The sequence below is a fragment of the Spea bombifrons genome, chromosome 3 (assembly GCF_027358695.1).
Source record: "Spea bombifrons isolate aSpeBom1 chromosome 3, aSpeBom1.2.pri, whole genome shotgun sequence".
Taxonomy (NCBI): Eukaryota; Metazoa; Chordata; class Amphibia; order Anura; family Pelobatidae; genus Spea; species Spea bombifrons.
In genome coordinates, this window is record NC_071089.1 from 20,517,710 (window position 1) to 20,589,798 (window position 72,089).

General features: G+C 39.6%; 1 protein-coding gene across 1 annotated transcript; it reads left to right on the forward strand.

Annotated features, from left to right (window-relative positions):
* The first annotated feature begins 12,035 nt into the window (after window positions 1–12,035).
* Window positions 12,036–48,746, forward strand: SPRED2 (sprouty related EVH1 domain containing 2). The gene is made up of 6 exons (XM_053460962.1): window positions 12,036–12,668; window positions 31,804–31,978; window positions 34,421–34,589; window positions 36,125–36,189; window positions 45,864–46,010; window positions 47,235–48,746. Exons 1-6 carry the CDS (start codon window positions 12,643–12,645, stop codon window positions 47,880–47,882), a joined length of 1,230 nt encoding a protein of 409 aa, XP_053316937.1. The 5' UTR covers window positions 12,036–12,642; the 3' UTR covers window positions 47,883–48,746.
* The last annotated feature ends 23,343 nt before the right edge of the window (window positions 48,747–72,089 follow it).

The following is a 72,089-nucleotide window of genomic DNA, read 5'->3' on the forward strand; positions in this document are numbered from 1 at the left end:
TTGTCCAACATCAGTGTCTGACCTCACTGGATGAATAGGCAAATATTCCCAGAAATCCTTCCCAGAAGAGTGAAAGCTGTTATAGCTGCAAATTGGGGGGGGGGCAACTACAAATTAATATCTATGTGTTTAGAATGCAATGTCATCAAAGTCCCTGTTGGTATAATGGTCATGCGTTCCAATACTTTTGTCCATCTAGTGCAAATGTGTATTTTCTGCTTACACGTTTTTTCTTTAAAATTATTATGGTATTAAACCCCTTCTTATGTATGTCTATGCTTTATTATATTGCATACTTTAACCTATATGGGCTTTGTGTGCAATCTATGTGTATATACAACCACATTGATTGAATATATTTACTGGGATAGTAAAAAAAAAAAAATCCAGAGGATATCCTGTCCTCCGATGAACTTCCGGGTTATGTCAGCAGTGACGCAACCCGGAAGGGAATGCCCGATCGCGCGATCGGGCAGTTTGAAATGTAACAGCTTTCCGGCTTTCATGCCAGGAGCTGTTACATCAGATCGGACAGCAGAAAGCCGGCAATGCCGGCTTCTGCTGTCAGTGGGGAGTCCAGGCTGTCAAACGACAGCCTGATCTCCCATGCAGCAGCAGGGATGTGTCCCTGACGCTGCACGAAGGGCTGGACGTACCAGTACGTCCATAGGGGTTTCTTAATAGGCGTTTTTTGGACGTCCCGGTACGTCCATAGGAGATTGAAGGGGTTAAATGTCTGTGAGAGTGACTCTATTGGTCGCCTGCAGGGGCCTCCTCTGACATCAACCAACTGGTTGATGCTAGAGGAGGCCCCTGCCGGCTACCAATAGAGTCGTTCTTATAGACCTTAACTCCTGGCGGCAAACCTACAGATTTCTGCTCCCGTTAACCCCTGCGATGCTACGTAGATAAGGTAGGCTAGATGTGGAAGGGACCAGGGAGATTATTAAACGAAGACGAAAACGAAGATTCTTCGTGTTGTGTGTCTTTGTCTTCGTATACGTTTTGCCGCCGCCATGTTCGTTTCTGCTGTATTCAGGGTGAACAACGAAAAACGCACTCTTCGTGGTTTTTTTCATTTTCGCCCGAATACGAAAGTCTAGTACTTAGTATTTCTGTGAACATGCTAAAATAAGATTGACGTTTTTAAAGAACAAAAAATGCTCTTTTTTGTGTATATATATATATATATATATATATATATATATATATATATATATATATATATATACCACTGGACCGACATAGCATACTCAGCAACATAACTTTATAAAATTCAGACACAAATGATTGAACTTGAAGTTGTCATGGTGATAAAACAACAAGTTAACACAGTAAGGATATCATGATTAATGAGTAATTGTTGTATGCACATTGACCCTACATGAGTCCATGTGTATGACTGAATGCACTTATATATGTCAACGAAAGTCTGTGTAAGAATACCAAATAATAGATTTCACCAGGCCAATGAAAGAGAGAAGTGTTGCAGTTACGCATGTAAAGTTTATTACAGAATATAACTCCAGGACAAAATCTGCAAAGCATATAATAACCCATGATTGTTGGGTTAGCACTTTCTCAAAAATGTTTTAATTAAGAACTTTAATTTAAATGCTTTGGTCTAGTGTAGCAGTTCTCAAGATTTGTTTTTCCTGTGGCAGCAGATGCAGCAATAGCCATATTTTGCTGGTCACCAATAAGGCTGAAGCCCTGTTTGATGTCTGTACATACATACATGTGCAGCCCGTGATAGGAAGCTTGTGTTTCATGCCAACATTGTACGAATGTCCAGGCTGGTAGCTGCAAGTTGTGTGTTTACTTTTTGAATGTATGTGTATTGGAATTTTAGGTCATGTGTATGTTTGTATTACAGATTTAGAGTTTTTTGAAACTGAAATTAGAAAAATTCATCGTAAAATTTTTTAGAGTGGACATGCTAATAGTATTCATGACACCCTCAGGCTGAGGCATCCATAAAGTGCTTTTATGACCACACAAGGCTAATATCAAAATTTGTTTTAGTGAAACAAGGGTGGGTAAAGATTAGGAAAAGAAGGTAGGAGAGACTGGGTGAGACTGAAAAGGACTTACATCACATTGAAAATACTCTAGTCATATATTTTTTGTGTCTTATAGGCATACAAGATGACCTGGAGTCTTTGGGTCCTTTTCTTTTTTCTCATCGCAGAGAAGTGGCATGTTGTCATGCCCTCTCCCTGCCTGCATTCTGCCTACTCATCACACACTTTCCCCAGCTCCCTTATAATTGCCTCCCACTAAAGGCTCTCTGGGGCTAGACCCATCCATACATTTGAAAATTCCTGCCCTTTCAACTCGGACAAAATTCAGAAGGCTTTTTTGGCTTTAAATTTGTTCCATCTCTCTCTCTCTTTCTCTCTCCTAGCACGCATGCCAGTCCTTCTTCAGTGACTTCGGTGTCTCCTCTTTACTGTTTCATGTCTTTCACTGATACCAAATATCACCTGGCACACACACTATTTCCATGACAGGACGGAGGCCTCCACATACAACACCGACAACGTCTTCCCCAATTGGCCCAACCTTACAGCACGGAGGAATCGCCTCCTTTCTCTCATCTGCTATTGGTCCAACCTCTCTTTCTTCCAGTATTGGTCCAATCACACTGGAGGAATCATGTATTAAATGATAAATGTTCCAAGGCTGACCATAGTCCAAATATTCAAACATGTAATTCCCACATACACCTGCAATTTTCACATATGAAACATGGCAGGAAATTATTTGGTGACCACTTTGGAACAGTAAATTCCACTCATGAGCAATATTGCCAGAATAGGAAGCATGGGGTTTCCCTAAAGGATGTGATACCTATTTTTATAAAATAAGGCCCTCTACTTCCTGTACAATTCACCTTGTTTTACGCAAGTGTGTCATCAAAGCACGTTACAGCTGCTTCCTTAATTCATAACACTTTTATTTGCTATTACATAAATAGATATTTTCCTTTACTTAAGGAAGACCTTATTGATTTAATAGCCCAAACGACTTGGTCTCATAAAAAAGGGGTATTGCCCAGCTCCACACTATTCTTGTAATGAGAAAAACAATTGAAACAAATAGACTAATAGTTGATGCTTAATTTACATTTACACTCCAGAAAGCTCTTTAGAACTTCAATAGAAATAACTATAATATTTTACAGCGAGATACACATAGACTGGCAGCTATAACATAATGATTTAAATACCAGGTGTAGAATCATTTCCTTTTCATACTTCCTAACAGCAACCTACGTCAGACATTTTCAGACTGTCCATCCGTTATCACAGGAAGGCTAAGTCAGCATGTGGAAACAAGCAATGTTCTTCTTTTCCAATGTTTCATGATTAATTTACATTTATTGGCCCAAATCTATTATTCATGGTTGGTTGATGTTTTAGAGACATTTTAGTTACTGATTGGAAAGAGACTTATAACAGTTTATGTTTGATTTCTAAACCGCTGAAGAAATGTGACTTTTAAAAGTCGCCTTTAAAAATGCGCCTTTTAAAAAATCTCCACTGTTAGATGAGTAACACAATAAACTAGATGCACAGATAAACAAATTAAAGATTTTATAAGCTCCACTTTTAAATTAATCGTGTTTACTCAGTTGAAATTCAGTGGGGCAATTTTTAAAGTAAAAAGTAATAATGTCCCTAATACTTAATTTTACTATAATACAAACTATTCAGTTGCACTTGTATCTGACATCTTTGTCTCAAACAGCTTGTCTCTGACATCTTTGTCCCAAACAACTTAACAATACCATCTTTGTCCACAGCAGCTTAACAGTCCCATCTCTGTGACCAAACATCTTAAGAGTGCAATCTTTGTGCCCACACAGCTTAATAGTGCCATATGTGTGCCTAAAAAGTGTGTCCCTGCCATCTTGGTCCCAAACAGCTTAACAGTACTATCTTTGTGCCCAAACTGTTTAACGGTGCCATAGTTGTGCCTACACAGCTTGTCTCTGTCATCTTTGTGCCCCAAACATCTTAACAGTGCCATATTTGTCCCCAAGCAGCTTGTCACTGACATATTTTCCCCCAAACAACTTAACAGTGCAATATGTATCCCCAAACAGCTTTACAGTGCCATATTTGTCCCCAAACATCTTAACAGTACCACCTTTGTGCCCACACAGCTTAACAGTGCCATATGTGCACCCAGCTTGTGCCTACTCTTTCTGCCATCTTTGTACCCAAACAGCTTAACAGTGCAATATGTGTCCCCAAGCAGCTTAACGGTGCTATCTTATGCACAAACAGCTTAACAGTTCCAACCTTGTCCATGCTCACACACACATACCATACATGCACACATATTAAACACTTATACACTCTAACATAAATACAGTCATACATGCAGCCTCGGTTTTAACCACAGGGTTACATAACCTCACGTTATGTGACCCCACTATGTTCTGGGGGGGTCCGCCCCAGGTGCCACTCATCAGGGGGATGCCACATTAGCACACAAGACCAGTCCAAAATTGTTCACAAAGGGCTGGTGCGAGAAGAACTAGCCCTTTGCCAGAGAGGACAATTTGCCCCATGGTTTTGTACAAGGGGGAATACCACCCCCCGGACCTGACACCCCATGCCAGGATTTGTCACTGCACACAATGCCTTAATATCATACAAGATACAAAGAACCGATATTAAAACCAAATAAGTGGTTTAGAAATTACATTAAGTTTTTAATTGCAAGCAAAAGAGATGATATACCATACCTCCAGTGTAAAAATGTCCAAGAATGGTCACCTTTGTTTTAAGGTGTGTGGTTAGGGGGCAGGGCTTTACTTTTCTATGTGCCCTTATGACCGCCAGGTAGTTGTTTACATAACTAAGTGAGGCTTTTAGAAGAAGAATACTGTATTTTATTGACACAATTTAATTTATAAACACAATGTCTCCTGTCTCCAACTTTTAGGTCTGTAGAAAACCGTGAAACACCCAGCAAATGGGAGGGAAAAGTGACTGAAAGATTTAAGGCTAAAAGTGGGACTATCCCTCCTAAGGAGGTATGATATACACTTCTATAAATGACAAATTATGTTTCTATTGTGGCTAATGGTTATTAATAGAATTTCTACAATAATAACTGGATAGTAAAGCAAGCAATAAATGAGACCAATTGTTCATAAGTGAACTTGGCAATAAACAAAATGCCCTGGAAAAAAAGTGTATACCATGCAGGTGTAATCCATAATTCAATCTCAGTCTTGCAAGAAAATGTATATCCTTACTTTTCTTTCCTAAAGTAGTAATTGTAAACATTGTAGTTTTTCAGCAATGGCATAGAAATTAAGATTTTTATTGCAGCGTTATATATATGCACACGTAAGCATTGCAGAATTACATTTATTTAAAACGCTACATTTTTGGCATAGCTGATCTTAACTAAAATTATTTTTTTATAAAATAAGCATGCCACTTCTATTTTACCCTGAAGTACAAAAGAACTGGTTTTCATCCCAAGTCGATAAGTATGGAATCTAGTTCATTACTCTCCAATTCATTTTTTGACCTATTATTACGCAGGATGTGCTGGTCACTCAAGAAAATGAGGAAAACTGAAAACCTGGCGCTGAACAGGTTAACTCTCTGAATAATAAAGAACCTTAAGCATGCCATTATACAGGAAGCATTTGATTTCCTCCTGACTGATCTTGCAGATGTTCATACAAAGGCCCTTGATAGCTGCACTGACTTCATACAAACAATTAAATGAACGCTGTTTCAATGACATAGTTGGTTTCCTGAATTTCACACAGAGTGTATGAATGGTGTGTGGAAGAGGAAAACCTGCATATTTATAAAGCGTGTATATTTTGTCTACATATTAGCACATAGGTTAAGATTGCCTGTCATACAACACTTGGGGAAAAAAATAGGCATCGTTAAGGAATGACCACCTTATACCGTATTATGGTAAATCAGTGTTAACGAACATGTCCTGACTTGTAGCTGTGAAAGGTAATAAGGACTTTGGAGTTATGTCACAAAGTGATTTTGGTACAAAGTTTGATATTTGGTCCTATCACCATAGCAACCAATGGAAATCAAACTTTACATCTAAATTCTGTTTTTGAACATAACTCCCGGGATTGTGTTTCTTTTATACTTAGAAAGGGATAGAAATGATAATAAACAGGCTGAGAAGTAATTGAAAAATAAATCAATAGGGGTTACTGTACGTAGAAAATGTGGTTGTGGTTCAAAGTTTGAGAAGTGGTCCTATCTCCATAGCAAACAATGGAACAGTCCAATGACCATGACCATTCCCTTGGTAACTATGGTGATTAGACCATTTTTCAAACCTATTTTACACTATCCCTAACGTCTTTTCATTACTGTCACAAGAACACACTTCTGCCAAGAATGCTGCGAGAGAGGCTTTACATTTTAAACCTGAAAATACGGCAAAACACAGTTAGACATGTAGGATGATTGATAATTTTTTTTAAAAAAGTGAAATGTTTTACATTAACAATAACAGGGATATTATTGATTATGTATTTTTCAGATATCCTCGTAAAAACTGTGTTTCCATTTTACTTTCTTGAAATATCTAAACACAATTCCAATTATTCATAGCCAGGCTCAATCTCTCTATGAGTACATGTAGATTTATGTTATGTTATTAATGAAGCCTGTGTGTGTATGTGATGCAGAACACAAAAAAGTTATTGTTTAGTGGGGTTTGCTAACCTCCTGCCATCTTGCTTACCTAATGAGAAGTCCAGAGGAAAGCTTCTTTAAATGTGGATACTTCCTCGACAGATTAGAAAAATGTTAAAAATAAAAACCCAGGGATCAGTCCATGCAGCAGGTCGCCTAATATGCCTGTATGCTACTATAGCAACCTGTGTTACAAAAAAAGTGGCAGCATGCTGCAAACTAATGTCATTGTGAAATCAGCTGTCCAGCATGCAGGAAAAAAAAAACTCAACACTCTACAACTCACATCATCCTAAATGAGAATAATGACAATGGGGTTGTCAAAAGCAGGTGTATAAGAGGTGAAAAAAGGTTAACCTAGTTTATTAAAAAATAAAAAATGTACTTGGAGTGATCACATGGTCATACTGAAGGGACATTTCAGTCATCATATTCGCATTAACTTGCGTGCTTGCTTTATTTTCATGATGTTCCTTTTGAAAATGGATTGGGGGGATTCAGCAGAATCCCCCCATTATACACGTGTCCCTTCCCATGTGCCACAGCTATTTTGCACACCAAAGATGTGTTCAGTGGAACACATATCCTTTCACGTGACATGCTTACTTCCGGTGACCCAATGCACATGTGTGGCAAGTTCTCCCATTGGTTTCAATAGGAGTGGTTTCCTGCCAATGATTGGCTGCCTCAAGCAACCTATCATTGACAAGACATGCTGGCCCACAGACAAAGAGGTCACCTGCAGCTTCTAGGTCAAGTAAATCTTTTAAAAAAAACCTGAACTAGATTACGGTTTCTAAAATGGCGTGGCCCACAACAAACGTGTTGCACTGATTATCAGTTTGTACATATATTGTACCACACTGTGGAATATGTTGGCACCCTGGAAGTAATAGTTACTAGTGCATATCCTATATAAACACATGGTCCTCTTATCTGCTTTTTCAGAGATTCTATAAACGTTTTCCATAATTACATTTATTTTTTAAACAAAGCCTTAAGCAATGTAGCTTTCATATGGTTTGCATTTGCATCCAAATTATGCTTTTAGTCTTATTCAGGTTTTCTGAATTACTATGTTTGCACTGGGTCAGTCTAGTCAGACTTAATTTTTACAGGGCAATGGTAATTATCTAAGATCATTAGTTAGCAACTTTGTTGGATACATGTAATCACCTAAAACACCTCTTATTGGTGCTGACAGTGTTAGACCCTTCTATGTTATCCTGTAAATAAGATACTGAAAACATGTGTTATTAGGTGTCAACTGAGGAAGGGGTTGCAAACAGGACCGGAATTCCATGTATACTTGCCTGACCTTAAGTAGTTTTGATACATTCTTGAGATGCTCTGTGCTCAAGATGGGCTATCAAAAAAATACAACCTGTCTGCGGTCACTGGAGCTCTGCAGCCCTGAACCCTTTAAGTAGGAGGAGGCAGAAACACGGTTCTTAAAAAGAAGCCCCATCAGATGGCCTCTCAGATTAAAAGGTGGGATTTAAAGAGTAAGAAAGAACTCCATGGCTAGTGAGTTATATTAGAGGGCCACTGCCCTAGGCCTTACACAGGGGGCCCTTTGCATCATCTAACATTCTTCTTCCCCAGACCTGTCGGCCTACGTGAGAATACACCACTCTTCATAACAACGCACCACTAAATAAAAAGATTGAAAAGATGCAAAAATAAAAAAAGAAACAAGAATAATAATGAAAAATTTTTTATGAAAAGCTGAAATTCAATTCTATGTGGATGTATACATGTAAGGTAACTTCTCTACAATGCAATATATATATATATTTATACCGTATTGGCTCGGATATAGGCCGCCCCCGTATATAGGCCGCACCCTAAAAGTTTGGTGCTTTTTTAAAGAAAAAGTTTTTTTCTTTAAAAAAGCACCAAAAAAACATGCTGCCACTCTGCCCCCCCCGAGATATGCTGCCACTGTCCTCCCTCCCCGAGATATGCTACCACTGTCCTCCTCCCCCCCGAGATATGCTACCACTGTCCTCCTCCCCCCCGAGATACGCTACCACTGTCCTCCCTCCCCGAGATAGGCTGCCGCTGTCCTCCCTCCCCAAGATATGCTGCCACTGTCCTCCTCTGACCCCCCCCCCGACTTACCGGAGCAGACTCCCGGGTGTCTTGCGTGCCCGGCGGGGGACATCTACGCAATACAACTTCCGGTGCCGGCACTGGATGTGCCGGTACCGGAAGTTGTATACGCATATTGCGTAGATGTCCCCCGCCGGCCCCGCAAGACACCCGGGGGGTGGAACGATGCGCTTAGACAACCTCCCGTGCCGGCACCCCCCCCTGGGAAGTGCTGGCAGGGGAGGCTGTCTGAGCGTATCGGGGAGTAGGATACAGGTCCCCTGCACCGCTGCGGGGGATCTGTATCCTAACACCGCTGCCTGCCCGGCGCCCGGGACTGCGCTAGACCCCGAATATAGGCCGCACCCCCACTTTAAAAACTTAAAGTGGGGGAAAAAAGTGCGGCCTATATTCGAGCCAATACGGTATATATATATATACATATATAGAATTAAATTCTGTATAGGTGTATACATGTAAGGCAACTTCTCTATAATGCATATATATATATATTGTAGACAGGATGTATAAATGTGATGCTTTCATAACTAAACACAGACCTAGTAATGTTAACACTTAAGTGCTGTTTCTTTGAAAACAATCACTTAACTTTATACAAGTGTTTTCAGATGACATCAAAGCTCTTTAGATTCCTCCTAATCACACCAGTAATTGCAGGCTATTTTTCAAATGGCTCTTTTGCAACATGGATTACAGTCTAGGTTCACTACCGCCATAATTAGTAGCCCTTACACTAGTCTAGCAGTCCTGTTTTCTTGTCTGTTTCCTCTTTTGAGAATGTATTTCAAAATCAAAAAGACTTCGACAATAGATTTCCCTCAATTAACTTCATTCTCATTGTAATGGGGCCACAACAGGCCAATTAATTATGTTGTTTGGCTAAATTAACAATGTTATAAATAGTTAAAAATATTGTTGCATTATCAGTCACATGTTTATAGTAAAATACATTTACAACATGTAAAGTGGATTTATACAGGGCATATAATAAATTATTAAGTTACTGGTAGGCATTAATAAAACTTTTTATAGGCCTAGTAAAATGTATACAATATCAAACTATTCCTTAAGAGAGAATACCTGTAACATGTATGCTACAATTGAATATATATTTTTAAATGCAAATGTATTTAAAAAATAAATAAATCAAAAAGTGAATAATGTAGAAAAAAGAGGAAAAAAATGTTTATAACCATACTTTAAAAATAAATATAAAATATTAATATATTCAATAGTAGGCTTGCTATTATACATAAAGTTGATTTGAACTATATATTTTTCTGCTTCAGTTATCCAAATCAGGAGGTCAGTTTTGTGCTTGTTCATATATCAGGCTGACCAAGAGATCACAACTAGGGCAACTGTGATTTGTTACTGCGTGAGTGTCTACTTCCCGTTGGGCACACATATGTACCCCACTACAGCTGAATTGGAGCCAATCTAAAATTAACGCCTAAGAATAAAAGTCAGTATATGGTATAAATCAACCATGGCCACGTGGGAAAAACAATGTTGTGTAAACATGGCTGTAAAGATCCATACTTTCACTTTATATAAAAAATAAGTGATATTAAATATTTAAATCTCATCTATTCAAAAGGACACAGACACAGGAATCAAAAACGGCACACAATGTGCTTAATAGTGATTACAATATTACAAAATTTGCATATTTCAACAATCTGTACAAATCTCTGAAAACAAGGGAAGCCCCCCCCACGAAACAAACAAAAAGCAAAAAATGTTAATCCACTTTTGTGGGCTGATTCACCTGCACTCTTTCGCACTCTCATTTATTTACAACCCGCATGTTGTGGCCCATCTAATAAAAACCCACCATATGTAAACCAGTGGTAGAAATGGTAGCTAACTGATCCGATGATTTGCATGATTATTTCTCCCCATTCCTCACTAGAAGCAGAAAGTCTTTTTAGGGTGGGGTAAGAAGAAGGTAAGGAAAGAATTCAGGATAGGAAATTGTTATGCGAGTTCTGCCACATATTGTAAATTCATTAAAGTCATAAAAAAATATTTGTTTCTAAGCCAAATATCCCATAAACAATTACACTAATTAAAAAGCACAAACATAAGATGTAAGTAGTTTTAATACATTAACTTAATGGATGCTAAGCATATGACAGTTCATCCGCTTTAAAAATGACATTAACAAAATAAACTAAAATTCTAATTTATTTTGAGTAATCATTCAGCTTCACCTGATTAGCCGTGAGCTGTAGCTTCCCATCTACAGGAAGGTGGCCTGAGACAACTGAGAAATTAGACTTTACAATTGACTGTAGGTAGCAGCCCCTTGTTTTTCTTCTGTAACAGTATGTTTTAATATATGTTCATCTGTGGAATCTGATGGTACTTTATAAATAAATGTAATGTAACCTATCTTAACATGGCTCAATCATGCTTTTAGCCCTTTTGAGTGCCAACCATGTATGGGATATGTGGTTGACCCTGCAGGCCAAACACATACTTCACGTGCGGTACTGAGACCACCTTGCCTGCAATCTATAGTTCAGTGAAGCTGTCAATTGCTGACACCATGAGCAGCACTTCAACCTCAGAGGAAATCTCATACAATCTGATCCTATCAAATGAAAAGGCCAGCTTTCCATAAAAAACTCTCATGTTACGATCTCCTACACCATGTTAGGCATATTTTATGTACTAGTCTAGACTATTATGTAATTCTAAGACTCCATATCATACTGTGCATCCTTCCTACATCCTTCTATAGGCAAAGGGAGTTTAGACAATGTTAATATACTGCATAATAGCCATGGGTGTCTATGCTCTATTTCTGGTGTCCATGGTCTCTTCCCTATGGTCTCCAGCTATGCCTCCAGCTATCCCTGCTTTCTCCCTATCTTGCTCCTGATATCCATGCTCTTTCCCCATTCTGCTGATGTTCCCGCTCTTGGTTTCCATTCTCGCTCCATTCCCCCCTTCTGGTGTTCCTGTTCTCTTTCACTAATCTATTCCCCCTGTGCTCTCTTCACTCTCTCTCTCCCTCTGCTTTTGCATCTGCACTCTTCCCACCTTCTCATGTCCCTGCTTTCTCCCCATGTCCCTGCTTTCTTCGCTCTCCGCTCCTTTTCACGTCCCTGCTCTCTTCCCTCTCCCCTCCTTTTCACGTCCCTGCTCTCTTCCCTCTCCCCTCCTTTTCACGTCCCTGCTCTCTTCGCTCTCCCCTCCTTCTCCCCATGTCCCTGCTTTCTTCGCTCTCCCCTCCTTTTCACGTCCCTGCTCTCTTCGCTCTCCCCTCCTTTTCACGTCCCTGCTCTCTTCCCTCCCTCCTGCTCTTTTTCTCCCAAGCCCCGTGTCCTCGCAGCTGCTTGTTGCTGGGGAGGGTTACGTCATCGCTTCCGCCCCACTTCCTCTGTGTGTGTGTGTGAGAGAGTGTGTGTGTCTCCTCCTTGTCCCTGCGGAGGGTGAGCCGCGCGCACACATACACACACACTGACATACAGTGCGAGAGCCAGAGAGAGGCTCCAACATGGAGTACATGGAGTAGCAAGAGATGGGGCTCGGACGGGGCCACCACCAGGAGCCACTCGGGCGGGGCACCGCCGCCTTGTTATAAGCCAGTCCCCGGGAGGTGCTCGGCTAATTACACGGGAAGGCACAAGACTGGCTGCTTGGCGGGGGTCCTATTCGATGCTGCCGGCGGCCTGGGAGAAACCCGAGTCGGGGATACTGATCCAGGGGGAGAACCACCCTTCCTCCTCAGCCAGCGGGGTATGTGAGGGAAAAATGAGCACTTCGGAGCCCCCCGAGGCGGGAGACAGACGGTGATCAGTGCAAGATGAGCGAGGAAGCCTCTCCGGAGGAGTAAGTGTCTCTGCTCCACATCTGGGAGTCTGGGGTGCGCTTGTTGTGTGGGGGGACACCGGGCTGAGACGCTGCATGCCCACCCCCCGGTCTGCGGTGCATTAGTGCTGCTAACAAAGTTGGGGGTGGGCATCACACGAGCCGTGCGTGCGCTTCGTTATTCGCGCTGCACATGCATCGAGCTGGGAAGTTGCGGGGGTCACCCCGATCCTGTTGCGCCCATGCGTGTAATGCATTCCCGGGCTGCAGCTGCCTGCGTGGGGTGTTACGTGGAGATGCATGGCAGAGCTCCTCATGGCAAGCTGCAAGTTAAATCCCGGGTCACGCTGTGTGCATGGGGCCTGCGGCGCTGTTGCCATGTTACTGACTGTTTTTATGAATAAGGGCTTGGAGCATGCGGTGTGCCCTAGTGGATGTAGCTTTTAACTCTTTGAGGTCCTCTTCCTCCCCGACATTGTTATGTAGAAACATAGACCTTGAAGGCAGATAAGAAGCATTCAGTCCAATCTGCCCGTATTTCCTTCTGTAGCACTTTAAACAGCTCTTGGTCTTCTCTTAGATTCAGTATACCTTTACTCCTATCACATGCATGTTTAAATTCCCTTACTATATTAACCTCTGCCCCTTCCGCTGGGAGTCTGTTCCCTTATCTACCACCCTCTCAGGAAAGTAAAACCTTGACTTAAATCTAGATCACGACCTCTCGTTCTCACATGTCTCCTTCTTTGGCGTAAACGTATTTAAAGTTTCTATTGTGGCCCATCTCTCTTCTCTCCTCCAACCTATTGTTGCACTCCTTACTTCCACGTCTTGTGTTTATGTATACTTAACCCCTTAACTCTCAGAATGCCGGAGCTGGCAGTCCAATGCACATGGCGTCTGACAAATCTCACTTTTTTTAATCATTTACTGGTGATCTAGTGTAGAATTGACAGTGTTGCATAAAAAGAGGTAGCTTCAGGCCTTCAGATCATAAATGAAAGGACATTAGAATTGTTTGCATGGGGTACGTTGAAGTAATGCATAACAGATCGGAAGTGTTCAGTAACTTTGCAGAGGCACGGGGTATTGCCCCTCGGTGTTATGTGCATGTTCGGTTGTGATGTCTCACAGCGCCTATAAGCTGTCTTCCTATGTAGCATTGCTGTCTCTGTTTGCAACATTCCAGTGCACCGCACGAGACATGTTTGGGAAGAAAGGAGTAGCGTGTAGCACGCTGTGAATGTGGTAGATCAATATGGCTTATTGCACTCTGCACCTTATTTCTCGGTTCTTGTAGGTTCGAATGCTTTATAATCATGGTATAAGTGACGTGACTGTATAGTCTCTGTTTATCGCACAATGGATAAGCACATATGTAGTTTTCATTGTCGTGTCCAACTGCGGCCCTGAAATGTATGACTGCATATCACGTATTGGTCATTGTAATATCTGTATTTCTGTAAATATCTAACTAGGTATAGTTCTTACGCCGATTGTCATAGAAATCTTACCCGGTATATATGGGCAAAGCATTTGGACGTGGGAACAGAATGATACCGAACTGATTGACAAATACCTAACGTCTAATTATTATGTATATAATATCATTTAATGTCTATGTAATCTAATATATATTTAGTTGCTAGTTAATTGTGCGTATATTTCTATACCAGTGATCTAATAATCATGTAAATTGTCAGAATGGTGTATTTAGTTTTGAAAGATTTGAAAAAGTGGGGATAGTTGGAAAAATCGAGAACGGCAATGTCCAGGAATTTGTAGTTTAAGTTGCAAAATATTGGGTCATTTCAGTTGCCATTTTTCTCTATCACTAGCTGTTAAGTGCAATGTATTTTTGCTTCTGTGTACAAATATCGTTAATGTTGCTCGGTATAGTAGCGTGGGGCATCTGGTGCGGTCTGGGTTTTTTGGCTTTCTCTAATGGCTTCACAACTCTGCTTTCTGATTAAACTCTAAATCGTTCTGACCCTCATTGCCGCCTAAACACCAGGATATCTGATTAACCGTTTACTTAACCAGCAATCATAGGTGTCCGCAGGGACGTTTTGGGCCTCTAGCAAAGCCTACATAAAAGGGACAGGGTTCGCTGCTGGATTTAAGTCTCGTGCACCCTTAGGCAAGGATATTGCTTATAAAAAATATCCTTGCCTAAGGGTAATGCCTAATATCCAGGGCAAATTCAGACATTTTAGGATTCTGTGAGTATTTAGTAGGCTTGGTTCTGGTGTGGCTTATTTATATGAATGCGGTTTCCAGGTGTCTAATGCACTTTGTACACATTCATAGATCTTGTGTGGATTGGCCCCAGTAATTTCCGATATCTGTGATAAGGTTCTTTTTATGTGTCGTTGATCTCTTTAACTTACTAGAAGGTGCAATTAATGTTTTGTCCGACTTGATCAGCACCTTTAAGGTCTGCGGTGGCATCTGGGTTCATCCTACAGAATGAACTGCTGTCCTGCAATCGTCCCTTCAGCACTAGCTTTCTTATCCATAGACTGTATTTTTTCCGCTTACATAGAAACTACAAAATTCTTTTTTACCTTGACAATTTTACAGCCCCGTTCTGGCTTCCTTTCAGACGTTTGTTATACAGGCGACTTCCCCGGGCTAGTAAATCTTACAGCTCTGCCTTAAGCCCATAAAGCCTTTTTAGCATATTTAATATGGTTGTGTAAACCCAATGAAATTACACGTGTAATTCACAGAAAAGAATAAAGGGAGTTCATTTACTTCCATTTATTTTGTAGAATGTTGTCTAGAATTAGAAATGAAGTGGGTTTGTGTTGGCTGGTGCTTTATAAAATTAGACAGAAGTGTTGTAACTTACAGCTGTCCCAGGTGTACTCGTCGTATCTTTATATAATTTTTGGTGCAACAAAACGTTAATATTTAGGTGTTTTAGGAGACGATTTCCCGAGAGGTGGTAGATAAATGGGATAGAGTGGGGGAAATAAAACATGGATAAAGTTATCCTAAATATAAGACAAGACCAAGGATTGATTAAGGAAAACGGTGCAGACTGGATGAGACGAATGGTTCTTATCTGCAGTATTATAAAGACCCTGTCCCCCAGCAGGCTGTGTGTTGGTGGGGTGAGACAGTTGCTTGGTTTGGGGTGCCTGCAGGATGGTGGGTTAAGTTGCCTGAGGATCTGCTGTTTAAGAAGTTGTTTTCTTTAATTCTCCATATGGAAGTCTAGGGGCCCAGCCCATCTTCCGATCTCTGACCCCAGGGATCCAGGTGGCTTTCCTGTTGGATTAGTTCTGCCATTAAATCTGAGACGTCTGCTGGATTCCAAAACTTCTCCTGGCTGCACAGGAATTCCACGGATTAACCCCTTCAGTACGAAACGAGTGCAGTGTTCCGCCCCCCGTCCTGAGGCTCACACAAAACATTTTTTTTCTCTGTTGGTTGGCGATTCGTTTCCGGTTGTCTGCTGCTTTAACACTTCAGTCCCCATTGGCCGCCATGTCTTCTCTGCTGACCTTTTATTTGTGCGCTGTGCTCATTCATAAAAAGAAATCCCACTGGTGGGTGTGAGACGACCTGCTGAGGCTTGGTCTGCCGCCTCCCGCTCAGCTTACACAGTACGGGAGGGCGTGCTGTCTGCCCATCATCGCAGATCTGCGGGCTGGGTGGGGTCGGATGTAGTGTCCTGGATAAAAGGGAGGCCGGCTTAACTCCGTGCGGGGGGAGGGGGCAGTGCAGATCAGGTTGCTTGTCTGGAGAGCGCGCAGCGCCAACTGATTTGTGAATAGAACGAGCCTGGGCGCCGTCACGTGACCGCGGCCATTCATAAAAACATTGCAGCCTTCCCAGGCTCTCGTTCACGCGGCCGGCCTGCTGTGTTATTCACGCAGGGGAGTCGGTGAGCTGGTCCCAGACCCAGTAGCGTGGAACGGGTTACAAGTCCTGCTGTATGGCCGCCTGCCTGCGGCTTAGCCTTGACTTTCCGTCCGCTCTAATCATGGCCACTTGTAGGTAATAACAAAAAGGACGGCAGCCGCTTGTATCCAAAATACCAATGTTATCAATTCTCATGTATTTAACATCTTCTGAGTTTCCAATATGGATTGGTTTTTATTGCACTGTATTTAAATATGCGATTAGTCATTACGTAAAGGCTGTAGTGGCTGAAAACATGGAGTCGGTCCTCTGGCATTATGAACAGGCAGAGGGCTTAGCAGTTTCACAAGGGTTTGGGGACTGGATAATGGAGTGTACTGAGGAACTATCGATTGGTTTTTATTAACTGATATACTGTTGTAGAAAAAAAATCTTACCATATTAACAATTCATACATCATTTTAGCTTACAGTATGAACACGGTCCCTTCAGATCCTAACATACAATTTGCACAAATGAGATGCCATCTATGGCAATCTTCAATGTAACGCTGCTAGCCATGGTTTATTGCTTCTATAAAACAGAACTTGCCATCTTCTTATGAAGCTGCAGTTTTCAATTTTAAATCACTGCAGTTGTTGCCATCCATCTTCAGTTTTTAGCACACTGATGTTTAATGTTTAGACTACAAGTAACAAAGAAACCCTCCGTCTGGGGGTTATTCACTAAAAGGAGTGTTTGCAGAATAGATGTATTTCTTGCTCCCTTTGCACTATGCGTTATGAAGAGTTGGCACCAGTGGGCTTCTGTAGAAAGAGCTTGGCCGGATCTGTCTAATATAAAGTTAAATCAGAGAGATTTATTATTTACATTTATTATGTATGGTGACTCGCAACCATAGAATTGTATATAACAACCACACAACAGTTCTTAAAAACTGGCTTGCACCCAGAAATGCATATACCATGTACCATTTGCACACCACATGTGAAAATTTATTTTTATGGGGGGGATCCTTGAAAAGCACCAAAACTCTGAGTGCGGGCATATTTTGGCCATAATTGCTTCATTTAGTTCAATCCCATCTAGCGTCACTTAACCTTTGACATCACATGTTGTTCTGACCAAACAAGTACAAACATATGTTTCGAATTTATGTGGATTGCTCTGGCTTCATCTGCTTAAAGCTTTCTTACTTCCTGCCTGGAAGGTCTGTTTTTTTTCTAGGAAAAGAAAAGAAAAAAACCTTTAAATTTTTCCATCCACTAGAAATAATTATGCTAATTAAGGTACATTTAAAGCATAACATTAATTAGGACTATAATCAGTTTCCTCTTTTTTTATTTTGGGACGCTACTATTTATTATTAAATTATAATTATGCATGTAGTGTGTGTATGTATATGTATGTGTGTGTGTGTGTGTATATATATATATATATATATATATATATATATATATATATTATATATATTTATATTATATAAAAAAAGTTGTGGCAAGTCCCTAGTATTTAGAGTTCTGATAATGTTGCAGAATTGAGATTTTACTACTGCTCATAGAGAAGGAAAAAGCCCAGCAGAATATCCAATGCATGCAATCTACCGGTTTACCCTACTGTACCCATACCCTTAAAGAGCCATCATTATTTTATGTCAAGTTCCCATGTACGTATGTAGTAATATTGCACCTGTGGTTCTTTTAACTTTTTTTTACAGAGGTTTCATCTTGCCCCCAGCTTGCTAAAACATGTAGGGATGGTAATTACTTCATAATACATTGGTGCAGTCATTTTGACCCCACGCCATCATCTCTGAAATGTAGAAAACACGCCTAATTTCCCAAGCAATACTTTGTGACGCCGCGGGGCTTTATTCACAAATCTCTATGGAAGATGGCTTCTTTGGGATATTTTTTTCACTGGCATCTTCTCATATAGGGCTATAACTCAAAATTCAAAGAGCAGCCATCATAGAAAAAATGAAATGTTTCTCTGTCTTTCTCCGAACTTCTCCTCCGTATCGCCCTAGGTAAGATTGCCTGTTGTTTGGGTAAATAGGCTGGTAGGGGAGATCAGAGATCTCTTTATAAGCCACCCATTAAGCTTATTGGGCAATCGGGGCCCATGGTTTGGCATCAGGTCGGACGTTGCCACTGCATCAAACTCTGAGTTGGTGCTGTATACGTTTGTAATAATATTGTGACTATAAAATAGGTCCTGATTTGTACAGTATCTCAGTCTTCATGTTCAACACTGAAGAGAATAATGTTCCCAGTGTAGCCAAAGCATCCAACAGTCATTAACCTGCACAGATTCATTGAGCTAGAAGGCAATTCAGTTGAACCCTTGGAATTGTGTACATTTAAATTGATCAGCTGATGAAATAGTGTAGACATTTTTAAGAAAACCTTGCTTTCTGATGAATCTAGTGAGTATTTTCCTGGTTTCAGGTCCTGGCTCCATGCTTGTACTGCGTAAACACGGGTTTAGAACAGGGGTCCAGTAATGAGAACGTCATACTGTGAATCCTATTTCCATCGCTTATTTTGTCCCTTTAGTTTTCTGCTTAAAACCAGGCGAGCCACCAAATCATGTATTTCATGGTTCTGTTCTCTATATACTTCATTGTAATACAGATTAAAATAAGCAATGCCAATGTATCATGTGTATTACTTTATTGTTTTGGTGATCTGTGTGATTCTCGCTGCCCTATTTAGTTGCAAGTTGTTGTTGGGTTCAGGCAGCCCAAAGGTTAGAGGGAAGATGGCTTCTGGACAGGAGACTTATTAGCTACGCTTGCTTTGCCACCGTTTAGTGTAATTAAATGATCTCCAAAACACTAAACTGGATAAAATGTGCTTCTTATGAAAACCCTGCTATCATATAGGGTTAGAGTAGCCGTCAGAATAAAAAAAAAAATCCAATCTATTTTATTTTTGAGAAAAACTCTTTTATATTAAAAAAATATCAAAAAATATATTAAAAAATCAGCTTTTCCTTATTCTGTACTACTGTGTTTCCATGCGACTTCCAGATGAGACAACCATGAGTACCTTAGTAAAATAATCTTATTTATATTTATTTGCACCCCAATGACAAGTGCTTGATAGGTTTAAACATTCATGAATTTCATTATGTTTAACAGTGGTATTGTTTGCTTTAAAAACCCACCATGAACTAAACCGGTTATTGCTTGTCTTATGGGATTTTTCGGATGTTGGAGGTGTATTTACAGTCCACTCCTGAGGTTCAGACATACTGCCTCACCGTGCCCATCAGACCTGAACGTTTTGCTAGTGCTACGTATATAGTTCTTGGTGTTTCTGTCCTAAAGCTTACTGGTCCCTTTCATTTTTTTTCTTTTACGGGACACTCCGGCCATCATATGGACTTTGTGTATTTTTTTGCTGGTTTTTCCTAGTCCAGCCCATGGAAGGATTAATCCAAATCTCCGCCATTTATTTTCACCTGGCTTGCTTACCAGTGCTCGCCTGCACAGTACTCACAGCCAGCCAGTTTCAGAGCACTTTCCTGCCAGCGATTGGCTTTTTTTATGCAGCCAAAACTGGTGTAGATAATGGAGCTGGATAATAAAGATAAGTTGCCTTTATTTACAGGTGAAGAATACATATTAAGGCACTTACGTAGCACCTAAACATCCGTTCTTCATGGGCTGTAAGGAACGCTATAGACTGTCCCTTTTAAGAATGCTGAATGTGAGATTGAGTGGCTGTACACTCATTAACAGGTGCACCTTGTATATATAAATCTTTGTTTTCCTCAGGTTAATATGACCAGCTTGTTATTAAGTACATTCTTCTGTTCCAACTGTTTTTTCCCCTAGACTGGTAATTACACCATGGCCTCTGTGGTTTGCAAGGTCCTTCACCTTTTTTTTTTTTTTTTTTTTTAACATGGAAATCTCTGTGGGTGGTCTGGACTTCCGCACTTCGTGAACCTAATTAAGTGGCTGGGATAGTTGCTAATCCATATGTACGTGTGTTATAAACTTGACATCTACATTTTTTCCTGTTTAATTCCTCTGTTTACGTCTCACACAACAGGCATATTATTTTATTCAGCCAGATGTGTTTGGCATTAGAACCTGCTTGTATTTTTTTTCTTTAATGCTTATAACCTCAAGTAAACCGTTCTCATTTGGTAGTCGGATATTTCATTGCACGTGCGGTTTTTAATATGCACGTGCAATGAAATATCCGCATGTTGGGTTACCCTTCACATTGCAAGAAAATCACTCTTGTCCCTTTGCTTTCAGAGCTATAATAATGTATCTTGGGCATTGTTGTGACCAGCTCCCACCTCCGGGCATGGAATCATTTATTTAGATCATTTAACATACACGTCTAGGTGGAGTCCATTTGTATGCAGGATTCTCCTAACAGCTAAGCAAGATGCCATTTTATTTTTAAAATGCTCTATCAATCCAGTGTCATACAGTGGCATCTGAAATTATTTCCTTTTGAACAATGTAAAATCTCCATGTGTCCTTACTTGCCAGTGTGTTTGCCATCCTCACACTAGCCCCATACATTTAATTCTTTATAATAATCTCTTAGCGGAATCAGACATTTTCAGTTATTCCTGTAACGGAGTCATCGGACAATATGCATGGAGAGCTTGGGGACATCCTTCATCCTTCAGTGCTAGACAACTCTACAACGCTAAACTAAAAACTTCAGTTACTTGTCCGAAGGACTCCCATCGCAACTGTACCTCTTGCGTTTCCTGTTAACCTCTGTGGATGTATTCATTCCTGGTTTATTACAGCTTGGCTTCAAATAGGATATGCTTTCTTTATCTTGGCTGAAGTCAGTAGTATGTTTGGTGTAAACTTCACAATGAATTGCTCCTGTAGCCATCCCTTTCTGTTCCTTTTCTGCAACGATCGGTGCCAGCATTTCCACTGTCTGTATTTTATGTTGGCTTTGAAATACTACTCAATTTAGTCCCTGCATTGGCTTGTTTGCTTGCATAACCTGTTTCTAGTTGTATCTTGCATTATCTAAAGATAGTGTGTGTGTGTGTATATATATTATTAGTACATCTGAGAGTATGACTTTGAAGCTTGCCTGTTCAATTGGGCACTGAATCCGTTGTCTCTAATGCATACAGAGCATTCCCAGTCCAACATTTTCATAATGATAGCCCCATTCATGTCAATAAAGATTGATGTCCGTGCAAATCACTTTAACAGAGAGCCTGCGGCTACAGTCTGTGCAGCCATCAGCAACTGTCTGGGACGTACTGAGGAGGTCCTTACAATAATTGTTGACAGCTCTCTCCGGTGTTTGGGACTTACTGCAGTTCAGACATCGCAAACCCACAGACTCTCTTCTATCTGCAGTTCTACTTTAGAAGTCTGAAGCCCCTATTTCATCTCAGTAGCTCTGCATAAGTCAAATGAGTGGTAATCTTCATTGGTTGAGGCTTCTTGATCATGAGAGGTTTGCATTTAAATGGTATGGATGTGTATGTAAATGGTACATGCTATAGAAATAAAACTGTTTGTGTAATATCTTGTTTTTCCATAGCAGAGAGAGAGCTCTGTCGCTACATATATTCTCAGACAACATGTATATTGATCAAAAGGCATTTTTCTGTGTTTTTGTATTAGAATAGTATAAGGACTCCTGTTTCATATTGACATAGTTGCCATGTGGCACCGCCTAAGACACCTTGAAATCACTTCTTTATCGATGCTCTGAAGACCTTTAGGGACCTATTCTGTGTGGTCATGTTACAGGAATTTTACATTTCTGAAATTCCTGATGTAGAATTGTAAACCTTTTGACCTCAGATCACCATCCTCTTTTCACGCTCTCAACATAAGATCGTTTTGAAACAAGAGAGAAATGTTCCCCTAATCTGCCACCTGCTTCTATTGCTAATTCATTCAGTTTTGTGGATAAATATCTACATTGCCTAGTAGGACATCCATCCCTGTCACACCTTGAATGGTGAAATGCACCTACTTAGGGCTTGCAGTACTGCACCTTTCTGAACAATTTATACAAAGTCCTGAAAACGAGGCCAGACCCCCCCCCCGAATCAGATAAAGACGAAGCAAAAAGCTCCAAAATTTGTGGGTGTGGCTCGGTCACATTCTTGCCCACCCCACACTCTGTTACCCTACTTTCTTTGCCTACCACTTCTGTTTCCGCATCTTCTACTTTTTCATCTTCAATCTGGTATCATCTTTCTTCGTCCACATCTCTGCAGACGTTACCTGTTAGGGACTTCCACCTTATTGCCTTTAATTCACATAAGGGCAAAGTTCCTGCCTGGTTATGTCCGTGGAGATAGGAAAAGATACCAGGTTGAAGATGCAGAGAAGGTAGGGAAACATTTAGAGAGCATGAGAGTGAATGACCTTGAATATGGGCATTAGATTTCGTTCCCAAAACAAAAAGTTTTACCAATAGCACCTACCCCCTGTAGATATATAATATCTCTTGTGCACAAGTACACATAGCCCTAGAAAATAATTTGATGTACTAGTCAGGTGGCAAGTACATACTTTTTTTTTTTTTTAAATTCATTTGTTTTTATATGGTACCAACAGAAAAATGTATACACGTCTTCCACAAAAGCCAGAATTTGGATCAACCACAAGAACATGTTATAGCTTCTGGATGAAATTCTATCTAATGATAAAAGCAGGCAGCATGTTTTTGATTAACTACCCCTCAGAGATATTTGCCTTTGATGTAAGGAAATGTGCAGGCATGGTTATTATTACATATAGTACATAACCTTCAGAGCAGATTAAACACCAGTGATTTTTATTTTATTTTATGCTGAATTCAACAAAGCGATATCCCCAAAAACTATTAACTATTTACAAGGATGATAGATAATCCTGTAATATGTGTCATCTGTAAAACAAAACAGGAAGGCCAAAAAAAGTGCACTCGTTAGAGGAACTGTCTAATGTCCCAAACATGTTTCTCCTCTAAGCAAAAATGTAACTTTTAATTACTACTTTTTGTATGCATTAAGGGGCATATGAAGGTTAAAGTAAACCTTAAAAACTTAAATAAGGGACAGACGGGTGCACTTGAACATATCTTGCAAGTCCCCTTTGACGACTGCGCTGTTGTCGCTTTTTTTTTTTTTGCTGCTTAACAAGTAATTCGGATTGTCAAAACTGATACAGTTGAGCCATCAACATTTGTTCCCGTTATGTGATATCTGTACTCACTAGAACATTACACACACTTTAGTTGTGAAAGGGTTTTCTTAGAGTATGTATTAATGTAAAAAAAACATTTAGGGAGAAGTTGCAGCTCCCCTCCTATATCCATAGTCCTGATTTTAGCAGCCAACCAGTGGCAAGAAAAAACTTCAGTCGAAATCAATGGAAGCTGTGTGTGTGTGTGGGGGGGGGTCTCGTAATGCTCAACGCACCACCAACACGGAGTGCCCCCGTGACATTCAAAGAGCACGTGCTGGAGGGGACTTTCGGCATTTGACTGTGCTTTATTTAGTAATGCATAATAATTAATTAAAAGAAAAAATCCTTATGCCTTGTTGACGATTTAATTTTGTGCTTTTTATAAACGTGTGACTGATCACTGGCAAAGATAACTTTGGATGGAGCCTTTCCCAAAATCCATCACCGCCCAGAAATGTTAAAAATAAACATCCCGCTCTTCCTGTTTTTATAGTTTGCTTATTTCCTTGGTATTATGTCTTTTTGTCAGTATTGCTGCCTTTTGGAGACAATACGGACATGAGAAATGTTTCCTGCAGACGTTGCTCTTTAAACATCTTCCGTTGGACCTCCTGCTTTCACATTCTGTGCTTCTGTACTTTAGGCCAATGACACGGCAGATCACACGATGGCTCAGAATAGTACAGCGTTTCCATGGCACTGAATGACTACCTTATTGAGATATACCGTACCGAACAAGCGTATTGCACCATCTCCCTCACACCCCCAGGAATATCTTAATGATGCTTCATGTACTATTAAATTGTTTCTTCCCCTAAAAACGTAATGTTCAATTTGTAAAATAGTCCAAGTAAAAAAAATTGTGGTTTAGTTAGGAAAAAATGTATCTATTGAACCTGCGTTAGCTATATGGTGTGGGGGCAGCCGTCTATCCTACCCCGTTAAAGGAATATTAAAGCCATTATAGACACTTTGAAACTACCTATGGCTTCCCACCCAACACACGTTAATGAATGATGAGAACTGCCTTCTCAATTGGCATGACTTTGTAGCATTTCCCATCAGAATAAGTCTGATGGACAACAAGTGGTTACTAACCTACTATAGAGAGAAAATACTTAAACAAGAACAAGCCAGTGGTCCATGAATCCGGTATGATGCAGTTCTATTGAGGAGCACCTCAAGACATCTCCACAATGAGCAGTAAAAACAAAAGCCTAAGTTTTGAAATTGTAGTACACCCCCACCCCCCAAAAAATATAAGAAACCTCTCCCAAAACTGAAGGTGCTTAATAATGTTTAACATGCAGTTACCTCCTGCCTCAAATCTTAACATACATTCCCAATCTATAGATACACGAGGAAGGCTGATGCAGCTTTACTATAAAGTAAACAATGCTCTAAGTGTAGAAGAATTTATATCGGTCCGTAGGGTATACCAGTGGTATTTAAGTTTTAATTGCTCTTTTACCACTCATATTTTGGAAAACATTGCAGTTATCCTTCTCTATTGTATTTGTTTTTCTTCTGAAAGCATTTCCTGGATTTTGGTTATATGTGTGCTGTTTGTTCCATATTTTAAGAGCTTAACACTAAATGGAAGAATTAAGCAAAGCTAATTTATATGAAAAGTATTCATAAGTGTAAAAAAGGAAAAAAAATCACTTAACTAACCGCAGTGTCCATGACTTGCTGTCGGATCCTGTCGGAAGTCACAATCCAACAGTGTGTCTGGACACAGCCGGCGTCTGTACTGTCAGGAGAGGCAGGGGGATGTGTGGGGCGCTAGGTTAAGTGAATCTACAGGCAACGGGAAGTGCTCAGTGGTGGGTTAAGCGAGTCTGCTTTTCTACTTAAGATTTTCTTACGAAAAAAATCATTTGTAAGAATCTGAGAGCTTGTCATGAAATGTACATGGTTAGCTGTACTTGCCCGCATACATGTGCCAACATCAAACTGTCCTTTGTGTTCAGAGAATCATGATGCAATGTTTAAATTGGAGCTCTTTATTTAACTTTCCCCGTGTTGATGACGGGAGGCAGAATTTTATCCATGTAAGCCTTCATTATGAAATGTTACTATCCCTTTAATTACAGTGCTACTCCTAAGAGGAAGGGGATCTAGAGCCAGCGCTAATTAGAAAGATAACTTAAATTTGCAACAGGACCTCAACAGTCCCTTTGCAAATTGTTATAAAATTACTAAAGCCATGTTGAATAATTATAACTTTGGTAGAAATATAAGGTTGGTGTGCCGTACATGCGGGAACCCAGTTCCCATTAAAATCTTGTGTGTTTGGATTGCCTTTTTAAAGATGGGGGAGATGGTTATCTTACTCTACATTGAAGCGTGATGGTTGACACAATAGGAATATAATCCTGAGTTTGTGATGAATCATCAGCCCAGCACCCTCTGTTCTATGAGAACGGAGAACTGCATGCAGGGATAAAGCTGAACGCTTGAAGGCCTGCTACAGCAATTGTGCTAAACTATAATACAGGCACGTCCCGCTGGGCAGAACTGTAGGAGTGTTGTCTTAAACATCTGATTGTCATGCAGGTCCCTAGCCTTCGATTATCTGTGTAAAGCACTTCCTGAGTATTTGCATGCTATGGCTCACCAGATGTTAAGCTTACAATTTCAAGATCCCAGGATTTGCAGTTCCAAAAGCTGGAGACCTTTAGGCCACATAGAGAAGTCCCTTTATTATTTAATCTCTTCTGGAGCATGATGCGCCAACATACCCTTAGCCCCATTTTATGTTAATCGGCTTGAAATATCCCAGCAGCTGGCACATAAGGGTTGGTCCTTTTTTTTCTTAATCTCCTGTGTGCTTGTAGACCTTTTTTTTCTATTTGTCTCTTAAAACAATTTCATAAGATGCATTTTTTTAACCCCCCCCTGCCCTATTTACTAATTGTATTTTGTATCTTAAAAACTGGAGCTTTTTTCTCAATTTTTCCAATTGTTAAACCATTTGCCAATCTGGGGAGAGGATGTCACCAGAAGCTACACCATTTTGTGGAAGTTCACCATGAGTTCATGCCCATAGATCCGGATGAAGACATGCGGAAAAGTAGAAATTACCCGCAAAATGTATATATCCCACATACATAGTTTTTTATTTTAGTTGTTATGGTTTTAAGCTACAGGGTGCATTGTGTGACAGTTCCAAACAAATGGCAGGGTGGGCACGATTAACCCCTTAATGCAAAATGCATTGTGTTCAATGGGTTTTGGGACCGCCCATTGTCCTTAAGGGGTTAAGATAGGGTTAAAGACTTCTGATGAGGTTACCTCAGGCATGGGCAATCCTCCATAAAACACTCTTTAGAAACGTGGCATTTATGCCATAACTATACACTAGGTATTAAAGCCCACCTATTTTTTTAAGATAATTTTTTTGGGGACATGCACAAAGTAGCATTAAGTTCCAAACAGGGCCTTTGTACGTCCACGAGAAAACACGGCTGTTGGCCCTGAAATTCCAATGTAAGACCGAGTGGGCGAAAAAGGTGATCCTGAAATTTCGGTATATGCCCATTTAGTGTTCAGATGTCTTTTTGAAGTCTTGTTATTCTGGTATGAATAGTGGGGGAAAGTACTTGCATAAACATTTGCATATGGGTTTTGCTTCCTAGGGTGGTTATCTGCCGTTTCCTGCACCAATTATTTGTGGCCGGTTCTATGCAGAGGAAAGACGGGACCTATTTGCTTTACGGCGACCGCCAGCTGAACATCTCCTATACAGCAAATGGGGGGGGGAGTATTCTGCGTAATCCTCCCCCCAAGCATTTGCAAGGGAAAAAACGCACAATAGCGGAAAAGCACCTTTTATATATTATATATATGTGTGTGTATAAATTTATTTTTTGCATCTTTATCACTTTATGTCTATTTTAAAATCATATTTTACTGCTTAGGGGGTTAAATATGATTTATAAAAATATAGTTGTGTGATTTTTATTTTTATTTTTTTTTGTGTGCAAGTTTTTAATAACAGTAACACATTCTGTATTTTCTGTTTATATGTTTGTATCAATTGAGTACATTACACAGTTTGTTTTTATGATTAAAAAATGTGGTCTCATTGCTCCCACAAAGTATACTGTTGTATAAACTGCGTGTGACAAAATGTCTCCTTAGGCTAACAACGAAAGCTAATGTTACTGCCGCAAGGTGTATCCCAATTAACCGTTTTGTTCCTGACAAGTTTTTCAATGACGCTGCAGATCTGGCTACAAAGATCATAGTGGGGAGTGTGATGACCGGTCTTCGAAACTTACGTGATCACAAAAAAAGTTTTAAAGCCCAAATATGGCATCCAGTGCCTTTCTCTCTTTTTGGGGTCTTAGGTTATCCCTTGACTAATTTAGGCCAGAGGTCACCAGCTCGCAGTTTGTATTTGTATTTTTTTTTGTTCTGGGGTTTTTTCTCTATATGGTTAATCTTTTCTCGCTATAGTTTGCATGTTAGTAGCATTCTATGTCTTGTGGTTCCTTTTTGATTATATATGAGAATCCCTGTCATTTTCAGCTTTGTCCTGTGCAAAGTTACACTTTAGGAACACTAAAACATGTAAACCGTGTAATTTATATTAGGAATGGCGAGAAGCCGACTACTCTAGATTAATATAGTACCATGGTGTTGAAATATTTCCAGATGCTGCCCCTTCTCCGGGGAGTCCGTTGTGCTTGGAAGTCGTAAGTCCTCCTCTGATCTCAAAATATATTCTTTTTATTGTCTGAACACGTCTGACTCTTCAGCTCTGACATGTTTTCGTTTTCCTAATCCTCTATAGAGGTGCCTAGTTCACCATATTGCTGTTGGATCGGATCCCTGTATTGGGATATTGACTTACATTTTGTAATGCGCTATTACAAAGGGCCGGTCCTGGCATGTTGGCTGAGCGACAAGGGCCAAGTTGGTCCTGTGTAGTTAATGTGGTTCAATTTAATGATCCCTGCTTGGTAAGAACTGTGTATCTGCTCTATATACTTTGTATCGGTGACCTAAAATGCTACTCTTTGCCTGACTGGCTGGCAAACCGTTTGAATAGAGCCGGACAAACTTGTGTAGAGGTTAGAAGCCAGACAATCAAACCTGCGAAACAGCTTTGGATTTAAGGTGCTAGAAAGAGGTTCATCCACAGTGATCCTTATAAAATGGCACAATCATTTAGGAGCAAAATAAAATAAAAATCTAGGAAGCATTGTTAAATGGCTTCCGGTCCGGTCTTAGTTTTTTGTTTTTGTGTTTTTGTTTTCTTTAAGAAAGCAAGGGGAAAGATCTAATATTAGAATCTGTTTGACTGTCGTGTCCTGTTATGCCACAAAGATGGGAAATGATTCATTTTTTTAAAATAGTGTGTGTGTGTGTGTATATATATATATATATATATATATATATATATATATATATATATATATATATATATAATTATACTATATTCTTACTCTTGCTTAAACATATTGACAAGGCATAAGATAAATACGGTTTACGCAAATGATATTGCCAGCTAAACAAAAGTTTGAAATGGATAAAGTAGGCTGGTTTTACCCTCGGACGTGCTGATCGCAGTACTTTCCTCCTAAGCCAGAATGTGACTCTTAAAAGCCTCTGAAGATGTAGAGGATTAACTCCCTGTGCCCCCCACCTTGCCGTTCGCTTTCAAAGACTTGTTTTGCAGCTGAGCTAATTCAAACTTTGTTTCTTTAAAGCCATCGTCTGCATTGTAATGAATACAATAGCTGCGTGCTCCCTTTAATTTTTCATGGTGTTCCTTTTGCAAATAAATGGGAAATATTGCAGAATCTCCCTATATTTGGCATTTGCCCCCCCCCAGCAGGAGATGTTTTAGGCCCAAACACTTCTTCTCCCTGCATGTGATGTACTTACTGGCAGACGCTGCAGGCGGGGATCTGTTCAGACCATAGTGGGTGCTAAGCCTTCCTGATTTCAGTGCTAGCACCTTCCTGCCACTGGTTGCTTTATGGGGCCAGTCAGTGGCAATAAATGTCGGACCACAGAGGAGGAGGGCAGCTTTTTCCCCCATTTTGGAAGGATGCATATTTAAGCACTTGGAGCACTTTACTATGTATTCTTCTTTAGAGGGGATGTCGGGGACATAGACTGTCCCTTTAACCAGTGTAGAAAGCACTGTTCTCTCCTTTTAGACCAGAAGTATTTTTGTCTGGAATCTCCTCTAAGGTCCATATGCACTGGGAAGGTATCTTGGGAATGTGTAAACCCCAGCTGGTTTTAATTAACATTTTTGTTCCATATAAAAAAAAAATCTAATGTTCATAGCCTCAAGAACAACTTGGATATCAAGGATTATTAGAGGAAGAAGTCTTTTCAATGCATACTGTTGAGGATTTGTACACTTTGGTGTTATGCCTTCACTGTTTGTTTAAACTGCTAATTTCATTTCAACTTGCTTTTGAAAGGGCTGTTCAAATTCTTGCTCAAGTAATGAGCCCTATTTATTGGGTCTGGAATTTTAGCTGCTGAATCGAAATTAGACACTGCAAGTAAAGCAAAGGACTTATTTTTGCAAGAAAAAGTATGTCTTCCCATTGAAAAGCTTACCTATAAATAAAAAAGGGCCAGCCCTGCTAAGTTGGTCATTTTATAATACATGGAGAAGTTAAAAGGACACTCCATTCATCATTTGTGCTTTAATCTATATAATACCTCTTATAATCTATTGTAATATCTTTTTTTTAGTTCCTCCGGATCCCCCTGTGCATTTCACTCTGTGCCCACAAGCTCCGTTTCACTTCAGTCCCGTATGTGAATACAGGTTTAGTGACTAGACCCCCTTCGCCCCATCCGTGTACCCCATGTGAAAAGGGTTCATTTTAACATCGGAGCCATCAATATTCAAATCTTAGATGATTAATGCTGGACATATAAACACTTAGGATTCATTTTAGTTTTTTGTGTGTCCTCGGATTGTGGCTCTGACCCAGTCCATTTCCAAAAAAATTTTTAAAGGGACTCTCCAGCCATCGTATGCACTCTGGTTAATATTGCTGTTGTGTTCACCTTTTTTTTTTGTGCTGTCTGTTTTGCAAATGCATGTGGATTTCTGCGGAATCATATACATGTCCCCCTGGCCAAATGTGACAACCTTACAAATATAAAAGTAAATACGTTTCTAGTGTTTATTTTAACGTTAAATGTTTGGTACGTCTGTTGATTAACGTTTACTTGTCTATGGTAACTGGTTTGGAAGCGAGGAACGCCTCTGCCGTATAACCTGGTTGGCGGCTGAACGCCTCCAAGTAGAACGTATGAGTTAGAAATGTCACCATGCCTGACAGCACACAAAGCACTAAGGGTGCCTTCGGCAATATGGTTTAGCAGCTGTTTTTACAGTAGTCCTTTGGTTTCTCTAATGCTTAATTTCCTGAGAGTCTGAATGGGTGTCATTCACGCTGCACGCAAAGAAAACCAAATCCATTCGGATACCTGCTGTATGTACAGGAAATAAAAATATTGCGGTGCAAATGCTAGTGGAGAACTTTGGTTGTAAACTGATCTTCAATTTGAATTTTGTACACTAACCTGAGATGAGATATGTGTGTATATAATATATATATATATAATATATATATATATATATATATATATATATATGTGTGTGTGTGTAACTAATATAATGTTGAATATTATCTGAGCTACTGCTGTCTTAAGTTTTCTTCTTTTGACTGTACTTGCAGCACAAATTGGTTACAATTTGCGTGTGTGTGTGTGTGTATATATGTGTGTGTGTGTGTGTGTATATATAAATAATATATATTTTCAATGTGTATGTAAAAAAACATTTTGTGCATGTGGATGATAACTTACTGGAAGGATATTACACCCCTGTCACTCTACTATAGCTTACATAGTTGATATAGATCCATGTTTTATGGGAAAATGTTCCTATCTAGTCTATGGATTTTTACTGCATTGTGCTAAATAAAAAGAACAATTATCAAGAAGTCCAATACTGTCAAGGTTTTGGCCATTGTAAATACTATAATATGCTCTCGAACATGGTGGAACAATATACTTACTTTTTCTCTCTCCCGTCAGTGACAGCTATATCGTGCGTGTGAAGGCTGTGGTAATGAGCAGAGATGACTCCAGCGGAGGTTGGATACCACATGAAGGCGGCGGACTCAGTCGTGTCGGCGTCTCCAAAGTTTACCCAGATGGCAGCGGAAGAAATGAATTTATAATTCGTGGCGAACGACTGAAAGACAAGCTGGTAATTAAAATTGTATTTTCACGCATCAGCGCATATGATGGTACTTAAAGCCACTGCAACGGCTCCTGTGTGTTTTTTGTGTGTGTATAATATATATATATATATATATATATATATATATATATATATATATAAATAAGGGGGTGCGATTAGGTAAATAATGGGAGTGTTAATGGGAGTGTTAATGGGCATCGTTGGCTATCTAATTACTAAAACGGAGAATTCTAATACTCTTGTTCAGCAGATTGCTAAATTCTATATCTATACGTATAGATTGCTAAATTCTATATCTATCTATATCTATGTACGTACCCAGTTATCTACCCCATAACGTAGATTTTATACTGAGGAACGTCCTTTTGTTGCTGCATTCCCAATACGAGCCCAGCTACGTTTATTTTGTATATGTGTTGACACAGGGACTCATTTCTTCTGATTTCCTTAAAGATTTGCATACAATGGATCAAAAGGAGTCCAGGTTGTAAACATGTTCCTTAGCGGCGATTCTAGGTAGCGTGGACTATATCTGGTGAAGAAATTCACCATGCTGTGCTTTATTATGGGAACGTGTAGTTGGTGAAGGTTCGGCGGAATGCCCATTACAAGGAATAAGCGTAAATTTGCAATGCGCTTTAAAATATAACAGAGGTTGAGTACGTTATCCTTCAATTCCAACATTCAGACAGCTTTACAATAATATATATCACCCTGGCACATGAAATCGGTCTGTGAATTCTGGCCTGCTGTTCGACAGGTTGGTCACCTTACTGGAGAATGATTGCAAGATAATCGTGCAATGGCCTCGATGGGGCAGAGCAAAAAGTGTGTAACGCAAATATTTGGAATGCTATATCGGCTGTCTATATGGCTGTCTACACAGAACCGTTCATATAAAAACTTGTGCTGAAAAATCAACAGAAATCTGTGATTTTGTAAGATTGTATCACTTTTACGGTGGTGAAAAAGCAATCCTGTGTTGGACTCGATGCTGCAATGCAACATTGGTAGAAAAATGTGTTCACTGTTCCCATGGTTTATTTTAGTTATGTTATAAGTTATATTTTACAATGCATGAATCACTAATGTATGACTCATTTGGAGGTTACCTGTGTTGATGCAAAAAAAAATAATAAAAAAATCTATTTTAGTATGATTGTGTTACTTAAGGTTGTATGCTCCAAAACAGATTTGAAGCAGTCTTAATAAAAGATCCGAGATTCTAAACGTGTTGCTTGCAGGATTAAGCATGTTCAAATGTAAGTTTTACAAACACACCCAAGGTGTGTTTTTTTTAAACCCCGAGGATAAAGATTTTTGGCTCATCCCACCTAGACTTTATTTAGTATCCTATAACTAAATGCTTGTAGTCCCCACCCAGAGCAATTACTTTTTCTTAAGATCATGTCCTTGCGCGAATGGTAATGTAAGGGATGGGGCAGCTTTACTGTACACAAAAAGGCCCCTAAATGTTATGGTTTGGATTAAAGGTACTGTCCCATATACTGTACTTACAAAAACAAATCTGAACCATCATTCCTAGTATTGTTCCTAACCCCTTCCCAGAATTTTTTTTTACATCTGCCTTGTCGACAATGTATTGCCGGGAACATTTGCTTGTGTGTTTTTCATCTGAAGATGTAATAAAAATTAAGAATAAAATCGCATATCTGATAAGGTTTAGCGCCTTAATAAATTAGAGAGTGAAATGTTGTTTTGAAGTGGAACAGAACCTTTATTCAGCCTGGACATTCTAATGGATGGCTGCTGGCTTCTATGCTGTGTGTACCTTCGGAGGTCAATTCTCTCATCAAGGTGGACAGTTATGGAGCTCTATATGTATCCACATACAAGCTGCTATACAAGTTATCTAAGGTTTTGCGAGCGTCATGTCAAGGAAGAACACTTTACCTTTTTAAGTAACGATGCAAAGCAATACTGCAAAAAAAGCATGTTTTTACTAAATGTATTTCAAGCATTGCCACTTTGACGTACCCTCTGAGTTTTGTATTTGCTTATGAAGGGTTGCAAAATAGCTTTCGTCCAGCAGTTGTCACCAATTTTAAGGACGACTATATGAAATAGAATGGGTATTTTCCGGGTGACTTAGGCTGCTGCTGTTTTATTAATAATGTCGTTTTCATACATTACTAAACTGTTTAAGGTTTCCCTGTTAACTTTGTAGAATAACGGCCTTTCCGTGGTGCATTTCTCATTGGTGAAAGGGCTATGTAGATCCTCTGTGTAGCTAATGCTGCTAGTTCACTTCAAACCACAACTAACCGTTTAGCTGATATAGACTATTATCTGTGATTAAATGAAGACTTTCTGTGTGTCATACAATAACATTCCTTTTCTCCTATAGAGTTGGTGTCACGTTGCTTTCTTGATTTTGCTTTTGTTTGGAGGATGAGTTTTGTGACTTTGTTTGCTTTAACATCCTAGGTGATCTTGGAATGCTATTTAAGGAAGGACTTGGTCTACTGGAAAGCAACTCCAACATTTCATCACTGGTTAGTTGACAACAGGCGGTTTGGCCTTACCTTTCAAAGCCCTGCTGATGCACGAGCCTTTGACAGAGGAGTCCGCAAAGCTATTGAAGACCTCACAGAAGGTAGTGAAATTTAAGACCTGCGCTCTGTCTATTCTTTGCCTTGGGGTGTGGACATAGCAAGATCGGTCACATTCCATAGTGCCATTTTTAATACTGGGGATAGGCGTAAAACCTGAAGCTGAAGGAATGCTGGCAGTCGAAGACTGGGAGACTTTTCTAATTGTGTCCGGGGGGGGGGGGCGGTCTGTCTGGTGTGTCCATTTAGTAGGGCTCAGCAGTATTGACCATGTCCCATTTTATTTTAACCCACTTTGTACGTGTCTGTTTGGATGTATAGTACACACTTATGCACACTTTAGAAGGCAGCATGAGATATATCCCCAGAGATCACAGAATTCTACAGCAGATACAGCCCATCTAGTCTGCCCATAGCATTACAAGTTAAGTTAGCCTTTAGAGTTAGGTACCAGTAGTAAAACTGTAGACACCATGGTGCCCAACTCCTGCGATTTTTATCCATGTGTCCTGTATATATGCGCTCTCAAACCTTCAATGCTTCCATACCTTTGCTCCTGTGACAGGCCAAAATACAGCAGCTGGACAAAGAACACCTGGCATGGAGTGATAAAATATATTTGGATTTGCGTTGGGTTACACAGTACACTCTTTCATTTTAACCCCTGAAATGATTTTTTGTGTGTGTTCAGACCATAGTCGTACTTTGTTTTCTAGCTTCCTGTAAGTGAAACTCTTTAACTTGACAATACATAAAGGTGTGTTTACATACATAGTTTGCCGCTCCTAAGAGTCCCGCTGAGGACGCTGTTTTAATGCTTGGAACAGTTCGCTTGTCCTTCAGAGTGTTCAGTGCGCACAGAGCAATCCGGAACAGCCTAAGACAAATAGTTAAATATTGCAGCAGCTCAGGCTGTCCGTGTATCAAATATCTTCCCTAAGCCACTTCATGTACCTGAAATAAAGGTAGGGCTTGTTCACGAGTATGCTGGCAGTAGGCCCAGCAGAGATTGGTTACACAGCTTTTCTCCTTAGTAATGCTGTGGAACATTTTATGCATATATCAGCACCAGGCGAATCCTAGGAGACAGGTACTCGGGTCCTTACAGCTTTACTACTGGCACGTACATTTTTGTTTTAGGTATTCTGCGCTGATGCTCTGTGCTTGCTCCGAATGGTCCTGTACCATCAGGGCCTGCTGTAAAGCGGTCTCTGATCTCTAGCTGCTGCTCCCATGATTCTTTGCTAGCCACAGTCCCTTAAACTAACTGAGGATTTTTTTAAGCAGCTTGATATGATGTATTTATTATTCATTAGTAGGCAGTTAAAATTGTTCCTTATTGTTGGGTGCTTGCATCCTGTGACTTGACAGTGTTTGTAGCACGTCTCTAGAACGGTTTGGTTCAGTTAAAGGTCAGATCTTGTGAAATGATGAGCCTGGGTTATGCCTCATATATATATATTTATATATAATATATATATATATATATATATAATTAGTTTAATCATTCAATTTGATGTTAAATTGATTTAAATCACACCATTGTGATCTAACCATGTTGTTACTTCTCTCTTTTAAGGATCTACGACTTCTTCTTCCACTATTCATAATGAGGCGGAACTTGGGGATGATGATGTATTTGCAGTAAGTCTGTCATGTTTTACACAATGTGTTTCACAATTAAATAAAGCATGAAACAAAACTAAAACTTAAAACTGAGACGCGGACAGTAACCAAAACCTTGATACATCTTAAGATACAAGTGCATTTCATGTAACTACCTATAATGTACATCTAGCTGAGCCATGGTGGACTCTTAACTCGCCAGCCTACTCCTGGTCTCCTGAACTGAAGTCTAAAGGGAAATGCGAACAAGAACTCTTAACACCCTCAGCCAGTATTAGTCTATCTGGGCTGTAAAGCGACACCTACCACAGGAAGGGATCTTGACGGTCTCCTCTGTACAGTGTTAACTCATTAGTTTCTCTTTGGATCCCCTTGTACTTCCACCAGAGTTGATGTGAAGTACTAATGTAATGAGTCGTCCGTCCCATACTTTTGAACTACATACTACACTCCACATCCTGTTGCTGTTTTGTATCCCCCCCATCTGTTAATAATTGATAAAAATATGCCTAAAGAAATTCACATACAAATGATTTAACTAAAGAGGAAAAATATGGGTTATGGTCCAGATAATGACTTTTAAAGCTATTTTGGTAAACCCAGGGGATTCTTTGAACTTTTTAAGTTGTAGTCCTCCTCCCCCAACTTTCTGTTTTTCATTTTCTTTGAAAAGTGGAGCTGAGTAAGCAGAACCGCTGATTTAATGCTTTCTCTGTCTCGTCCTAATTTTACTTGTTTGAAGTGAAGCTCGATTGTTAAGAGACAAGGGGTACATTAACTGAAATAAGGACCATAATAAGGACCATGAAATAATAAGCCAGAAGTCACAGGGATTTTTTTTTTTTTTTGCATGATTGTAACCTCTACAGTAGTCCCGTCTCATTTAGTTTACATTTGCTTAAGTCTATGCTATGTGCAAAAACCTCATTCTGTCGCAAAGTTTAGGAACGGATCATATAACCCAAGAAAAGATTACGCTTTATTTTTAAGGTTTTATATTTCTATGTTCCATTCTATCAACAAATGATCTTCTGCTCAGTGTGATGTGTATATTGTTAGTTTGAAAAGAGTAAGCTAAGGTTAAACCGTAATATACTCTATTTGGGTCTATGGTTTATTAAAATAATATAGATACTGCTGGCTCTTCAGCTGTTGTAAGTTACTTCTCTGTGACACTTAGCCAGCTCTTGCTTTCTTTTTCTATGTAGAAAACACATGCATACATCACCAGCCTCTTGTGCTTTAACTCTGGCCCCATCTTCTTCATTGACCCCTCACTGCTTTTCTTATCTAATAACTGGCGCAAGAATCACATAATCACCAAACATTGTAGTTTTATGAGATAAACTATATATTGATAGAACTAGAATGTCTTGATGTTGTGTTTTCGTTTTAAGAGGTTTGTAATAGATTTTACTGTAGTCCGTAACATACTCTATAATCCCTACACCCCAGGGCAGGGAATTGAGATCGACAAGAGGGAACAGATCTCTGCATGTCGCCATATGCCCTGTCTTATTCTGACACTCACCACTCGGTTCTCTTGCACTCACGCTTGTGCAGAATAGCTTATTTTAGTTTGCTAGCTTAGTGTTGTGTGTCCGCACAGTCCAGTCTATAATAGCAGATGAATAATTAAAAAAGGAAACTTTAGCAAACAATGTTTTAACTGCATGTCAGATCAACCAAGGTCACGGCGAATCAAGGGAGGAGGGTGTTATTCAGCTTCTTATTTGATCAATGAGTCATTTACTTCCTTTCTTAAAGTGTAACACCCTCTCTTCTACAGCGAAAACAAGTGTACGTGAAAGGTACACCTGAGCGGCTCTCCGGCCCTTTACTGGAAAGCCTTTCAGCGCTTATTGTATATACTGAATATCCTGGAGGGCTGCTTTCATCCTGCTCTACGCTGAGGTGGTGTCTCCGAGGTCTGTACATCAGAGGGGTCTTTTCAGGTTTTCTGTTGCCTCCTCTGACCAGATCCTTTCATCAGTTGGCATTTTGTTCCCATCTGTTCTTTTGTCCTGGTTGTAAAAGACAAACAGCAGCAGGCTGGGTTAAAAGGTGACTTCCTCTGCTCCAGAGAAAAACTATCATTAGCAGCTGCTTCCCAGCTACCTGCCAGCTTGATTTATGGAAGCAGATAGGGGAGGGGGACAGTCCTCTGCTGAACTGGAGGGATCGGCCTTTAGCATTGGCGTGAGAGAGCGTTCTAGCACACTGCAGCCTGGTGCGTGTACAGACGTCTGACTGTCACAGAGAAGTCTCTGTACACTTCGAGCCCTAATAATGGGATTCATGCTAGTTCAGAACCATACCAGCGCGTTTCATGAAATACGACGGCAGATAAGACCCATCTAATCCTGATGTAAAGACTCAAACCTCAATGGGTCCTCGGTCTTGTCTTAGATTCCGGGTAGCTGTATAGCTGTCCCGTGCAAGTTTAGATTCAGTCACTGTATTTAGTTCTACTACTTCTGCTGAGAGGCTATTCCACTTATCCACCACGCTCGCAGTAAAGTGAAAGTTCCCTACGTTACATGATGCGTTTGTTATTTCATTGTATTGTGTAAAACCCATGGAACAATACTGTTCACTGAAGTGATAGATTGCAATGGAAGATAACTATATTATGTTAAATGTGACTTTGCATGTAAGGTGAAGGGCTAACTCGTGTTTAGAGCCAATCCCGGACTGACTAACCTTGGGTACGTCCCTATATAAAAGTTTTATCGTCGCGGTGCCTGCTCTTTCTATATCCTTGAAACGCTGTCCTGAAATTACTTGTTTGTTGAAAAATTCACATCCTTTGCCCCACCAAATCCTTACAAGGTCCATTAACTTGACTGCTGTGGGTTTGTGAAGATCCTATTCAATTGTCTTTCCTTGCTGTAGCTGATGAAGCGGCTCATTGTCCTGTGTCTCTGGGGCCTTTGAACACAAAGCAGAATGAATAGACTAGTGTTCCCCTTAAGCAAACACTGTAAAAAGTAAACTTGCAATAGGGCAGAGCTGGCCCTTTTTTTTTTTCTTTTTTTGTTCAAACCAGGATTTTTTATGTCACGCACTGGGTCTTGAATGAAATATGGGAGTTGTGTGTTTAACCCACTTCGTGCCAGGGTTTTTTTTTTTTTTTTTAGCTATGTAGGCTTAATGTGTCTTGGAGACTTGGCAGCAAAGTGGTTGAGTTTATTTTCATCATTGCAGCTTGTTGTTCGTTGCTTCTGCAGGGTCAGCCCAAGGATTCTTGGCACTGCAGCTGATCTATGACTTTGCTGCTTGGAATTCAGAATGAAAAAATAAAATACTAGTTAAAAAAAAACAAAAAAACTTTATAGTTTGTTTTAGTCAAAAATATTTTACTGTGTGAATTACTAGCAGCTTTAAAGTGATAACTTACTGTCCCTGAGAGCTCCACTAAGGAATAATGCATTCTGTGTGTGCTTTAAAATGGGGGGGAAATACGGTTCCACTGATTGGCTGATTCAAACATCCAACCAGTGACAGGAAAGCACTCTAAGTGGTATTTAAGCCATCGCTTTCTCTCTCTCTGGCAGTACGTATAGCGCATGTGTGGAAATCTTTGGCTTACCTTGGGGGGTGGGCTAAATAATATGGGGAAATCCTACAGAACCCCCCATGCTTTCGCCAGGGAGACACAATCACAATTTAATGTGACCCCCCCCGACTTTCTTATGCAGTAAAGTACATATAATGGCTAAAGTCTACGTTCGCTTGGGCCCAAGTTATTTTTTTTGTTTATGGCATCCATGCAATTTTTACAGTGTAGCTGGTACTTCAGGCGCACTACTTTCTTATACTTAATGTGAAATAAATAATGCGCAGGTACTAAAGACTATACATTTCCAATGCATGGGGAATTATCATGGAAGGGATGAAATAATCCTGCTGATCGGATGCATTTTAGACTTCACTAATAATGAGTGATAAATGTTAACGTTAGGAAATGTACACAACCTACCCCTGTTTTGCCGTTGCTGCTCTGCTTTGTGTCTTTCAGTAGAACCTGGAATTTTAGTAAAGTAGCCGGCACATTAGAAGTTAGAAGCTGCTTCCCCTATCCAGAGCTAGTTCTGCTCATAAATGCAGTGGTGGCAGTCACAAAATGTAGAAAGGGGGACACACCATGTGCTTGTAGCCGAATTTCCCATACAGCTTTGCATTTTCTGAAAATGTGCCTGCATTTGTTATACAAAATCGAATCCACTATTTTCTCTCTGTTACAATATATTGCAGATAAAATAATTTTCCTCAGGGCTACCCTGATGCTCCTTGGGCAATACAGGCCTGGTGGTTTCTGCAATAAAATCCAGTGCTTGGAGGAAACTAAAGTGTTAAAAGCTATGAAACACGGCACACTTTTTTTTTCTGTTCAAGACTTGTTTTCAACTTTCGAAAGATGTTGTATGAGTTAGGTCTGGTGGCAGTTTTAGTTAGGAATCTGCATAGCTCTTTGTAGGATAATTATCACATATGCTTAGAGGCAGCTTTATGTAAAGATTTCCTTGTGATCTGGCTCTCTTCTTGTCGAGTTTCCAGATAGTGTCCAAGTTTATCAATTCCCTAGGGCTGCGAAGGTTTATTATGGTAACTGTTTTGGTACACTTTACTCCTTCCCAAAACATCCTGTTACCCCCCCTTCCCGATTGATCATCCTCCTCCGCACCTGTACTTGGCCAGCAGACATTCCCTTCATTAGAGGAAATTCCTGTTTTTTGTAGTAATAAGGCGCTATACATTTTTATGTACATTTTTTAAATGTGTTTATAGTCTGAGAGCGACTATTAACAGAGGTCTGTCATTTAAAATCTATTATTAAATCACACCTCAAAAACTAAGCCTTGTCAACCAAAGCATATTTGGTCAGCTGGCAGGGTATCGTCAAATTTTTATAATTTTGTAATTATTTATTTAGTAGTAGTTTCATACATATTTAAAGAACACCTTGGTTTTTCCTACTAGATTATTAAGCAAACCTATATGGGGTGTCTTTATTAAAAATAAATAAATAAAAAAAAAAAGATGATATGTACAGGAGAGTTTTACAGAGATCTGTATAAAATGCATATTAGGAACCAATATTCCAATTTGATCAAATATAGAATGTTTCACATCGTGTGCCGTGCTAGCCTGGTGAGATGTTGTGCAAGGTACAGTCGTGGGTTTGCGGGATTTTGTTTGTCCACCCTCCTCTTAAGGGTTGACCACATGTTCTCAATGGGATTAAGGTCTGGGGAGTTTCCTGGCCATGGACTCCAAATTTTGAGGTTTTGTTCCCCAAGTCACTTTTGCCTCCCTGCTGCCATTCCTGAGCCAGCTCTGCACTGGTGGAGCGTGATCCCGCAGCTGAATCATCTTTAGGAGACGGTCCTGGCCCTTGCTGGACTTTCTTGGGCGCCATGGCGCATTCTTCACAATCCTTGAAGTTCTTGATGATCCGATAAATGGTTGATTTAGGTGCAATCTTACTAGCAGCAATATCCTTGGCTGTGAAGCCCTTTTTGTGCAAAGCAATGATGGCAGCACATGTTTCCCTTCGGGTAACCATGGTTAACAGAGGAAGAACATTGATTTTAATCACTTTTTAAAGCTTCCGGTCTTATTCTAACTCAGTCAGCATCACAGAGTGATCTCCAGCATTGTCCACATCAACACTCTCACCTATGTTAACGAGAGAATCACTGACATGATATCAGCTGGTCCTTTTGGGACAGGGCTGAAATACAGTGTTTTTATGTGATTAAGTTTATTTTAATGGCAAAAAGGGACTTTGCAATTCATCTGATCGCTCTTCATAACATTCTAGAGTATATGCAAATTGCCATCATCTAAACTGAGGCAGCAGACTTTGAAAATGTATATTTTCATTCTCAAAACTTTTGGCCACGACTGTAGCTTGTGGGTACTTTTCAGCCCTTTGCTCCCCAAGTTGACACATCGAGCAGGCTGAGCATAGAAGTGGCGCAGACTGGAGCACGCTCAAGCAGACGATTGACAGCTTCCGGTTAGCACAGCACTCCTTTTGTGTACAAAGTGCCATTAAATAAGGAGTGAGCAGATTCACTATAGGAGCTGAGATTGTACTATATTTAATCTTCTCCTTACAGAAAGGGGAAAAAACATTTCTTTAATTTCATGTTAAATAATTGTGTATCATGTGATATAATTCCCTTTATAGGAAATATCCATGTATGGAATAAGCAGTTTTTCTTGCTCTGAGTGGGATCTCTCGCAACTGGCAATAACTCTGTTATGATTGAGTGAACTACTAATACTAAAGCAACAAAAAATGTACCGTATTTGCCCGATTTATAAGACGACCCCCAAATCTGAATATTAATTTAGGAAAAAAAGAGAGCCTGAATATAAGACGACCCTATAGGAAAAAAGTTTTACCAGTAAATGTTAATTCATGTAAATTATATATATATTTTTTTTAATAAAAGCTATGATTGAGAAAAATATTTTGGTTTTATTTCCTTCTATTTTCCAACCTACCCCCCAGTTATGCACATCTGCCCCAGAAATGCCTTATACCCCCTCTATGCCACTGTGCCCCATGATATGCCTTTTAACCCTCAAAATGCCACTGTGCCCCATGATATGCCTTTTAACCCTATATGCCACTGTGCCCCACGATATGCCTTTTGACCCCCTATGTGCCACTCTGCCCCCAGAAATGCCTTATACCCCTATATGCCACTCTGGCATTTAGAGGGTTAAAAGGCATATTATGGGGAAGAGTGGCATATAGGGAGGTTTAAGGCATTCAGGAGGCAGAGTGGCGTAAAGAGGTTAAAAAGGCATTTCTGGAGGCAGAGTGGCATTAAGGGGGTTAAAAGGCATTTCACAGAGCACTCTGCCTCCAGAAATGCCTTATGCCGCCCATTTAACACTGCCCCGCCCCCCCCCCCCCAACTTACCGGAGCTTCTGAGTCCCCTGTCATGTAGCCGGGGCAGCGCGTAGATCCCACGCACTTACGCTGCAGCCGGATGGAGGGGTGGCTAGCGGCACCGGTGCGGGGAGCTCCGATATCTGACAGCCGTGGAAGGTCCGCGTGATGGACGCAGACAACCCCCGCTGCTGGCTACGCCTCCTTCCTGCTGCAGCGGAAGTTGTCTACACACCGGGGACTCAGAAGTACCGGTGAGGGGGGGGGACAGGAGGTCTTAGACGACCCCGATTATAAGACGAGGGGTATTTTTCAGAGCATTTGCTCTGAAAAAAACCTCGTCTTATAATCGAGCAAATACGGTATATTTGTTATGAATAAATTGTACAAGTAATTCCATTTAATGTTTAGATGTTTTAGTTTTGTCTTGAATATGGCCTTTCAAATAATGCAATTTTTTGCATTGCAATTTCCTTCTATTTTAGCCACCTTCAATGTTTTTGTCATTTTAGAGAGTTTCACATTTTCTTTGTTTTTAGCCATTTTATTTGCCTGTAAGATCAAGGTAATATTGTTACGGAAATTCCTTTTTAATAGCATTTCAGAGTAGAAATAGGATGTCGGCATCTTGAGCAGAAATGTAGCCCTTGAACTTTGTGTGGCTTTCCATAGTGTAGCTGCTATCAGTCACAATATGTGTCCCTCACCACCTTACTTCTGCAATGTCTGTATCTGTTGCTTCTTTTTAAATGGTTCTAGAAAATCACTAATATTGTCTGAGTTCTATTCCGTATTCCTTGAGGCAAAACCTGATTTTACAACTAGACCTGTAGAGAGTTGACACTTATCCAAGCTGATTATTCTAGAACTGGCCATTTGCACATTGTTTGGTCTAGCTTTGCAGAGCTCTGGAAGTGAGGCTGCAGACACATTAACATACAGTGAGGTCTTCTTGACATTGTGGTACAATATGATTTCCTCTAAATTTAGGTTCTAATGGATTTCAAGCATTTGAGTTGCATCAGCTGTTGGGTTCTATTTTAAGGCCGGTGATCTCAACAGTCTATAATTGACCCCTGCCAGACATTAAAATACCAGCTTTACATGCAGTGTGGGAAATGCCTGTGTTGGACTGAGTTTTCTGAATGGCCCTGTATAATGCATAGTTCTGTTAGTGAGGACACTTTTTCAAGGAATCTTGCAGATTTTAAACGATTCGTAGTCTGAAACCCCAACTCTCCTGCCACCCCACCCCCCTTGTGCGAATATACCCCACTATATACAATAAACACTAGTTTCAGGTGACATAAGGGGGTACTTGCTAGATGTTAAGAGGTCTTTTCTATAGCCGCTCTTGATTGGGGAAGAAAGCATGATTTGCTTCAGTGAAGCTTTGTTTTTTTTCTTTTAATCCTCTTGTCTTTTAGGACCACTATGTCTTTTTCAGGTCTTCTGAAGCTGTGCACACCTGCATGCAGGAAAAACAAAAAACTGACATTGTTTCTTTAATAAGTGTGCATGTTTTAGCCATTATGGTTGTGTTGACAGCTTTGTTTATTGTCCTTGCATTTAGGAATTAAATACACTACCCCTATTCTGGGGGTTGGAAAGAGGAATTCATATGGGCCGTTAGTTTGGCTGCAATAGTTTCCTGAGCAAAAGAAAATTACACGCGTAAGAAATTCTAATGAATCCCAAATTCTGCTTGGATTTCTGTAGGTTTTCTGGGACCCTCAGAATAAAAAATAAATAAATCAGATGCTGCCTCTACTGATCCACTAAACGCACCCACATTAAACTAAAACTTCCATCTTTCCTACAATGTTTAGCTGCCACATACGGAATAAACCCAAATCGCAGTTCTTACGCCTGTATGTAACAGCCCCGTGCCAACCAGCAACAGCCAATCGCGGATACTTCCATGCGTTTGAACCAATCATGGCTGCTCTAGCCGGCAGCCAACAAAAGCAACAAATGACCACCAATGTGAGAAATAAACGGCATGCTGTAAAATACAGGATGTTGTCCTTTTCTCATGCATCCCAGTGCATTGTACTATTAATTATGGCCTTTTGGTTTCTTGCTGGCTTTCTATATTTACTAGTGTCGCATCTCGTTCAGCAGACCTCAGGCATGGGGTGGATAACATGAAGACTTTCCTGTCTCCCCCACCCAGCTCTATAATTTATGATTCTTACTCTGTGGTCTAGGAATTTGTCCAGTGAAAACTACTTACTGCCTGGTCCAGGTTATTTTAGATAATCCCAAGCCTTGTTTACCATAACCACAGCTATCTTTGCATGTGGTGGGAGATGGGAGGATGTTTCTTTTTCTCACCCGGTGGCCTCTGCCTCAGATGTTCCAATAAATTTTGTATACTTAGAGCAAGGATGACATAAGTTATGATTTGTGTAAAGGAGACACTTTTTCGTCTCTTTCCTGTTACTAAACAAATGCGAATGCAACACGATGACTTCGGCTCCTGGAGATTTAATTGGACATTAGATTTATACCATATAATATAAACGACAACATTTTATTTTAATTGTTTTGGGTTTCTTTGATCTTCTATGATTTGTGTACAGTGTCATTATTAATTTTACATTCTCTCATGTATGAATTTCCTTCTGTGATTGGTAGTTATGCCTCTGGTACTTAATCCATTATGAATTTTATTTACACATCTTGTTCCATAATTTTTGCTAATGACAGGATCCTATCTTAAAGGTCTATATTTGTCCTAGCTTTTTTTCTTAAGAAGGACATTTCTCTTTTCAGACTGGCACAGATAGCTCTTCAAACTCATCGCAGAAGAGAGAACCACCGGTTCGAACGATTGCCTCTCCTCTCCCCGGCGGACTTTGTCAATACTCCCCTCTAAGCCCTATTGATCCTTATAGCTTGGAGCTGTATACTTCAGAGCAGGTAAGTGTTCCTCGTAACGCTTGAGTCCCCCTTACATTGCTGAAAACAAACCCTTGGGTAAGCATGCAGCAAATCTTGGCCACCTACACTGCCCTAATTGTGATAAAGACATAACATAATATAATAAATTTTTGCTGTACAAAATATTTGTATTGTATAAGCATTTTTGTGCAGCTGTCCCATGCTTCACCTTAGGGGTTTTCAACCTATTTCAGACACTTTTGGCTATATCTTACAGTTGGGTGACGATCGGCTCAGAGCTTTAGTCACTAAAAATAATGAAGAAATATGCAGTTTATTGGTGGGTTGTGGATATTTTTTCTATGGGCACAGTAAACCAAGGAAACTTTCCTGTTTTACATGTGTTTGAGAGATGGACCTTTCATGTTTGCCATAAAATCAATTGTTGCCAGCACATATCATTAAGTTTATATCAAACTACCGCCTTTTGGTTTGCATGTCTTTGTTAGAGGTAGCCCTAGGTTAAAATAAACACTGGTTTTAGAATTCTGCTCTTTCTTACGTAATTTACATAATGCTGGTTGTGCAGTCAATGCAATGAATACTTTGTATGCAACAAAAATCATTTTTTTCAGTTGGATGCCAAATGATACATTAAAGGTTTGGAGGAGCAAAGAGTGTCAATTCTCTAACTATTCTTTCTAAATCTCTAAATATTTACACACCGATTAATGCCGCACCTGGGGTGTGACAAGCGCTATTTTTTTTTTTTAAAGTTGTATTTAAGGTGAAGGAGACTTGTATTCTAGACAATCCCTCCTTTCTAGTTCACTGCTGATGAATGTGATAAAGTAGGCATTGGCGTACGGAATAGAGAATGAGATTAGAGCAGTGCTGAGGAGTAAAAGATAAAATGGGAATTGTAATTTGTTATGCGGAATGAAAAGTCTATGGTGTCTTTTACAAACCGTGCAATTTTGTTTGACGAGATGTAGGGTGCAGCAGAAACTGAAGGTTGAGGTTTGGCCCGCCGCTGTATTAGAGCTCTGTGGTAACTTCTCAGCTGTGGTCCTTCATGCTCATCTATTCCAGAAAGACTTGTATGATTTAAGTAGTCGGTGGCTCGGTATTTTTGACAGAGCCCCTGTGTCCTCGCGAGGAGAACTAATATTGTTTGAAAGTCCTTGATCATTTGTTTAATGATCTACGAGACACAACGTTGCGTCCCTTATTTAAATGTCACTAATAACTTCTCTCTTTTAGTCAATATCTAGGCCACCAAGGCATGTCAGCTTTCCAGATGATGATGATGAGATCGTCCGGATCAACCCAAGGGAAAGAATCTGGCTCACCGGCTATGAGGATTATCGTCAGGCACCCATTTACAGGAAATGCACGGACTCTGAGAATGTTGACTCTTACGTTCATTTTGCCAAGAGCAACTCATCAAAACATGACTACAATTACCCTTACATAGACCACTCTGACTTTGGCGTGTGTAAGGACATAAAGGGCTCTGTCATTAACACTCAGCCCACCCGGTGCAAACCCAGGAGGAAAGATGGAGAGAGGTCCCGGTGTGTGTACTGCAGGGAAATGTTTAACCATGACGAGAATGGTCGAGGGCAATGTCAGGATGCTCCGGATTCAGTGCGAAACTGCATCCGCCGGGTCAGTTGCATGGGTTTTGCGGACTGTGTGCTCTACCACTGCATGTCTGACTCAGAAGGAGATTACACAGATGCTTGTTCATGTGACACAAGCGATGAAAAATTTTGCCTTCGTTGGATGCTTCTCATACCATTGTCCATCATCGCACCGGGCATGTGCTGTTACCTTCCGCTGCGAGCTTGTTATAACTGTGGTGTCGTGTGCGGATGCTGTGGAGGGAAACATAAAGCCGTTGCGTGACCAAGTGCAAACCAGGAATTTTCTAATTCTGTTTCTTTTTATTATCCATTGGGCAGCACCTTGGCATTAAATGTTCAGTTCCAACATTTGGGTGCAACCAGCCTCAACGTGAAAACCATTCACACTAAGCATTCGTCGTTTCAACTGAGGTTTCTAACAAACTAATGTTCAGCTTGGAAATATGTAATACTAAACCATTAGTGAAATGAAGGCACGTAAGGAGTCTTTCCTTGTTGCCAGTTAGAAACGATGTGTAATATATGCAACATGATTATGGAAAGTGAAAATGTCTTCACTCTTCGGCTTGCCACCTGTAAATTGCGTATGTGCTGCCTGAAAATGTCATGCTGGCTCCACTTCTGCTGAGAGGGGAACACAAAGCCTCTGGAAGAACAAAAAGAGTTAATGTGTGTGGGAAAAAATATCTTCCCTTTATAAGTATTTTAACCTGCAGCCAGGTATTCTGTTCTTTTACAGTGTGTGGTAACAAGAGTACAATAATGCAGTATTGCTATTTCTCTATTATGCCAAAACTAGTTATTTATGCATATATATATATAGTATTTGATGTCCATCATCATTTCTTTTGTAAAAATATATAAATATATATATAAAGTTTTTTGTTGGGGGAGGGGGGTGCAGTTGGGCTTTTTATTTTTCCTTTTATACATTGTGCATTTCTGGTCCTTAGAACTGTCGTGTGCAACTCCGGTACAGACAAAACGACATTTCGTAATTTATATGAGGCTTCATTTCCCACTGTCTTCTTCACCCCTCGGTTATATCATATAAAGTTTGCACAGAATTTATAACTACAAAAAAATTATTTTGAGATTCTTTACACTCCACCAGTCCTAAGTAGATTTAAAAAAAAAAAGTGCCCCCATTCTTTAATTTTTTTTTTTGTTACAAATTCTTATATTATTACAGATTAGGGCAGCTGTGAAGAAGTGGTCAGGTTGTTGACATTTGCCTCAGTTACTAAAAAGGGAACTTGAATTTGTTATTTTTCTTATAATTATCCTTTGTAAAATATATTTTAGGAATCCCTTCTATTGTTTGGTTCATATGTGTTTTATTTGCTTGTTATTTGGAGGGGGGTGTTTGGTTTTTGTCCCTCTTCCATGCAAACACTACAAAATTGTTCAAGTGGTTTGTGCAGAGATAAGGCAGCTGCTGCATTAATTACGTATGGTCTATCCATAGCCTGAAATGTCTTTATTTTAGACCGCTCATTTAAATGCCCAAAGGAGGAACGGCACTTTGCACAGCATCACTCCCAAGCATCTGTCTTAGATGGATTAGGTACCCTCTTTTCAAATTAACTTGTAGTATCGAATACTTTTCACTCGGCTCAAATGTTGGCGAGGACCTGCGGTGTCATGATGGCCGTCTTTCCCTAAAATCGAACACAAGCTTGTTTTTTGTTCCACTGCTGCTTTCCATTCTCTTTTTTTATTTTTTTTATTTCTTTATAACCTGGTATATTTTGGGATTTATTCACTAAAGTAGCGTTTAACAGGAGAGGTGTATTTCAACTCCCACAATTCACTATGCATTTTATAAAGGGCTATCCCTGGCAATTTTCTCTGCAAGAAATTCAGTCAGGAGACTTTTATTTTAATCATGATTGAAATATGTCTTTTACATGGCTCCTTTATAATGTAAAGTGAAGTCCGCAAGATAAAACTGCAGCTCTCCTGCCAACTCCTTCTTTCGTGAATAAATCCCTTAACCGGAGGTAACTGTGACTTGAAATGGTGCGGATTAATGCTGGTGTTTTAACTCTACATCGCTTCACAGCAGAGTACATTCTCCTGAATTGTAATGTTATCAAGGCCTTCATTAACAAAACAAACCAAATGTGGGTCACGTGAAAGCATTAAAGGTAAAATTTGAGAAAAGAGCAGGAGTTTGCAGTGAGCAGCCTGGCTGATTCCTTATAACTCTATAATCTGCACTCCTCCAAAGGGCATCATCAGTCTCCACGGTTAAAACAAGGCAAGCTGCTACAAGTCCAAGGTAATTGAGTGGGTGAAACTAGATCGCTGCCAGTTAACGGGAGGCCACCCTCAGATTTCTTCTGTTATTTTTGCAGTGGTGCATTAGACAGTTGCCTTTTCATCAGGTGCCCTTAACCGTTCGAGTGCCAAGACTAGGTGTGCAGGACATGGCTAAGGAATGCCATGGACTGTCTTGGTTCTCAGGCTGTTAAAGGTTTGGGCAGCAAAAGTAAAACTCCCCAAGCTTTTGGGGCAGCCTTGAAAGAAAAGAAAATACTAATTCAACACTTAAAGTAATATACACACACACTGGATATAAAAATGTCTCAAACACAGTCGCAAAGCCGTGCAGCTACCAGGTTTCTGCTTATTGTTCCACTTTTACCATTTCACAAAGGAGGGCCCTTTTATAAATCCCACCCGGGTCTCGCCATTCAGCTCTTGGTGACATTAGTGTCCATGTGTCTGTGGTCACAGTGGCACTTTGTCTTATACAGATCTACAGTGTAATAATATACCTGGCAGGATTTTGTTTGCTGTGGGTTTGGGAAAGAGAACGTTCTTAATGTTGCAGATTTCTAAATTTCTAAATGTCATTTTGTGAATGTTTCTTCATAGAGAAAATGTACACAAAATGAGTGAATCTTGTCACTCTGTGTGTGTGTGTGTGTGTATATATATGCGTGTGTGAGGGGAGGCATTATTTGTAATAGTATTGCTTGTAGACTTATACTGTATATACCCATGCTATCACAAAACTCTGGCCCAGCAGCGCATGTTCTCTGGATCTGTTATATGAGCACAGGTGGATCAATCAGGGTCGGCCATTTGGGCTCATATAATTGTAATGATCTTGGCAGATACACACATTGAAGATACAGTTGTAATAAACGCCAAAGTCCGATTGGCTTCTGTTTAATGACAGCTGGTCAGATGACACTGAAATCAGATACCGATCAGCCCTATAATGTTTATATTATTTGAAATCCCCTATGTATGATCCTATATATACTGAAACATTAATTATTCTTTAATTATGAGAGCCGAGTTTAGGGGTAGTTAATCCATGTGTAAATTAAGAGGGGAAAAAGGTATATTTTCATATATAAATATAATATATTTTTTGTACCTGCTCCAAAATTCTTTATAATGTAATTCATCCTCTCGCGCAACCCAATACATTTCTTTTAAAGCAGAAAACTATTTTGTTTCACCTCGGAAAATCCAAATGCATAATTCAGATAACCTAATAACAGCAGTACTTTTTTTTTTTTTAGCTTTGTCTAGTCCCAAACAGTCTTGTTTTCAAAATTTCAAGGCCACTGCTCGTTCTGCCAGGAGGAAGTGTCGGACAAAAGAGTTTTAAGAATGGGACGCTGCGCTTTCTAAAATTACAAGCTGTACAAATGAGGGAAATATGGCAGTTCTTGCCTAGAAGCAAGATCGCTTTTCCGTGATCACCTGCAAGGTCCTTCTGTACATCTTGGTAACTGTGTCTGACCAATGCTTCAGTCAAGTGTTTTGTTCCTTCACAGTTTGCCAGCGATATGTAAAGCATTGTGATTACTAATGCACATATCCCAACAGGGTAACCAACTGTTTTAAGGAAACCTTGGATACTACAGATAAAACCCTTCCGCTGCATTTTTGGGTGAAAAGATATTTTTGATATAAAGATGTCTTAATGCCAAGAGTTGTGAATATAATCTGAGTTACAGATGAGCTGAAATGGTTCTTCTCACGAATTAAACAATGCATTGTGAAGGACCCAAGGACGTTTGGGAATAAGTTGCCCTACGTAATGCGTAGTTGACGTGAAATTCAAAAACTCCAACCAATTATATTACGCATTATGTAGAACCCAACTTGGCCTTTCCTGCAGAAGGAACTGTGGCCCTTCATGTAAATATATGTAATGTAGCTTATCTGCTCCCAGCTCTGGGATCTCTTGTAAGTACCACGTTCCAACGGAAATGCTTTCAAAAAGGCATTTGCGATGTCATCCTTCTAAAACGTCTCTAAATTGTAGCTCCCCGTTAAAGAAACATTCACGCTATTTCCTCAAAAATCTAATTCTAAACCCTAATATGTAACTTCTAATGTGACAAAACAAATGGATAAATGATCAGAGATGAAGTACTTTGGGACAACAGTTAGTCTACGTTAAAGGCACGCTTTCCAAGCCAGGTTTGTGTGCTGTCTGTAATATGGGACTTTATGCCCCATCCACAGATATATACTAAAGTAACTGAAGGGCTTGTGTGATGCTGCAAGGAGAAATGTATCCGTATCCTTGAATTCAACATCATCCAATGACTACAAAACCTTCAACGTACAAAATTATTTTGGAAGACTTTTTTGGTTTGTAAGGATTACACATATACAATTCTAAAGGTGACAGTATACTAGCATAATACAATCTAATACAAAGCAGTTGGGTAACAGCTTACTGACACAGGTAATATGCCATAATTATTCCTTGCAGTGAACGGAAGGTGCTAGATTTCCCCTAAGGCTGCTTGTTATTCCTGTTCTTAAAATTTCCCATTCTAAAGATTGAATTTTTTTTTCTTCTTTGAAATAAGCCACATCTGCAATATATCGCTATCCTCTTTAAGAAACAAAATTACTTTTATTGGTTCTTTGTCGTTGGAAACAGTCTGGGTTTACTGATGATTCTAGTGCCCCCCCTGTAGAAAAGGGATATAACAGCAACAGTGGGTGTACTTTTACTTCTGTTTTATTATTTAAAGAAAATTTAACTTTTTATTTTGGGGTGTTTATCACAATATTCATGATTTGTTTCTACTTTTCCTAATGAGGATCAAAAAAAACCAAGGCCAACAAATGGCTTGGATGACCTCTTATAAAACCATAGAAGAAAGAATGTAGGCCTTCAAGATGACATTTAATAGTTTGCATTACAAACATCACTTAAGTCTTATTTGTTTTGTACTTATTGTTTCTAGTTTTATTACCGGCCCTAATCAGTAAGTTGGGTTGGTTCCCCCTCCAAAATAATGATGCTGTCACCTAACCTCCAAACATAACAGAACGGTTCCTGAGGAACAGTAATGCCATGTAACAATTGTACAATTATATCTGGACAGTAATGCTCGCTGTATGAATGGGAACAGTTAACTGTACAGTGAATAAGGTTTTCCCCAAAGGTTTTCCCTTGTTTAGCATGGTTGTCTTTCTTTCTTTTTTTTTTTTTTGTAAAATAAATGTAAATAAAAGGTTGAATGCTATTAAAACAAAACATAATTATTTTAAAATATATACTATTAAATAAAATGATAAAAATTATACCGTTTAGGTGTCCATTCTTATAGAACGCGAGTTGATGACCAGTTGTAGGTTTCCTGTCATTCTTTTTATCTTAAAGGGGAAGACGTTCCCCACACACAGTGTTTGGGGTTATTAGAATACATTGCTGTACAAATCTAAGTTTTTAGTCTGGAGCGGTGGCTATGTTTAAAGTCCATGTTCTATTGGGTTCCTCAGAACAGTCAATGTATTTCAGGCAGGACGGGACTAGGTTTTCCATGTTGGGGGTTTGTTTTCTTGGGGTGGTTAGAGATCACTGCCGGTGACCGTGTTAGTTTTCTCTGAAGATGTAATTCCTTCCTCGAGTAACTTGCAGGTGTTTACTTTGGTTTTTGTAAGTAAAGTATATGCTCCTGTACGTCTCATACCTTTTCTCAAATTAAAGTTGTAGCCATTGCGCGTCTATCAGATATAGGGAAAGGGTAATATTAGGAACAAGTTCATGCCATCTGACATAACTAACAAGCATTTAAAGCACAACACTAAACCGGTATTCCGCCACCTATTTATTAACTCATAATTAAGACTAGTGAGCAAGAAGTACAGTGCAGGTAATGTGGTTTATCCACTAAAAGGAGACTTGGCAGGAGAGTTGTGGTTATAAATCACTTGCGTCACTATTCATTATAGAGCGCTAATCTGGCCCTGCGTAACATAATTAAATGTGTAAGAAGAAGAATTTAAAGTTATAATTAAACTTATACATTATCCACGTCTGCAGTAGACGCTCCTGTAACGGCTCTTTTTAATGAATAAGCCCCCAATTCTAGTGTGCATATTGGATTCTTATAAGAGTGGCTTCACCCCCCCCCCCAAAAAAAAATGGTCAGGACAAAAATGCTCCTGCATGTTGCTGTGATCTTCTTGTATAAAGTTTCAGTGGATCTATACTCCTATAGAAAAAATAATTACCGTATGACATAACACGGAGCGATAATCCAGACTTTATTTTTGTAACTGTGGTAAAGGAGTGTTAACCAGTTTTGTTTAAGTCATGGACATGTTTTATTCCTTCTGACTTTTGATCATATTAATGAATAAAAGTGCCTAAACTGTTATATCCAGTATACTAAAAAAAAACCTGTTGTAGTAATTTTTTATAAGCATTTTTACCTCTGTGTAAAAACAAACCTATACAGACAAGTATAATGATGTACATTTTAGTTAACTACTTTTTTATTGTTTCTAATATGTATGATCAACGTAGTACTGCTTTAAAATATGTACCATGTAAATACATAATATGAAAAATGTTTTGTCTTAAGCTACTTTTTATTGACAAATCTAAAAGGTTGATGTAAAAATGTATAGTAGTCTCTTATTGGCAACTTGTATCGAAGCTGCAATAAAATATAAGCCCTCAAAAATATAATGCAATTTTTAACATTTGTTTTAATTATACATTACATATACAGTTCATACACATGTTATGTTAGAGGTTTAAAGGGAAACTAATCATGTTTTACATATTCCTATTTACCCTTAAATAAACCTTCCATGATACTGTGTTTTTTCTATTATTGTTCTTGCCCCGCATTTATCAATGTGCTTGTGGAATATGATCAACATTTTTGCAGGTATCAGTAATGTTGTTTTTGACCCTTTTAAGGACCCAAACTCAAAGTTGGGATTGTGTGCTTTCTATAATATGATGTGTACTCAATAATATGTTTGTATAATGCTGCAAGGACAGCTCTGCCATAGGTAACTTTGAATTTCACAACACTGTTCATTTGAAAGACGGACCAAAAATCTTTTCATATACAAAATTACTTTGAGGAGTATTGCCTTCTGTCCGTGGCCAAAGTTTATTCAAAATACAGCATTAATACCTTTTGCTCTTTCGTAAATTTAATGTTTTAAGCAAGCACTTTTTCTGAATAAATGTGACATATGCCATGGAGCACAAAAATGCTGTTTTTTAATTTAATTTTTTAAATGGTAAAAAGACCCTAGCATATAAAGTACATTTAATAACATGAATATGTTGTAACCACAGCAATGGTTTTACACCATAAGGACCATCCGGCCATCCTATGCATTTTAACGCATTTCACAGTTGTGTCCATAAAATAATCTCCTGTAAGCTCCAGTGCTGGCTTGGCAAGATTTCTGCGAAGGGTCATGTGTGTAGAGATGACACAAAAACAGAACCACGTAGGGGGTGGTACACTGCAGTTCTGAAACTGCAGCCTCTACTATTTTTTTTTTACTTTTTTTCTTTGTTTTGTAGGTTATACAGGTTATATCACAGATGTACGCAACACTGGGACTGCAAGTATAATATAACAGCAGCACAGTCCAAACAACACAATACTGCACACAGTGTACAGCTACAACAGATTAATCACAATAAGTACGTTAATTGGCATAGTTAACAGTCCACGTTTCAGAATATTCCTCCCATTTGTGTGAGCCACAATTAAACAACTGACCCTGTGGAGAATGGAATAATAGGTTTTGGGAAGATAACAAGTTTCTCCGTCCATCTGGGTTAGTGACAGATTGCTGGAATCGAGAAAACCTAGAAAGTAAAAATAGCATAACAATAAACTAAAACTGATCCGAACGACCCCCTTGATTGTGGTTAGAAACGTTATACCTAAGTGACTAATAGTGGGATAATGTCACTCATGAAGATGGTAAACACAGGTAGCTCCCTGACTTCTGCCTGGATTTCAGAACTAACTGCAAATACTGGCCATAGAGGTCTCTGTCTTGAAGTCCTGGCCCGATAGAGAGTGAAACATCACACATAAAATCCCCTCCCAAAATTACTAATGAGGGAAATGAACATGTCATGTCAACAGTGCTCTGAGGAAGAAGGTTGGGATCTCTAATTGCCCTCTTTCCTCTTTTTTTTTTTTTTTTAGGTTGTGGGGATTTTGGAGTACTGAGTTTCCCACTTCCCCATGACAACTCAGCTGCATACAGAATATCCCAGGATTGAAGAAGCACAAAGCCTTCTTCCAAAGCGGCCGTGTGTTGAACTTCAATTTTAGTAAACAGAAGTTTAGTGGGAAGCCTCATCTATACCATATATATCCTGTTGAAGCAGCACTTGTAATGGGCAAAAGCTATTTTTAAGGGTGTCCGAAGAGAGGTCTCGGAAGATTTGTATGTTGGCATATTGTTCCATAAAATGTTTCAGTCAACGAATATTGCTTCTTGAATGTAATAGATCCTTGTGAGGGTATCCCTGGAAGCATCTATAGGTGCATTCTTGCTTTTCGGAAACTTATGGGTTAAATCCCATTTGGAGGGATTTGGGAGAATAAATACCAGTAGGGAACTGTTAGATACCTCTTCAGGTATTGCCCTTAACCTGAGATTGTTCTATCTGGGCCTATATGTGTGTACTATGGGTGCTGGGCCATTCTGCGGATGAAGAAGACAAATCTAAATAAAATCACTATTTGGTGTCATCACCTTTTGCCTTAAAAACAGCCTCAATTCTTCTAGGTACACTTGCACACAGTTTATAGGGAACTCAGCAGGAGAACTAACGTCCGTACTTCTGTGGATTTAGGCAGCCCCAGTGGCTTCCCTCTTTTAATTTAAACCCAGACAGACTTGATGATATTGAGATCAAGGCTCTGTGGAGGCCATACCATCATTTCCGGGACGTCTTGTTTTTCTTTAAGCTGAAGATAGTCCTTAATGTCCTTGGTAGTATGTTTGGGGTTGTTGTCATGCTGCAGAATAAATTTGAGGCCATCGCATGATGGTATCGCATGATGGGTAAGTGTCTGCCTCTACTTCTCAGCATTGAGGAGACCAGTAATTCTGACCAAATCCCCAACTTCATTTGCAGAAATATTGCCCCAAACAGTAGATGGGTGTACCACTGTACCCACTGTTTTCTGCCAATGCTGAGCTAATATCACTGCTGGACATCTTCGGATTGCTAAGGGAAGTAAGCATGATGTGTCTACACTAATTTTTCTTGACCACTCCGTCTATGGTCCTCAGCATCGGCTGTTTCTTTGTGCTTGTTCAAAAGAGCTTGGACAGAACATCTGGAAAGCCCTGTCTGCCTGCTGATGCAGTATAACTACCTGGTGTCTTGTTGCTGTGCTCAGTTTTTACATCAAACTGTCTTCAGCAACCTCACCTCAGTGAGTTTGGCTGTTCCTCGGTCATTTTTCTTCCTCCTACACAGCTGTTTCTATTTTATTTAATGATTGTGTTTCAACCTACATATTTAATTGATGATCATTAGCACCTGTTTGGTATAATTGTTTAATCATACGCCTAAATATATGCCTACAAAATCCTCCACTTTGTGCAAGTGTACCTAGAAGAATTGATACAAATATTGATTTGATTCATATTTTTCTTCTGTTCACTCAGTTTGCATTTTGTTGATTTAAAAAAAAAAATCTTATGTATAGTTTTTGTAAAAAAAAAAAAAGCAATACTTTCCACACCTGCCTAAAACGTTTGCACAGTAATTATATGTGATTTCTTTGATAGGTGGGCCATGGGGTAATTTTTGTAATCAAGAGTAAACCCTTCTTACAAGAAAGTTACATAATAGACATAGATCAATCTGACCTATTTATGGAGAGGTTACTGTCTTTAAGCCAAAATCACAGCGCAAACAAAACCACCGCACTTAAAGTAATCTATTTACACCAAAGTAAACATGCTAATTCTGTTGATGTCTTTTAACTGCCTCGTCCTACAATAACTATTCTGATCCAAACTTAACCAGCAAAACCCCACTGGGACAGAATTAGGGTTTCTATTTATTTTCTGGTAGTTATGAATGGGCACCATCTGTTGAAGCAATAGCATAGCATGTCCGTTTATAGATTTAGACCCATCTAAGGCCACAGCGTACATGTGACAGCAAAATGTAAACTTATTACCGGAGCACAGTTACCCCGTATTTTTATTTTATTTTACCACATGGAAGCTAAGATCTGCGGCACAGCCAGTGTATCAATTTCCTGCATTGGTGTTATTGTTCCTTGTCTTAACACAGCTTTATAGCCATGGTATAAACAAAATATGGGTTTCTTCCAGGGAGTAGTATGTATACACTATAATCTGGTGATATGAAAAATATTTTAGGAGACCAGGGAAATTTTTGGTGAAAACTCTTTGGGCAGGTCGATGACCTCAGTATGCAGAGATGATGACGTTGCTGGCGGGGTAACCCCAAGCGCTTTTCATTTGTATGAGATTATTTTTGTGGGAAGGGGAAACGACCAATGGTGGGGAGTGAGGTGTATCTAAACAACACTCCCCTGACCTGGAGATTTAGACCATGGCCTGGAGAACTGGAGAAGTGGCACTTCACCCTCAGTCTCTGGGTGAAATCCAGAGAGCTCCCAGGTATGAATATTATTTAAAGATGCTTGAAGAGTGGGTTTTTGCTGTATATGGAAGCTTTTCTATATATTGTGCAAAGTACAGTTTTGTGAAAAAGTACACCCTGAAGTTTTAGCAGTTTTGCTGGTCTGGAGCATTCAGGTGTGTGTTAACACACTGCTAAGGAGGAACGACATCAGCAATTATATTAGAGAAGCAATTGTTGCTGTCCATCAAATTAGGAAGAGTTATAAGGCCATTTTCAAACAATTTAAAGTGCATCATTCTAAAGTGGGAAAGATTATACAAAAGTGGAAACATTCAAGACAGCTGCCAATCTTTCCAGGAGTGGACATCCCAGCAAATTCACCCCAAGGTCAGACCGTGCAATGCTCAGAGAAATTGCAAAAAATCCAAGTTACATCTCAGCCTCTACAGGCCTCAATTAGCATGCTAAATGTTAAAGTTCCTGACAGTACAATTAGAAATAGACTGAACCAGTATGGTTTGTTTGAAAGGATTGCCAGGAGAAAGCCTCTTCTGTCTAAAATGAGCATGACATCATGGTTTAGGTTTGCAAAGTTGCATCTGAACAAACCACAAGACTTCTGGAACAATGTCCTTTGGACAGAGGAGACCAAAGTGGAGATGTTTGGCCATAATTCACAGCGCCACATTTGGCAAAACCCAACACAGCATATCAGCACAAACATCTCATACCAACTGCAAGCCTGTTGATGGAGGGGTGATAATTTGGGCTTGTTTTGGAGCCACAGGACCTGGGAACCTTGCAGTCATTGAATCCACCATGAACTCCTCTGTTTACCAAAGTATTCTACAGTTAAATGTGAGGCCATCTCTCTGACAGCTAGATCTTGGCTGGAATTTGGCCACGCAACAGGACAATGATCCCAAGCACACCACCAAATCTACAAGAGAATGGCAGAAAAAGAAAAGAATCAAGGTGTTTCAATGGCCCAGTAAAAGTCCAGACCTTACTCGATTGAAATGCTGTGGCAGGACCTTAAGAGAGTTGTGCAAAAACAAATGCCCACAAACCTTAATGGACTGAAGCAACGTGGTAATGAAAGATGGGCCAAAATTCCTCCTTATTCAGAAGATGATTATTTTAAGTTATTGCTGCTAAAGGTGGTTCTACAAGCTATTAAATCATAAGGTGTACATAATTTTTCACACATGGTGTAATATGTCATGTGTTCTAGTTCCTCTGCGTATTTAACTAATTTTTAGACCTGCTAAGCAACAAATGATTGCTTCAAAGAGGTGGGGCTAGCCCAAGATAGACATTCTCACATTTACACAAACTTACACACTCATGCTAACACACATTCGTGCTCACGTTTACACAGACAACACTCATACACTCATGCTAACACATAATACCTCTCACACACTTACACATTCATGCACACACACTTACACATTGTCAAGGTACCACTGAATCAGGACTGAGGCCAAAAGTACTGGCAAAAGAATTTATTGAAAAAATAATACTAATAAAATAACAATAAGCCAAAACGTGGGACAAGCGAGTAATCGTTGAACAAACCAAGGTCGGGAGCTGGAATGGCCAAGATCAGAAATCTGTGTAGTCCAGAACTAGGCAAGAATCGGAATCTAGAATGAAAGTCAGGCAGGCTGGGTCATACACTGAGATCAAACAGTGGAGAAACATGCAACAAACAGAAAGCCATGAGTAGGAGGAATCACAAGAGCAGGTAGGCCGCAAATCCTAACACACATACACATTCATGCTCACACACACTCATTCTAGCATACATAGATTCATACACACATACTCCCTCCCTTATCCTCTCACTCACCCTATTTCCTCACTTGCAGCATTCATTCTGGCTCCTCACACTCTAGGAGCAGCTTCACTTTTACCACTTGGTCACGTAACATCACGTTAACTTCCCTGTGTTCCTGCCTCCCCAGATTTACCCTTTGTAAACAATTTTTGATGAACCCAGGGTGAATTGCCCCCTGCGCCCGGGACAGCCACTCCTCCAAAGCAGGGAATGCTACAAAAGAGATTTAAGCACTTAAATCCTGTTTATCTCTCTGGTATATTGAATGTGTCAGTGACAATTTCAAACCAGAAAGGCTGGCTCCTGGTGACAAAAGGGAGACCGGGCTGCCAACAGATGACCATTAATGCAATAGGTAGTTATATGATGCATTTAAGCACCGTGGTGACGGGTATAAAGCACTGCATGTTCCTGGACCTACCCTGCATCTTTAAATTGACAGAACTCTCCTGTTACACCTTAAGGTAAGTTGAATATTTCTTCTATGCATTATGAAGGCTAGGCATAATACATCATTTCACAGGTATCACAGTAGGCCATGATGCTACAGATTGCTGGCATCAGGCACCGTTGGGCACGGAGTCAGGGAGGCAACTGCTTTTTGTAAACATGGCCCTGGCACACCATAGTCAATAGTCATTGCTATTTCATTGATAATATAATATTACTTACCTACATAGTGGTAGTAACCTATGCTACAAAACTAGCTGGACACTCCAAAAGATAAGCCATGCCACTCTGCTGAAACAAAATTTGTAGAACCCTGGTCTCAACAATATGCCCATGCTTATGACTTACATGCCCAGTGAGAATGTATTTCAATACTCAGCAATATGCCATGTTCTCCTCCCAAGGGTTAATGGCATGAGCATTTCATCAGACTGCAGACCCCCCAAAACGTGACATTCACTGACATAGAGAAGTTTAGAAATAGCTTCCCCTCGTGTGTGTTCTTTGTTCCCTTTCTGGATATACGTCTTCCCTTCATCCTTCCTGTTTCTGTCAAACACATCCTGGCTCTTACACCTGTCACATATCCCGTCCATTGGTCCTGTTGCAGCCTTTGGGACTTTTTCCTCTAAATAATATATGTATTACGAAATATAAAAGCTTTGCTATTTTTCCATGGCATTTTTCAATGTCTTTCATCCTTTTTTTTCGTGTGCTTCCTTCATTGGACCATATGCCCCTACAACTCTCACAAGCTTTTCTCTCACTAAGGACCTAGCAGCTGTCTTTCGTAGGTGTTCTTGGCTTAAGTTACCTCTGTCTGTAGGATCTCTGTGGGTTGACTACATTTCATGCGAACATGTTTTCCATGAAAAGCAGAGGTGGAGTGTCATATGCTTTAAATTGATGTCTTTAACCCTTTCTGCTCCTGATCATGCTATGAGAGAAATGGATAATGAAGGTCAACACTTTATCATAGATTATCTTTTGAGTAGAATTATTGTAAGAAGAATGATGCCTTGTTTGGTGAGTTATTAAAATCTTTATCACAATACTGGTGCAGGACAGACATATAACAGCATACTGGTGTAGAACGATTTAAGGCTTAGGGATAATCTGATCAAACATTTTTGTCACGATAAAATAGTGCTGAATGAATTTCTCCCTTCACGTTTGGTGTGAAATGATTGCAATTTGATGGGTTTATTCACTAAAATCAAATTTAAATTTCAAGGAAGGAGTATTGGAGGCATTTCAAGTACAACCATAATGTACATAGTTCCTGTTCATAAGCTATGGTTATTAAATTGTCATCATCACAGCTTTTACCACAACTAAATACATTTATTACACATAGTTTATGCAGTTGGTTTTATTGTGTAGTTGTTTTGGAGATGTTTAGTTTTATTTAAAGAAAAAAAATCTCATGAAGACTGAGGTCAGTGGCAGCATGTGGCAGGGCCAGCATGATCTAATCAATATCCTGATATTCTCTACCTTCTCCTCTCCCCATCCTTACAAAGACTGCCAGTGACAATCAGCAACTTAACACTTGACAAATTATCAGGCACTTAAATGGCTTTATGTGAGTCAGGTCACCATCATATCAATGCTACTGGGTCTTTATCAAGCAATCAGCTTATTTGTCAGCTTCTGTGACCTTCAATTTACTTTCATTGTACAAAGTTTTGGGTTGTGCTAGGACTGCATGTAAATTGTTGCATGCATTTTTAGCCATTAGAGTCAGAAAATTAGACTGCCCTCCCTTGCTGCCTCAACTGAAAGCAAGAAGTGTACTAAAGTACACTTCCTGCACATTCCATGGCATTTAAAAAATAAATCAATTGCTAGACGTGAGTTTATTTAAATCCAAATTCTGCTAAAGAAACTACTGAATATTTTCCTGTATAGTAATTTTACCATTAATTACTAAACTGTTTTAATAAGTCCATGAACAAATTAAGAAAAAATATTTATTATATTGTGTTTCAATTTCTTTCCTTTTTTATTTCATCTTTATTCTACATTTGTCAGATAGATGAGTAATATGCTAAATTATTGCTAAATGCAAATCATGAAAAATATCCAACATATTTCAGAATCCAAACTCTGTCAATAGTGAATATGAAAAGCTAACTACATGAAAATAACCTCAAAATCGTTCAGTGCCTTCTCAGACTCAAAGAGATAAATAAATCCCAATAGAGCTTATACATAAAGGGCAAAGCAACGCAAAGTTCTAATTGTGGGTCCTATCACCATAGCACACAATGGTTCAAATAGCTATTTGTTCTAAACCAAAAGTCACTTTTCATAAATAATGAATGGAAATGTTCTATCCCAATAAATCAGGACAGGATGTCATGTTACGCTTCGCCAAACTTGCATGGCGCGATTCCACTGACCACGAGCGGCGGCCACAATGAGGCCTGTCGGGACAGATGGCTGCTGTCAAGCCTCTCAACAAATTTCTAAAGTTGGCAACTTGAACCCTCACAGAAATGATTGAAGAGAAAGTAATAACAAGCGAACCACAGGTTGGCCTAAAAGAACAGCCCGTGTTTTAAGCGTTCATGTAAGGCCCTCATGACTGTGCATGCAGTGGTCATTAAATATATGGAACTGGTTCTTTGTTATATGGTAGATGTGAGAGATTGGCTTTGTAGAGTAAGACCTGGAGTAAGCATTAAGAGGTCTGGTTGACTACATGGATAATTACAATTAATTAATTTAGTCATGGGTTCAGCATAGATATGTTTAATAAAAAGGCTGCTTCACTTGCCATGGAATATCATTTAACATTCACAGGGCCCAAGGTTCAAGTTAGTGTGGATTGGGCCGGATACTAGTGATATAGGAAGGGTGGCGTCTTATAAGCAGGAACCATGGGACACTTGACTATAGGACTTTGTTGTCTTCAAGGTTTTGATGAATCCTCCCCCCTTCTTGGCTTCTTGTGACCATGGCTTTGGTCACATTTGGGCCAACATCGGAAAAAAACATTTTTTCACACAGAATCTAAAGAGCTGTGAAGTCTCAAAAGCTCACATCTTTTTCTATGGTGACCCACTGGAAGGTATCAACTTCATCTAAAGTTGCTTTACAGATTTTATTACATTATGTTTAATGACCATTTTCACACACATCATGTTAGTCTGGCAGCCAATGGAGTAAATTTGGAAACTTTCTAGCACTCACAGATAATGACATCTGCATGTTTTAAACAAGAGGGAATCGCATCTGGATCATGAACGGTATCCAGATTTAAAATGAAATGATCCTCTGAAAATGTGTTCTGCCAGGCATGTCAGGACAGCACAAAGAAACCGCTTGGGGAGGTTGCCTTTTCATTCAGATGTGTGCTGCAACATGCTACAAGAACACCCAAAAGTATCCTATTTTCGTTTTTCTTTCTTACATATATTGTTACAGAGGTCTGCAGGACGTATGAATAGCATGACTGGCAGTGGAATAATAATGTTGATGATCTTCTTTTAAGGTATCTCTAATTCCCTTTTCTGTCACAACTTGCCAGGGAGTCTTAGTAACGAGACATGACTGAGCTGGACCTATTTCCAGCGGAGGTTAAATAAGGCAACATTTACAATCTTGCACATATCTACCTTCTAAAATAAAATGGACCTCAAGGGGCTCTCAGCAAAATCTAGAACAGGGCCATTCAACACAGTATATGTTGATTTTGTTTGTAACATATTTATATTGTGATGTATGATTCATAATGTTTAAATATGACTAACAATTAAAATGTTCTGCAGGAGGGTAGTGACCAGGTCCAGGTCCAGACTGGCCATCTGGCAAACAGGGCAAATGTCCGTTGGGCCGGTGGCCAACCGCACCCATTCTCAGCTTTACTGCTGCTTCAGTGTGGATTCTGGTTACAAATGGCTGCAGGCTGCTGTAGTGTAAGAGTGTAGTGAGGAGCTGCGTGAATCCAGCCGCTGGCTACATCATTTAGCTGGGCCATTTTTTTCCCCCATCCCGGGCCTGGTGGAGGCTCTATTAGGGGAGGAAGAAGTACAAATATGAGGCTCTGATGGGGCTTAGTGTTCTTTGGGGAGCTACAGAAGGCTCTACTAGAAGTGTGGCAACCCAAGATGCTGTAGGGGTTCTTTGCACAAAGTTTTTCCCTATATATTGGGGATGTTTGTTGCAGCCTTTTCACAGAAATGTCTTTATCATGTTTTAAGCTTCATTTTGCCTTTTTGCTATGACATTTTAATAAACAAGCATCCAAAAGCCACCAAGAACCCAAGAATTTCTAGCACTGTTTTGCTAGACATATTTATATTTGAACACATACAAGAAATAGAAGGTTAAATAGATGGGACGCTGTGGTGGATCTCGTCTGGGAATAGCTGCACATCCAAAATGCTGTAGTGAAATTGACAAACAGCAGCTGCAGCTTACTTAATACACAGTTAATGTAGCTAGCAGAAATCATGGATATTACCCAGATCTGCTAACAATGAATAGCGCTGTTGTTTGACAGTGCCATTAAGGCTCGCATCTTGGTGAGCCTGGAAGCTGAGGGAGGAAGCTTTTATCTGTCCTTCTGTGGCTAAAGTATATGATTTGTGGACAGTCCATCATGCGAAACCCCCAACCCTCCAGGGAACAGAGGGGACTGAATTCAGAGGAAGGAAGGAAATACTTTGAGAAGGATAAACAGAGCCTCAGGAAAGCACTGCAGATGGGCAAGGATTGGTAAATTCATACACATGGAACTTTAGTTTCCACTGGAATACCTATTAATAGGACTTTTCTAATTGTGGAACGACACAGCGTGTCATGTAACACTTAATCTTCTGCTGGGTTTTTTTCTTCTTTTTTTTTTTAATGTACAGACAATGATTTATTAAGACCTCTAATTCCTTGATTGTGTTCATTTACACAATATTCCATTTATTCAGCAAAAAAATTACTCTTTAAAAAATTACTCTTTGCCCCTCTTTCCATAATGAGTTTGTTATTTTGCTATAATACAAAGTGAGCAGGCATTGCCAGAAATCTTGGATTTCCTGTTTTTTGTTGTTTTTTTTTAAAGTAAAATAAAAGCGCATTGATATGTTTTGTTGCTATTTAGAAGTACAAGTACAGACATGATTGTCGGTGACAAGGCTTGTTGTAGTCATTGGTGCATTTTGTCACAAAGCTTGGGGGTGTCTACCCATGAGTTCAGCCAACCCTAGATATAACCACATCACAGAGAGCCATATTTCAATGTCAAAATATCTCTGCTCTGGGATGGTGCAAGAGAACAAGAATCCTAAGTACACCCAGCCATTAAACCGTATCAGTGCCAAATACACTATATGACCAAAAGTATGTGGACACCTGACCATCACACCCACACAAGGTCGTTGAACATCCCATTCCAAAACCATGGGCATTTATATGGAGTTATCTCCACCTTTGAAGCTACAACAGTCTCCACTCTTCTGGAAAGGCTTTCCACAAGATTTTGGAGTGTGTCTGTGTGAATTTGTGCACATTCAGCCAAAAGAGCATTTGTGAGGTCAGACGCTAATGTTGGATGAGAAGGCCTGGCTCACAATTAACATTTCTATTCATCCTAAATGGAGTTAAGGTCAAGGCTCTGTGAGGACCATTTGAGTTCCTCCACGCCAAACTCATCCAACCATGTCTTTATGGACCTTGCTTTGTGCACTGGGGTATGGAATGGTCCTTCTCCAAACTTTTTCCACAAAGTTTGAAGCATACAGTTGTCTAAAATATTTATGTTCTGTAACATTATCATTACTCTTCGCCGGTACTAAGGGGCCCAAACACAGGGTATATATATATATCTTTAAGGTAAAAATACAGGACTGTGCTAAATTCATTTTGCCCTCTTAAAAACCAGAGGCATTATTCTAAATACATTCAGGCTAAGTATATGCTGGCTACTGACTATTTTTATAGATTGTATTTCTTAAGACACACACGTGCTTGCAGACACGTTAAAATAGACTCCAACAGCTAAGCTTGAACTAGAGTGACTAAAGCAAAAGATACAGGTCGCCTGATTTAGAGATGTTTCTCTGCACAGCTGAAGGGTAACTTCCCTACTGGCTCACTGATAGAGCTGAATCTGGAAGCCCTTCAGGTTTTACCCGGAGTCTTTGGGTGGAGCACTGCTTTCCCAGGGCTTTAATGCCAGTTTCTCTGTTCTCCAGGCCGGGGAGCAGCATGTGGTCACACTCACCCTGCACCCACTAAAGTCTGTCTAGGCGAAGCACCCTTTCACAAAAAGGAAGAGTCCAGAGTAGCTTACCCAGGGAACTTCCCCAGTATGGATACAGTGTGTGGGGTAACAGCTTTGTTTTAGGGGTGTGGCTAGGGGTGTGGCTGTGGGCAGGGCTTTACCAAGTCTTATGATGTGACTTTGTTCCATAAAGGGCCACAGAGGACACCAATACCACCGATATCTTCCTCTTTCAGCTATGCTGCCCCCCTGCCGGGCCGAATGGTTCTTATCTGCCGTCACTTTGTATGTTTCTATGTTTCAATACTGCAGGAAGGAGCTGACTGGACACCTTTCAGTACCAGATTCCCATAATACGCCTTAGAAAAACAATGCAAATACTTAAAATTATCAATAATAATGATAACACTAATATTATAATTATTAGAAATAAAGTGGGTTAACACTGAGCCACACTCACTCTCATAATCCTTTAAAAAGGCATTCAGTTGACTAGGATGCCTTATGCTTAATCCAAGTTTTTGGAGATGGCAACAGACATGATTTTAAGGTATGTAAGTTAACCTACAGCAAAAACAACAGAGCTCCTGCACAATAACTGCCCTCACTGCACTAAATTATTACGGTATATATGTTGATCACATATATATACAATATAGTATAATTTTTCCCGTGAACAATTGGGACTTTAGGGATATATATACTTTACAGGAACCTTAAATACTGTCAAATTAATAACAACCCAAAGAATCTTCATTGTAAGGATGCTGTCTAAATAATAATTATAACTAATTATTTCTGGGGGCAGCCATTTAATGGTACACGGCTTTAAAATGACTTTGAACTTAGACTGTGCAAGCTTTAAATGAGGCTTTATATAGGAATATTAAATGGTGTTTATTCTTTCCTGCAGCTTTTTAGATTTTCATAGATCAACCTCATAATAATACTTTACTAATTTCACCAGTTAAATAAATGTATTTTTAGTGTTGCTCAATTAATCAATTTTGCGACAAAAATATTTTTGTAATGTACAAAATGTTCAGGGTCACTCTGAAAATGGTTCTTGTATAGTGACACCTAGTGGTGAAAATGCGAGACTTTAAATGACTGCCATGGATTTGCTGGTTCGTTCACCTCTAATCAACATTGATCAAAAATTGTGTTTAACGCACACCTCCCAACATTTCATATGACCAAATAGGGACACCTTTGTTTTAGGGGGTGTGGTTAAGGGTGTGTCCACGGGCAGGGCTTTACCAAGAATTTGTATATGACTTTGAGACCTCTACATAGTTTTTTCTGTAACCTGGGTGACCGTGCTCCATATAGGGCCACAGAGGACACCAGATCCCAGTATTGATCTTCTGGGCTACACTCCCCCTAGGAGATATGTGGCCCCTTACTTCCCTCCCTGGTGAAACCAATGGAGGGCCAGATCTTCTTTCTGCGTTTTCAGTACATGCAGTTTTGCGCAAGAATTAACTCAATCAGGCCATTTACAAAAAAGGGACACTTGCACAAAATTAAAAGGTAAATTGTGCAAAGAAAAGTTATTTATGTAACTGAGTGAGGCATTTAACATTATTTAAATTATTTAAATTCATATTTAAACATTAATTGTCTGATTGTCTGCTGTCGCTATACACATTATTGTGACTTTAAGAGCTGAAGAACAATGTGATATACTTATATACTTATATACATCAGGAAAATTTGAGGCCAAAAAGCAACTGTCCCTCCTAAAGAGGTACTTACAAGATTTATGAGACTTACGAGATCAACTGTCCACTTGACACTAAAAGTACTATAGCAGCCATTTGCATTGTGATGTTTAAGTAGGGCCACCATTATAAGATGGTCAAGAGCACAAATGAATGGCTGAACTTGTTGATGTTTTTCCAGCAATCCATCAAGCCTCCTTGGTCTTACATATTGTTTTGTTTTATAAGTATTGTATTATAACTGGTAGAGGATTTGGAAAAGAGAAATGTGGGTACATAGATGACTCTCATAGCACCACCATAGCAGCTGCATTGTACTGCTATATGATTCATACCTTACCTGGTATCATAGCCCTCAGTTCTCTCTTTAACTATACACCTCAATGCCGTCAGTATAACAATGTAACAATGGAAATTTAAAGAACAAACTCCATATTTGTAGTTGAACACAACATTGTTTCAGTTTTGTGAGAAAAATACGACTAGCGCCTTATCCTTTTCCCTGGAGATGGTTACACATTGCGTCGCAGTGTGACTCAGAAGATATCGCTGTGAGTCACTACGGAAACAGGCTGTAAAAATTGGGATATCTTCTACACAGCAACAACAATGCAGAACGTTGTGCAAAGCTATAGCGGCAGATGTCACTGTGGGTGAGCGTATAGTGTCTTGTGATTACTGAACAGTCTGATTCAGTACAAGCACATTCCAAAGCCTATTGTATTTTCTATGATAGATCTAATTAACCCTATCATATTTGCAGCAAATATGTGCCAATCATACGGTTAATGGTTGTATATCCAGTAATAAAGTAAACCAGCATTAACGTGTTTCTTCAAGCTGGATGTATTAGAAATAATTATTGTATCGGGCCATACCAGAGCAGAGAGATGCTCCATATATTTAGAGCTGCGTGTGAATACTTGTACAGTAAACTGTGATAAATGTACAGGTCACGGCTGACATCTGGCACCATCAGCGCCCCGTACTCGCCTGATATGCTGCTCCAGGAACAGATCGGGTGCTGCAGCGTGCGGCCAGTGACTGCATTTGCCCGGTGGCATGCTACATGAGCATATTCAGCCGTCAGAAACACCTATGTCAATAGTACCAGGAACACATCGACATCGCCAGTCTGGCAAGATTAGGTTTTGTTTACCTGGATGTGTTGGAGTCCCAGGTATCCATGTCCCCTGCAGAATTAGTAAAAATTAGCAAGGCGATCATTACTACGGATTCCAATTCTAGTTGTTTTTGTTATTTTAAGTATTAAGTATATGATGTCATACGCTGATTCTCCTCATCATTAACCTCCAAACAGAGGCACAATTAACAGTGGCAATAGTATAGTTATTTATACGCCAACAGACTTTTGTTCTTCTCAAGGTGTAACACTAGCGGCTAGAAAGAATATTAATAATAGAGGTGGTCAGCAGCACCAAAAAGGGAAGAAAAGGTATTAGGCACACAGCCCTTGTGAAGTTTGTTTGGTGGACTTACCATTGATGATACTGTTTAATAGCGATTCCTAGGCACCTAAATGACTTGCTCAATAAAGAGGCCCTGAAATGAATAATTGGTGACATGGTAAATTTTGAATCTCATTTTAGTGCCGGTGGCCAACCCTGTGCACGTGATGATAGCTGAATGTTTATAAAATGCACATAGATTCTAGTCATTGAGACATCATTATTATTACTATTATGTTTTATTTATATAACACCAAAAAGTTACGCACCATTTCTTACAGTGCATACGTTCAAAGGGCCTGACAAAACTAGAATTCACAGACAAACCAATACATTAGGCCTGAGACAGGTCTTCAAGTAACCAATACTAAACCTTATCTAAAGCCTCTGTAATGTTACAGGATTTGACAATTAAGGAACGTTGGGTCCAGGGTTTTAGATAATAAAAATAATGTCCTGAGACCATCTTGAGGTGGGTCTGCCATCAACGAGATTCTTGTCTCTAATAAAATTATCTTCAACAATCTCCTCTACATTTTATATTGACATTAATTTCAAAGATTCAAGTTATGAACAAAGGAAATATAAAACTTTGTGTACCAAATATTGGATGATTTTTTTACTTACCTCTTTTGATGTTGCCAAACCATTAAGACTTCAATATTTAACCACGTATAATATAGATCAATGAGGCTTGGCATTGTTGGTAGGCATGAGTGCACACTCCTCTGGTCCCCATATACAAAACAGAATGCAAAAAATCTATATACACAGACAGGTGGTGTTTGGTCCTACCTACTCCCCACGCTCCTAGCCCTTTTTTAACATGTTTGGGGTTTAGCCCTGAAACAACCCATTACTGCCCCCTATAGAGGGCAGGAGAGGGAGACATCGCTGGTAATGAAAAGGAACCAAGCAGTTACAATTCAGCTTTTGTCCATGAGTTATACAGTAGATACCCATTTCACAAAATTCACAACCATATCCCATTGACTGTGATTTTATTTGCTTATTCAGTCGTTCGCTTAATATTTCTATTAATATATGTATGTGTGTTATATGTAGTAAAAATCTAGATGTGTTTTTTTTTTCTATTATATTATTATGTTCCCCTCTTGCACTCACTTCGTCATTTTTTCCTTTGAGTATTTATTTATATAGGCATGCTTTCCTAGATCACAATCACATCAAGCTGCGTTTCTTAATGAGCAATTCAGGAAGTAGCCATGAAAAAAAAAATGGGCTATTGAGGAAATTGCTGGAATGAACCCAGCAGCAGATCTCACTGAGAAGGACCAAACCAGAGGAAAGGATTCAAAAGCACATGGCTATTAGGCAACTAAAAATGTTCAACGTGCCATGGCAAATAAACAAGCCGGCTGCAAGACCAGAGGGTTTTTTTTTGGCATTTTTACCATATATTTTGTTAAACCATGACTCCCCTTTACCATATTTGACTAACCCGCACAATTTATACATCATTTTGTTCAGGAATACATAAAACATAATAATTATTAGTGATAATAAAGAAAACATATACAGAAATAGAAAGAAAAATCACAATTTTGCAATGTCACTTACGTTTTCTTCTATACTGCAGGTGACACAGCCAAGCAATGACCCATTTTATGTTGAGCATCATCTCCTGATTACAGTCATACCCTTCATACATATTTCTGTGTTCCAGAGGGCCACGTCCATGCTTTACATATTACCCCATATTATGTATTTTTTTGGCTTGAGATCCTTTTGGGGACCTCTCATACATTTTTATGTCAGTGATAAATATTTATATTTAATTTTTCCCTAATTTGTTTTCATTTTTGTTTCCATTTTTTGGAAGAGACAGAAACT

Excerpts from the sequence above, each read along its gene's own strand:
- SPRED2 (XM_053460962.1), top strand. The coding sequence starts at position 12,643 with ATGAGCGAGGAAGCCTCTCCGGAGGA. Across the intron at positions 31,979-34,420 it reads AACGACTGAAAGACAAGCTG|GTGATCTTGGAATGCTATTT; the intron begins GTAATTAAAATT and ends TTAACATCCTAG. Across the intron at positions 46,011-47,234 it reads AGCTGTATACTTCAGAGCAG|TCAATATCTAGGCCACCAAG; the intron begins GTAAGTGTTCCT and ends TCTCTCTTTTAG.